The 61,070-nt window shown below is 42.2% G+C and overlaps 1 protein-coding gene across 1 annotated transcript; it reads right to left on the bottom strand.

Annotated features, from left to right (window-relative positions):
• Positions 1-3,667: 3,667 nt before the first annotated feature.
• Positions 3,668-30,005, bottom strand: PIWIL1 (piwi like RNA-mediated gene silencing 1). Its single transcript, XM_065889981.1, has 20 exons — positions 29,927-30,005; positions 29,470-29,581; positions 24,595-24,720; positions 23,887-24,101; positions 23,399-23,520; positions 22,253-22,333; positions 21,404-21,601; positions 20,855-20,966; positions 17,028-17,154; positions 16,689-16,806; positions 16,056-16,170; positions 14,746-14,933; positions 14,305-14,377; positions 12,609-12,809; positions 12,391-12,494; positions 11,154-11,224; positions 10,841-10,994; positions 6,767-6,892; positions 4,474-4,621; positions 3,668-4,317 (listed from the first exon to the last, which is right to left on the bottom strand). The coding sequence occupies exons 1-20, from the start codon at positions 30,002-30,004 to the stop codon at positions 4,201-4,203; spliced, it is 2,586 nt and encodes an 861-aa protein (XP_065746053.1). The 5' UTR covers position 30,005; the 3' UTR covers positions 3,668-4,200.
• Positions 30,006-61,070: the final 31,065 nt, after the last annotated feature.

Here is a 61,070-nt window from a genome sequence, read left to right as displayed (position 1 = left end):
CCTTCCCCCAGAAGAACAATGCAGATGCCTCCCCATCATCAGCCTCGCTCCTCCCCGCGCTGTCCTTGTTCTTTAAGATCACGTCCCTCTCGCCACATGAGCGTGAGTGAGAGGCTGACCTGTGAACTCAATTCCCACTTCTCCATTCTTTGGCCATTGAATAAAGCTTGCATTGCACCGATCTCAGGTTCAGTTTGGGTTTTGGCTGTGTGAACCCTAACGGAGAAGCACCTTCCCTGCCAAGGCAGAGGGTCTTGGCTGGGCTAGGACCAGAGTAGGGGACCACAGGACCTAATTTGTTAACACTGAGGCCATCTGCCTTTTTCATTCGTATTCTCTCACGAGTGTACAGTATTTTCTAGAGGCTTCATGACATGACGACAGCATCACCCTAACAGTTAATGGAATGTTGGTTTCCGTATCGTTTTTAAAATATAATTTCTAATATACAATTAATAAATATAACCCACATAAACAAAATCTCTCTGGGTCCTCAGCAATTTAAGAGGGTAAGGAAGTTCTTAGACCAAAGAGTTTGAGAACCACTGTATCAGACACTCGGACACATCTGACTGTAGGAGGCCAGGGCTGGAGATGTAAATTGGCAGCATTTTCACAGAAATGAGTTATGAGACTGAATGGAATTACCGAGGGAGGAAGAGTAGAAAGAAACTCTTTTCTTACTGCTTCTCAGAGATCCTGCTTCTGAGCCTGGAGGCACTCCAACATTCTCAAGTTAGGGAGATCAGGAAGAAGCAGCGAGAGACTGAGAACCCCGGGAGGCAGGAGGGGGGTCTCAGACAGAGGCTGCGGGCTGGGGCTCCCACGGGACTTGGGCCGCATGACCTGGAGCAGAGGCGCTGTGGCCCAGGGAGCCGCCACCGTGCTACAAGGCCGCAGCACGCGGCCTCTCCACTGACTTCACCACTTCTGAATTTTAACATTTCTCTCTTTTTCACCCTGGATTTTTAAACGATTTAACTGGGTTGGAATGATGAATGCAAACAGACCTAAACCAGGCCTTGAAATACTGTATCTGAATGACAATATTATGGCTACATGAAAGAATTACACCTTAAAAATCCACAAACTTCTGAAGATTCATAGCATAGCATCAGGCTGAAACTGATGTTGAAACAGACTCTATTCAACCCAGAGACAACAAAGACACTATTTCCCAACAGAAATTCCGGAATCCTAAACAAGATTTCTATGAGCTCTAAGGAACAGCATGTAGAACTAACAGAAAGCTTCAGTGAGGGGCACATTTTTGGAGTTTTGAGGGGAAAGAAACCCCGTGTACCCAGAAAAAACTAGGCAGATTACCCGTTGTAATGCACTTGAGGAACCACCCCCAACGAACTGCTTCATCACCTAAGGAACTGCCAGGTTTGATGGGTCAGACCAGGCACTGAGAAGGGAGAACCTGAAGTGTCCTTAATGCTAAGGCCTTCAGAAGTAGAACTCGGGTGTGCATATTTCTCTTTTAAGGAAGAAACCTGGATTTCAGAGTTTTGGCTTTGTTCTTTGGAAGCACTGCGATCAATTCCCTCACAGGCGCTCGGTTGTACTTGTCCCTCTAGCGACGAGGGCAACTCCTACTTCCATCACAAGCTGACTTGCTGTGAAACAAGCAGACACCCAGTAGGCATCCACTGTGTTCACTTGTCTGTTCCATCTTCTGGTTTTAGCACCTAAGTTTTCCTTTGGGGAACCATTCCTCTACCCACTCCTAGATGGGCCTCATCTGACCCAACAGCTATTATTAAGTCCCTATCAGGGCAGTGTGTCCCTCAGGTTCAAGGATGTGTAGACAGCCTGAGTTTTGCTGCAACCATTGTGGACGAGGTGTTCCTTTCATTGCAGTGAGGCTGAGACATAAACCTAGGCTTTGTGACCATCTTTGTAATCCTATCTGATTAGAACCAACCCAGAAGGAAGCAGAGCGAGAGACAGATCCCCGATAGCATTCCATCAGCTATAGGTTCTATACACCTTCTCAACCGGCATTTGCCCAAATTCCCGGACAAACCACCTGGGATGCGTTTAGTAGTACACCTGGCCTCTCCCCTACAAGTTCTGATTCCTGGATCTGGTCTGGAGCCCAGTGGTCTATGTTATTTCAAAGCAAAGAAGGTCACGTTTAACATCCCGTTTGGGAACCACTGCCTAGGATGACTTGAGAAAGCCAGTCAATAGCCCTTTTTGGCTGAAATTAATTTGAGGCTGTTTTGGTCCCTTGCAGACAAAAGTCTTTATGATATAGTGAGGGTCTTTTGAATACTGCACCTTTCCCGGAATTACCACATTTATCAATTTTTCATAGTTTTAAAGATATTAAAGCCTTTCAACTTTAACGGATAGTTTAAAACCTGCCAAGTATGAGACTTTAAAGACTTAAGTTACTGACTAGCCCTAAAAATCCATAAGTAAAAGATGCCCCAAATCAATCTTTTACAGTCGTATGATTAGACTTCCTTACGTTCCTTAATACTGTGACAACATTTGGCAACTTTCACCGATTTTATTGTCTTTATTTGGCATTCTTCTGAAACGTCACAATCTCCTGTGTTTCATTCCTTCTAACGTCTAGAAATCAAATAGGTTAAGGAACCTCGGCTAATAGCCAAAAACAATGTTAACAACAGTTATTAGCTCCAAGAACTAAGGGGAAAATAAAATGGTTTTCACTCATAATATGTTAATACGGCTAAACCCAAAAGGCGGTTATTCGATAAGAACAAGCACAATAGTGGCAGGACAAGTGACCTTACTGAGCGGCACCACTTGAGATCAGAGTCCCTGTAGCTCGTGTACGATCATCGAGGTTTACACCCATTACGCTTGCAAGCAATGTTTGAAGGTGTTCTCATGGCATACAATCACTCATTAACTTCGAGCCTGCTCTTTGCAAAATTCCCTGAAAAGTCCTACAAGTGTGTAGATGTGAATTATTACAATTATCAACTTCACAAAAACACAGACTTCTTAGTCTGCATTTTCTTACAAGTTAAGGATTTCCAGTCTTATACTGTTAATTTTGAGGTTGCAGCATTTCCTGACAGTTTTACTCTGAAGTTCATAAGTAACACAAATTTAGCTTTTATAAACGGAATTGTGTCCGTTGAGTGTACTCTCCAGCAGTTTTAAAAAATATAATAAATGGAAAGAAAATGCATATGCTTTCAGTAAAAACAAAAACTACACTGTTACATTCAAATAAGATGACAATCACTGCAATTTTATTTTATAACAAATGGAGTGATGTCCCAGTTGCAAAGAAAAAAGTAATGTTTGTATAGACTACTGGCCTCTTTTATTAAGGAGTCTTAAAATGTATCTTTGGACAGAAATTTAAAACTTTCAACTACCTTCTTTTTTTTTTTTTTTTTTTTTTTTTGCGGTATGCGGGCCTCTCACTGTTGTGGCCCCTCCCGTTGCGGAGCACAGGCTCCGGACGCGCAGGCTCAGCGGCCATGGCTCACGAGCCCAGCCGCTCCGCGGCATGTGGGATCTTCCCGGACCGGGGCACGAACCCGTGTCCCCTGCATCGGCAGGCGGACTCTCAACCACTGTGCCACCGGGGGAGCCCTCAACTATCTTCTTTCTTAACCCCCATAACACCTAACCCCAAAAATGAAATAAAAATAAGCCTATTTCTCCACAGTCTCACACTTTTCCTATACCTTGTATAGGTTATTTAATGGCAGCTTCTTCTTTAAAATGAGATCATCAGACGCTCAAATAAAACCCTCCCGTACGACTGAACTGAGCCTCCACTTTATGCCTTTTCTCTCCTTTAAATTCAAAATAAATATTTCAAAAAGAAGGTTAATATAGCCTTACAAGTAGGACTTGCTCACTCCTGAAAGCACTTTCAAGTAAATCCCAACTTTTCCAATACTTTAAGAGTCTGTTTATAATACAAAGCACCTTATCCACATTTTTTTTCAAAACAAAAAGTCCTCACAACCTATTTATGAGCATCAAACAAGATAAAATATAAAATCCTAATTTTTACCTATAAAATAAAAATAAGTCAGTTAATAGCACTGTTAGAAATAAGACTCTAGATCTCCTAATTTCCTTCCCAAGTTTCACCTGGAAAGATAACAGTTAAAAAATAAAAGCTTCAAAAAATCCCAAAGTTGTAATTTCACGAAGAAAACAAACCGCTACATCTTGTCTTCTTCCTGTAGGTTAGAGGTAGTAAAGGTGATTTGACAGTGACAGGCTGGGCTCTCTGTGAACGCTCTGGCCAACGAGGAAAGCCAGTTTGTGGGCATACTGGCAAGGGGCAGGAACACGGATGATGCCCTTCAGCGGGAAAAGAAAAGGTTCTGTTACTCTGAATCTAGCTCTCTAAACTGAAACCTCGGTCTTAAACTGTAAAAGCCTTAGACAACATAGCAATTCCATTTTGAAAAGTGAATCTCGTTGACGTGAATAAACATTGATTAAAAAAATACTTACTGGCCAGTTATAATAGATATGACATAGCTTGTAAGTTAACCTCTGTATGTGGTCTGGCTTCAGGCCACTGCTGTCATAGATGACGTTGTAATGTGTGGGAGCAACACTGCCGCTTCTCACTGCCTGGCTCACGATAAAGAAGTCATACCTGGAAATTACAAAAGAAAGAAACACATGGGTGTAAGGCGCATCTTTCTGAAAGCTAAAATTAAGATGATTCAAGTTTCTTACAGTGAAAAGATCCGGTATACTAAAATGTGACCTAATCCTCTCAAAACATAATGTGCTTCCTTGAATTCAGAACTTGTTATTCATGAACCATTCTGGAATGCTTGTGTGTGGAAGAGGTGTAAGATACTACTATTATTTATATTTTTAAGTATCTATCACTGATGCCTCGGGGCACCGACAGACATTTGACACGGCTAATTATGACGGTGCCACTGTACCGGGTCACTTTTCCACTCCACATCTGAGGGAGATGACTGCACAGCAACAGGCTCTAGAATCAAGAACCAAGTAGTGCAAACGTAAAGGAACACCAGGGTTTTTATTTTTTCATTTTTTCGGTACCAATTAAACATCAATCCAGAGATATTGTAATCTGACCTGATACAGATATTAAGAAATTAACTGTAATTTATTATGTCCATTGAAACTAGACAAATTTTAAAATCAGAATTGATCTACAACAGATTACTGTTATTTAGCAAAATGAGGGTTTCAGAAATGTTAGATGACTTGCCCAAAAGAACAGAGAAATCACAAAAGAGCTAGAATCAAAACCTCTGTTCCCAGTTTAAGCACGTTATTATCGTTCAAAGTGGGCTTCTCCAAGTATCTGAGTAGTAACGGCAGCTGTTAAGTTTTAAAGAATATCTAGGGCTTCCCTGGTGGCACAGTGGTTGAGAGTCTGCCTGCTGATGCAGGGGACACGGGTTCGTGCCCCGGTCCGGGGGAATACCACATGCCGCGGAGTGGCTGGGCCCGTGAGCCATGGCCGCTAAGCCTGCGCGTCCGGAGCCTGTGCTCCACAACGGGAGAAGCCACAACAGTGAGAGGCCCATGTATCGCAAAAAAAAAAAAAAAAAAATCTAGTAAAAAGTAATCAAATTTTTTCATACTTTATAGTTCAACTTGGATTTTACCCAAATTGTTAAAAAAAAAATTATGTCTTGAGGTCAATGTTACACCTGAGCTTTGGTTATCAGAGTAGTAGTAATGCTAGAAGTACCATGAGGTCATTCTGAATCATTAAAGAGATCCTACAGGAAATGAAATTGTAATATCTTAGTTACTATCTTAGCCATTCTGTCTTCCTCCTTCAACGATTTTCCCCAACAGGTTAGAATCCTTCTGATAACTAACACCTGCCTGAGAGAAAGACACAGTCCAAGATAATGCATCTTGAGATAGAAATTTCTACACATTGTCAGATAACAGGACTAAACAGAACTAAAATCTGTATTATCATTTGTCTACATAGATTTAGTACCGTCATGCCTCATTTACCTAAGGTTCATACAGGAGAAGCATTCCACATTTAAACTTTGCCCCTAGGCTGACACTCTACCCTGATGAAAGTTGCCCCTTTTAAAAAGAGCCCCAAAAATGTATATACGAAGACAGAAGCACCACAGCTGTTCATTCTCATGAAGAGGGCGTTCATGGGGGCTGACCAGTGACTCGCCTTCGTGAACGTGACTTGCTGCCTTGTACTCCATTCCCCACAAAGGGGTTTTCGAGGAAGCAAATTTCGTGAGTTTACAGCTGAACCCTCGTGTGCTAGTAAGATCATTACCCTGAAGGTTCTAGCTGGCTTTCTTACGGCAGAGTGCAGCTCCCGGTTACAAAAAAAGCGTTTGCTCAAAAGCCACTTTTCTACCTGCAGCTGTGTTTCAGATGACACTTTCTGACCTGTGGGTAACTAAGTGCATTACAGATCTAAAAATTTTGATTGGAAAATAACAATCTATGGATGAGGTTACATACGTAAAAAAAAAAAAAGCAAAAGCAATCTAGAGCAGCTGTTCCTCAACTCAGGATGTATAACTAATACCACAGACAATAACCCGCTTCCCCCAGAGAGGGATGGCACAGAAACCTCTGTTCACCAGTTCAGAGACTAAGTTAGTAAATCATGGGCATTATTTGATCAAACTAATGGAAGACTTTAGTATTTATAAGAAATAAAGTATAAGAACTATCAAGTAAATGTGTTAAAGGTGATAAAGTACAGAGGCTATGCTAAAAAACAAAACAGAAACCCATCTTCATCTAATACAGAACTTACCATTCTGGTCTGGTAACCTCTACATCAATAACTGTTCCAGGAAGTGGATTTTGAAGTCTTCCTCCAGACTGAGCAAAAAATCTGGCGTTCACTCGTTTCTTCACCACAATGACCGTTAGTCTTGGGCTTAAGACGGTGATGAATGTAACTGCATTTAGTCAGTCATATTTTCAGGGCACTGAAGCATTCATACATTCATACACTCCATTTAAAAGGAAACGCACATCCCTCTTGGGGCATACTAGCTATCCCAGTTGTGAAGGAAGATTCCACAACTTGTAAGGGCGTGGAGTTAGGGCCAGGAAAATACTGTGAGTAGAAAATAAAATGGCATATTTGGGCCCTGTGACTCAAGGTCATGTGGATGTTTAACCATTAAACCAAGCATATGACATACCTGTCTCACGAAAATGTTAAACCCAGCACGTTTTTAGAGTAACAGTTTGAAAGCCTTTTCAGTGGGCATTTTCTTCTATGTAGAAAGTAAGATATTAACTCTCAAATCTTTGACAGGTAAGCTAATTTGAGCAGTCTCAAAGTCTAATTTCCTGCCTTTCAAAATGACTGGCTGACAACATCTCGGGGATCTCTTGTCTCTCCCGGCTCAGCCACTCCTCAGCCCGCCACACAGCAGTACCAGAATACTGCCGTTTCCCCCCTCCCTCCCCAGCCCCATTCTGCAGGTGGTTTCCCATGTCAAGACTGAACTCCTCTGGCCTAGGGAGCTTTCAGCTCTGTGTCACGTTCGATCCACTGCCTCTACATGCCTTTTGACTCTCCTGAGGGCAGCCCTGTAACTGCCAGTATGCATTCAGCCTGAATACCCTTTCTATCCATCTCTTAAAGGTTCATTTCAAATTCACTGTCTGACACAGTCACACTGTATACACACATCCATTTGGGAATAAATGAATTAGAACACGTTAAGCACTTAGATCGGTGCTGGCATGTAATAAACCTTGATTATTATGATTTTCAATACCTCAAGCTTCCTGTGCTCTTTTTCCAGCTAGAACATTAGTTCCTTAAGAGCATAAATATACTTTACTCTAAACCCTGGGAAGCAGAGGGCTTCACATGCAGTATGGACCTTGCTGGTAATGTTTGACTTGGGTAGGTAGTTCACAACACACTGTCTAGACTGATGGTCTGAAAGATCCCCAAATGGGAACTTCTGTTCAATCATAAACTTAATGTGCTCCTTCAAGGCAGAAGTAACCAAATATACGAGGGGCAGGAAGGTGATTCTACTTAAGTAAATGGAAGAACTTTTTAGGAATATCACTGTCTACCCATGTACAATAGACCTCTCACTGCCCAGCTACAGCAGATCTGGATATAACAGAGCCACAGTCTCAGGAATCAAAAGACAAAGTGGGGCTTCCCTGGTGGCGCAGTGGTTGAGAATCCGCCTGCCAATGCAGGGGACACAGGTTCGAGCCCTGCTCTGGGAAGATCCCACATGCCGCGGAGCAACTAAGCCCATGCGCCACAACTACTGAGCCTGCGCTCTAGAGCCCGCGAGCCACAACTACTGAAGCCCGCGTGCCTGGAGCCCGTGCTCCCCAACAAGAGAAGCCACCGCAATGAGAAGCCCGCGCACCGCAGCGAAGAGTAGCCCCCGCTCACCGCAACTAGAGAAAGCCCAGGTGCAGCAACAAAGACCCAACACAGCCAAAAAAAAAAAAAAAAGACAGAGTGGATTTTAGTCCTCTGACATGACAAGAAATGATTTAGCAAATGTGGTGACATAAAGACAAGTCACAAGTATACTAAAGTGACTCTTTGATTTGTTCTTATACCAAACATTCTAAATCAACTAATCCATGACGCATCTTTATAAAAAGTTAACATCAACATTTCAATTAAAAAACAAATAGGAAAAAACAGAAAGGATTAAAAAACAAAAAGATAACTACAAACATTACAGTCCAAACTCTGCATTTCTTCAAAGTGAGGAGTAATTCCTGGGTATTGTTTTACTTTACAGACAACTCCAAACTTGTTTCTAGATGCATCACCTACTATTTACTGAGTGCTTACTGGGCACTGTGTGAAGTACATTAAACACCCTGACTTATTCCTTTCATCAACCTTGGTTAAGCTGCCGCCCCTGTTTCACAGGCGAAGGCAAAGCTGGGATTAACCCGACTCTGATTTAAGATATACGGCTCCTGACCGCTGATCCCTGCAGCCGCCAAACAACGGCACGATTCACGACGTGAAACCTACTTCGTGCAACGGTCTGTCATACACTAGTCCAAGCGATCGATTTAAACCCTCCTTCCCTGCAACGTGTGTTCCTATTCGCTAAAGGGAAGCTGAGCAGGAAATCCCACCAGCCTCCTCAGGCCCAGTTCCACCCCCTTGTAGAGGAGGACCCTGTTCACAGATACTCACTTAGAGGGCTAGAGTCTCCTCTTTGAGAATTATTGCTGCCAGTCCTTCTGGGACCCAACCCAAAGGGCTCAAAAGACTCAAAGAACCAGAGATGCAGGCCCCAGCAGGGACAACAGTGTTATGTTCCCAGTATCCCAAATATTCAGCCTAAGGAAATAAGATGAACTGGCACTATTACCTCTACTCTTCACTCCTTGAAATTTTCTTTTTCTCTAGATATGAGAGAAAAGCAGCTAAGACTAGAAAATTCTGAGTGCTAAAGTAGTAAACAACTAAAAAAGAACCTAAGAAAGCAGCGGTCCATCTGAGCCCTTCCTCCACTCCCTTCCACCACATCACCCCTCCCCAGAAGGACAGAAAATCTAAGGGAAAAAACACAAGTTAAGGCTTACAAAACTTCAAAAACCAAAATAAAATAAATACCATTATTTTAATGAGAAAATACAAGCACTAGAGATTTTAAGAGGACAGGAAAGAACATTAACCTTCATTTACAAAGTATTAAAAAATGCCCATTAGCATTTTAATCTGAAACACAATTACTTCACAAGAGATAAAAAAACGCCCCCGACATGCTCTGAGAACTTACGGGCATCGCGATCTCGCTTTAGGAGATGTGTAGAGTCAACACCTAGAAGGGGTCTTTCAGAATTTGGCTGAAGAAGGCTTGGAAGCGCTCTACGATTTAGCTAGAAATAAGCTCTCGGTGCTCATCCCGTGGCCTATAAATCACAGCGAGCCCAAGCACAGTCAAATGACCTTCAAATCCCTCATTTTCTATAATGATAACAAATACCGGCTGAAAAAGTCTGGCAGAGATCATCAGTGTTTAAATATGCACGTGCAAGCACATATAAACAGGCCTCCTGGATTTTCTAAGTATCCTTAAAAATCAAATCCACAAATCTTTAATACATTACGCGCTCAGCTCTTACTAAACAGTCCCTGGTCTGGACTTCCTTACAATCTGATAAAGAAAACAGCAAAAGTAAACAACGTAACTTGTTAAAACAGCTGTCCTGAGATGGTATGCAGTTTACTGCCAAACAGCAGGAGCAATGGCCTCTGCAGGAGAGCAGAGGAAGCGAAGCCCAGAACCGCTTTCAGAGGAGGACGCGGGCCGAGCTCAGCTGCGAGGAGCACTAGCTGCCCTGGGTTCTGCAGGCCGCCTAACAGGGTGAAGCGGAACCATCTCCCCTTGTGTCCCCTTGTGACACCGAACACACGCCCAGCATCTTACCCACCAAGCGCCAGTCCAGCTGAGTTCACACAGAAATCAAACGAGTATTCACGGTACAATGAGGCAGAAACAGAAGTTCAGACTATCTGGAATACATATTCCAACAACCAGTTCTGTGGATGCCTACGGCTGTACTGGGATAGTCAGACCCTCGTACTTCAAGGCTCTAGCAGAGAAAAGGCGGCAGCAGACGATCGGTAAAGGCATCTCCATGCGTCATTCCGTGAAGGAGCTCCCGCTCTACATTTCCAGCCTGCCCCTCCTCCACGAAAAATTCTCCACAAGACACCCCCCCAACCCAAACCTCTTCCATTACCTCAGGCCTGACCGCACCTGCAAGGTTAGATTCTCACCGGTTCACCCTGTGACATTATTTTCAAAGATACAAAAGTGTAATTTTATAAAGAGAAAATGATTACATTTCGCATGCTTACTTGTAACCTCTACCAACAGATCTTAGGCAATCCAGAAACTGTGGTACTTCATAGTTCACCAATGTTTTAAGCTGACCGTCTCCTACGCCATCCCGATACACGATAATTCGACTAGGCATGTATTCATTGCAGCTATTCCAAGCCCTCAGAGCAGCTGAAAGAAAGCCAGACAAGTGTTAACTACATTAACACAGAACAAAAATGTGCTTCTACCAAATTCTGGGCACAGGATTTTATCAGAAACATAGCTTTAAGACAATCTCTTGAAGACTCTAAGTCACAGGGCAGACGGAAACCACAACAGGAGACTCACCTTGCAAGCAGACTTTGAGCCCATCTACTAGCTCTTGCCCTCTATCTTGAAATACACAGCGAGAGAACCAGCTATTCAGAGAAAAAACATGGCCGTGGTGAGAATGCAACTGTCTAGAAGTTCTTCACTTTTGAATCATGCTATATCTATGTTACCCTTAGCCATTCATGTTCTTTAACTTCCTTTTTGAAATCTTAAGCAGAAGGGTTACAAGATACAGGAAATCTTCATAAAGCTTTCTTTCATTATAAATCAGTCCCATAATTCCATCACTGAGAAGAAAATAAAATTTAAGCCAGAGATGCCTCCTAGGTTTACACCTCAAAACACACAGAACAGGCTTCCCTGGTGGCGCAGTGGTTGAGAGTCTGCCTGCTCCTGCAGGGGACACGGGTTCGAGCCCTGGTCTGGGAAGATCCCACATGCCGCGGAGCAACTGGGCCCGTGCGCCACAACTACTGAGCCTGCGCGTCTGGAGCCTGTGCCCCGCAGCAAGAGAGGCCGCTATAGTGAGAGGCCCGCGTGCCGCGATGAAGAGTGGCCCCCGCTTGCCACAACTAGAGAGAGTCCTCGCACAGAAACGAAGACCCAACACAGCCAAAAATAAATAAATAAACAAATGTGGAGTATAAAAAAAAAAGATTATTAAAAAAAACACACACAGAAGCACACTCTTACTACCATACTCTTGATAAAAGATACTTTTCTAAAAGATAAAACACCTTGAAATATGCCCATTAGTAACGCTAACACATCAATGCTTCAATTTTCATTCTTCCTATTCTTGGCAATTCTATTAGTTCTAAGAAAAGCACTGAAAAATAATTTCACTATGTTGAAATACAGGTGACTGGGTAAACTCAAGTGGGTTTTCCAAAATAAAGTTAACATGACAACTTGAAATTACATTCAGTGGTCAATAAAATTATTAAAGAAGTTTTTAGAGACAGTCACATTTAAAGAGATGCATCCTCCCCGCAAATGCAAATAATAAAATAACCTGAAACGCAATCTGACCGCTACATCAGGTTAAGGGCCAGTGAAGGACATTAAAAATGGTAGGGTAACTAATAACTGGTTTCCTTTTCTAACTTTTCTCTTTTACTGGATCTAACGTAGGAGAAATCAAGGTGAAGAATTAACACGACCCCTGTCCTCCCCAGACACTGGCCCCTGGACTCGTGGGCTGTGTTGCGTATGTCTAGCAGTTAATCTGCGGCTACCAAAGCCCACTCACCGGGTCATCCCTTCATTGATGCTTGCTACAAAGCCTGCAATTGACCTCCGTCCAGCTGTGGTGTCATGGTAACAATCAATGCCAACTATCATGGCTAGCTTTAGCTTCAACAAAAACATCGTAATGTTAGATACAACAGAATACCAGCGGTATTTTAAAAATCCATTTTTTCTTAAATAACAATGAAAACTTTTATCCACCAATTAAATCAAACTTACAGGCATATCGACGCTCCAAAGCTCTCCTCCCATCTTGCAGTTCATCTGCAGGGCGATCTTCGTAGCGATGGCCATGACAGTCTGTTGCCTGCCTAAGGTCCGGGCCACCACGCACTGACTTGGAGTAGGGCAATCTGTACATAAGTATTTTTTAATAGCATCGTATTTGTCCTTCCGACTGCTTGACAGCAGACAAACAACCTAAAAATGAACAAAACGCCCTCATCACAGAGAATTAGGAAACTGATAATTAAGTTCAAGGAAGAAGACAGGAAACCAAACCCACAAAATCACTGACTTTACTATTCATCTCTGCCATGTAGCTAGCAAGTATGACATTAACTTTTAGCTAATGCCCATGACATTCAACTAGGTAATAGATACTAATAAAGAAAGCACGTTAAGCAAATAATTCAAAACTTGAGAACTTAGTTAAAAATGCTCTATTGCCAGCTTGGAATACTTCAGAGGTAGGGAATAGGGCAAAACAAGTTAGTGATAGCCTATAGGTGGACAAATAGAAGATTTTCTAAAATGCTCACAATTTTCTTACTCGTGACCCACCTAGAATCACGGCTTTTAAACTTCTAAAGCTCTGGCTTGAGAATATGACCAAACTATGAAATTTCCTAGGAAGTCCATGGGCGCTGCTGGGGAAGCTGAAGCACCTGATCTAAGCAGACCCCTGCCCCAAATGGGAAGATGTTAGTCAAAGGGCACAAACTTCCAGCGAAAAGCTAAGTTCTGAGGATCTACTGTACAGCATGGTGATCACAGTTAACAGTACCGTATTATATACTTGAAGGCTGCTAAGAAAGTGGGTCTTGACTGTTATCACCACATACACAAAAAGAACTGTAATTATGTGAGGTGATGGAGGTGTTAACTAACCCTGTGTGGTCGTCATTTCACAATACGTACACGTATCAGGTCATCACACTGTACACTTAAAACTCACACGATGTTACACGTCAAGTACATCGCAAAACAGCTGGAAAACCAACCGACCGACCAACCAAGCCACCCACACCTGCCCAGATTCTGAGGATTCAAGTTTAAGTTTTGGAGCTGAATCCAGCTCTTTTTAACTCATGGCCGTCTTCTCCAATTTATATTCTCAGATTCTTATCTTTCTTTCCATGGCCCCCAATAAAATCATTTTCCTACCCTCGGTGTCTCTATTATTCCAGACAACCTGATAGTAATTTGCCTGTGGCGTTTAAGTATGAGATAAAGGACTAAGAGGAATCCATTAGAAGAAGCCAATTCATTTCTTGGGTTTAAAGCAACACAGATATGCTGTTTATCATTAAATTCGTCTTTGCCACCTCATTCATGACACGTAAGTGTAACCACAGACACCCTAACTATACTGTGTGTGCGGAACAGCTAGGTACTGTTTTTCACTCTTGTGCCTTTTCTCCCCCCAGATTTTCTAGAATAACTGAAGCGTCTGAGTCCCGGTAAATTCAAGATGGCTTTGCTGTTCTCCACCCCCGCTCACTGTTCCCAGTGCACAACAACAAGCTCCTAGGTGCACAAGTAGAGCCGCATTAACTCAGCTATCTTAGGTCAAGCACGTGTTTCGTGACCGGTTTGGGAACCTAATTATCACATTTACAACAATGGACTCAAGTTCTAAGATTTACGACGACTGATTCCAGGTCAACTGCCTCCACATCAAGTAGCTACTTACTATCTGGGTATCTGATGTGACCTTCTGCTGTAAGACTCTTAAATAGGCTTCAGTTCTATCATCCACTTCAATCCTAGAATGGAAATACGTGATCCAACGTTCAGAGAAAGGAACAAAAACTGTACTGTGTGGTAAAAGGTTCCTACAGATTATAACACACAAAACACTTCTGTATAAAACGTGAAATAAGACACCAGGCGCAGCCATGCAGTCGAAAGGCTGCTTCCAGCCCGCAGCAGCACGCGTCTGAGCGGCAGTCCGGCCCACCCTCCCTCCGCCCTTAGTGACTCAGATACATTTCTGCATCCACCTTACAGGGAACTGTATCAGACCTTTAAGGTCATCTCACGTTTTTGACAGCTTTATTAACAGTTTGAGTTCCCACACCCTCCAAATGACTGCTAATCAATTTTCAGAGTAGAAATGACTTGATAGACTTACATTACTGCTTTTTTCATTTGTATGCCCATGGCTGGTGTAACTTTAAATAGATTTTGTATCAACGCATTGGCTGCTTCATAATTTCTTCGAGTATAGATCAATAGCCAGTTATCTAGTGGCTTAACACTAATTAATGGTGCACCTCTTGTTTCCTTTGACCAATCTGCAAACTGTGGACTGTAATCAAACTAGAAGAAAGTTCAGAGACACTGTAAATTCCACTGTGAGTTCTCGGTGATAAAGCCAGAAAGTCTTCAATAATTCTACCGTGGCATATTCTAAACCTCAGAGCACTACTCTTAAATTTGAACTGCAGTGACAGACGAAATGCCCTTAGTGAGGGGAAAAAAGATACAAAAATGTATCCAAAGGGTTATGTCAATTCTATTTAAAATACATTCAGATTAACAGCTGCCACTGAAGTGCCCACCTGCCTGCACCAACTACTCTACGTGTCTCAGGCTGCGGTCTTCTTAACCTTTCTAAACTCTTACAGGGATAAGTGTTATTTCCCTCATGACAAAGATATTAAAAAATGAGGCCTTATAAGTTAAGCAACTTTATGACTGAGGTGTCAGATACCAAAAGCAAGCTGTGAAAACACCTGACGGCAAGGCAGAAAGCGAACAGACTCAAAGCACAGTGACCCTAGAAATATTTACCATAGAGGAAAAAACCCAGTGCTTTTTACATGTCCTACTCACCTCCGCAACACCCCTTATACAGGAATGTATATTAACTACAAAGGGTAATAAGAACAATTGCAATTGAAGTATTAAGCTACATGATTAGGCTGTGATCCATAGAACACTTAGAAGACAGAAGAGCACAGCTGTTCACAACCTGGGCACTCGTAGTGCTTCAGTTACACCAAAACATACTTTTGAATACTTGCTTTCCTTTTCTGAAGACAGAATATAAAAGACATCACAATATTTAATACAGATCCCTAACGAACAAGCGGTCCACGCAAAAATGAAGCCAAATAAATTGGGAGCTTTCCCTGTAAAAAGATCACTTTAGTGGCAGACGAAATACCAACCCATTCAGATACTTAGACTTCTACTGTCCCTTAATTTAAGTAACTTAGCTCATTTTAAAAAATGAAGCCACCTTTCAGCTAAGTCTCACGGACGGCCTGAGGACCAAGCTGCAGGCTTCGCCCCCTCTGTGCTCACATCAGTGGACAGTGGAGGTGCTCGGGGAGGAGAGGGCTGGCCTGGCATGGAACTAGGGTATGCACCCCTGCTCGCTCTACTGGGAGTCTAACTCAAATCTGATTGGACGGACAACTTTAAGAACTGCCTTACTGTTCTTCCACCTTGATGGATCTTTTCTGCTTGCAGAATTCTTCCTGAGAAGGTCAGTAAGTTGGAGTCGAAGCTCAGACCCCAGTCTCGAAGCTCCCTCTGCACGTTATCATCTCTGTGAATTTAACATGTTTACATATGCCACTAAGTGTAAAGAGACAGAACGAAAACTAGCGCACACATGCAAATAGAGACCCGCTGCAACCTACAACAGATTGCTCTCAGGACTAAAACCCCGCCGAGAATGCTAGGAAACCCAGACGTACAATCTATTTTTCTCTCCTCCCAGCTATGTTTCCCTTCATGATATCCTTTCATTTAAAAGTCCCGATGCCCAAACTATCTCCTCCTCAAAGTAAACAAAATGTTATAACAAAGAGAAAAACATAGACTTGTCCCAAACAATTTTGCTTTCTAGTCTATTCTTTTTCTAACAGAAGAATTAGAAATACCACAGGCTACAAGGTTTAATTATTCCCTGACAAACAGCAGCCCCACTTAGAAACATGAAGAACCCACCCTGAATACTGCAAATACAAAGCGAAACAAAGTTACCTTCTGTCACTCCTCCAAACCCACGTAAAATAAAGAACGGAACTGAAGCCGTACCCCAGTGGAGCAGAGCGGACTTACTTATGAATGTAATCAATCAGTCTTCCCACTTCACGCTGCCTTTGTTCTGGAGTTAGTCTCGTGTGAACAGCCAAGTCTTTCATCACATTAAAATCATTGCGCATTTTATCAGTTAGACCTTTAAACGAAATGTTTAAAGGGATACGGTTAAAGAAACAAGAATCGTGTCTAAGTATCTGGAGTGTCAGGTGGTGGTGAGTGAAAGAATTCTGAGGAGACAAAGCAGCTTTAAGGGCTTTTGAGGGGACGGAGGGTGTGAAGGAATGTTTAGTGACTTCTAGAACAGACGGGGAAAATAAGCTTTGTGGTTTCATTCCAGTAAAGAAAAGTCAGCAGTACCTGTGAGGTAGCAGAGCTCAGGGATAAGCATCGCGGGGCCTGGTGACGTGCCTCCGGGGCCTCTCCTTCTCTTCGGCTGACTGACCAAAACTGGTTGCTTCAAGTCGGTGATTTCTTGGTTATATTGCTGTTCAAGGGAAGAAAGTATCACTGTTCACAGTAAATGCCTTTAGTCACATGTCATTTTGTAATGGACGATAAAAGTTCTTTTTTTTTAATTAAGAACTCATGCCAACAGCAAGGCTAGTATCAGTTTCCAAGTATAAAAATTGTCTTTTTAATCCTACTAAACCCAGCTGTGATTTATATGCTCTGCTGAGTACCTCATCTTTTCTCCTAAAAACTTAGATGGTCAAGGACAGCAAGGCTCTAAGTTTTGACTTTCAGTCACAGTTCTATTTACTTCATGTTTGACCTCTTGGTTTAGAAACAGCAGTCTGTGTAACTCCGAGTCTTCACCACAGCGTAATTCCTCTAAAACTCCTCTTATTATAGTGAGGACTAGCTTGTGAAAGTCACCTCACTATAAGAATAAATAGTGGAAGGAGGGGCTTTGCACACGACGGGACATTTTTAATTAGGGAAAGTTTCTCCTTTGAAGCTGAACTTCCATTTAGTGGTATTAAGATTCCCCACATGTAATCACTATCTAGGGTAAGTTTTTACAACCCGTAAAGAGACCAAAAATGTTGACGCTTAGTATCTAACAAACGTGCGAGACCGGCTCTCCGGCCTCCAGTTCAGCTCTGCAATTCGAGACCGCGCAGACTTCTCACAAGTTATTTTCCCTAGAGCTCCTGGCCCTGTGTCTTAAAGACCCTGTTTCCATCATCTCTTGTATCCTCCCCTACCATCTTTTACTAACCTGGTTAATTTAGTTCTAACTTTTTATCTTTAAAACAACCACATCTCCACTAAGCATACAGGATAGTAATACCATCATGGCCGTTTCATGAGTCCCGGTCTCTCAAGAGACTACGGTACCTGACCGTTCCTTATTCCTATCGTACAGTCAAGGTCCTGGCCATCTGTCATCATGAATTAAGAGACCATGAATTCTAGCTTGTCACTGACTTTGTCCTACATTCAACTCTTTACCAACCACCCACAGAAATGCTTTCATTTCAGACAAGAAAATTGCAAGTAGAACATGCATATCTGACCTCTGCTCCACTTATCTATACTACTTATTTATCACACTACTTTATTACGGGTCTAGTAACAGTCACCCTGCTTACACGTCATTCACTCGGGTACAGACACAGGTAGAAACGTGGTAGTAACTTCAGGAGTGTTCCTATTCTCTGCTTCACCAAAGGGCTTTCAATGCAGGTCTTAATTACAGAGCTGTGGGATTTCCCGCCAGTTCTTTTTAACATTTTCCCCTACATATGAAAAACTAGCACTTTCATTTGTTCAATACTACTGTTAAACCTTTTCTTTTTAAAAGGGATGGACCATGGTCTTCCCTTCCAAAGCCCCTTCTCTCCCACTGAGTGCTTCCTAGACATTATCTTCAATATACAAGAACTAAGCCATCACTTATTACTCAAACTCCATTTCTGCTAGGAAGTTCTAAGAATACCTTGATTCTTTCAAATATTTCAAGCCCACCCCTTTGGATTAATTAGATCTACTAGACACCTTTACCCCTGGTTGTGACAGACATCTTCCCTGAGGAAGTTAACCTCAGCTGAGATGTCAGCCTAAGAGTCAAGCGTGCAGAGCCAGCGCTGGCCGGCAGAGGGAGCCCCGTGCCTGGGGAAGGCGGCTGGGCAGGTGACGAGACGAGGACACATAGCGGCTACATCATCAGGGTTTCACCGGATAAGGAAAATGTGCTTCATAACAAGACATAGGAGCAACAGGAAGCCACTTAATTACTTTGGGTAGAAAGTGTAACATCAGATTTGTATGAGTTTTGAAATGGATCAGAAGTATAAGAAATGAAAACTACAAGGCCAGTTGAGTGAGAGAGAGAAATGGGGCCTAGACAGGAGGTGGCAGTCACTTAGAAAAGGAGGAAAATGAAGGTACTTCAGATAAGCAAGGTAGGGTGATACGATCTGACAATTAGTTATACAAGGTAAGTTACACAAAGCACGGTGATCTGAGGTTTGAATTATCCATCATTCACCTGTTCATGCAAATACCTGAGTGCCTACTTAGGCGCTGGGGCGTATATAAACTATAAAGTCCCTGACTTGGCGGAAGTGGTGTTCCCTGCTCTGATGAAGAGCGCCACACAGGGCCAGGTTAGGGGGATATCACATGTTCAGTGTTGGTCACAGGTAAGGCATCTCTGAGACATCCAAATATTCAGAACCAGTAGGTTTAGGCACGCCTAGGGCTAGAGATAGAAACCTGAGAATTGTTAACACATCATATGTGAAGTCTTCGCATAGACTGGAGATCACCTGGAGAGTATAAGTATACAGTAACTGGGGACCTGACACAGAACCTTTAAGTATGCCAGCATTCAGAAGGTTCCTTAAGGGAGAATACGCAGGCATGTAAGAGTCAATACTGGTCAGAGGAGGGGAGAATCTTCCCTGACCTCGCTTCAGGTTTAAATCAAACTTTCGACTGTGCCCTCTTTATATCTGCTGCTGGTATATACCAATTATTCCCATCTCTGATCATGATTATTAAAATGAACTACAGAAAAATGCCAAAACTCATTTCTCATAGAAACCTCTGACACCCAGAAGAATCTAGGTTAAACACGGTTGGATTCCTCAAGGAGTTTTCAGAGGCTGAAAACAGCAGTAGGGAAATCAAGCTGAAATGACCCTTGGCCTGTTTTCATTTTGCCCAGAATAAGACCAGTTCTTAATGGGACTTCTCAGAGAATCCTTTTCCTCCAGAGTGGTATCTGATCTTCTCACTCACAGGAGAGCAGCTGAAGATCAGGCAACAGTAGATATTCAGGAAAAAGACATTTCAAAGGTCACTAGTCGGATGTGTACTTTTGACACAAAATATAAACACATAATAGTTCATTTACTCCACTTTTTAGAAAAAGGAAATAATCTAGAGAAAGTAGGAAAAAATGAAATAAATTTTAGCCCTTCAAAGACAGGTTTTAAGATTTTAATTAATGTGTTTTCTTTAAATACTTTTTCTGCACTTTTAACAGAGCACATCAAATGGAACGAGACCTTCTAAGGATATAGGGGCAGATCTGCTTCTCTCTGAACACCACAGCAATGTTCTGATGCCTTCCTGGAGGAACATTTTATTCTCTTCTAGTCAGTGGCTGCTCTTTCTTGCTATTTGTCTCTCGTGTCTTTGTCAGTTTAGTGATCACTGTGCCAACAGCTAGAATCATCTTTATAAAACTGGGGCTGGGGGCCACCCAATAACCTGATCTAGCCCACATGAGACAAGTCTGTCTCACTCTGTCAGCATGTAAAACAAAAGTAAGAGTTAACCCATCTGCAGATTTATCACAACGGACGCTAAGGGTTCAAAGATCTCTAGCCCACGCCGCCAGATGAAGTTTAAAAAAAGTGCTGGCTACAGAGTAAGAGACAGTATATGCTAAACTGTTAACTTGCACTGTTTTCCTACTGGTCCTCCACGTGCTGAAGTTCAAATGTAACCTTGTATTCTACTGCAGAAAAGGAACCAGGACTGGGCACAGCTCATTTGCTAATGAGCTAATTATGCCGTGACCGCCTTAACAAACACATTTATAGACAGCTTCAAAAGCAACGTGTTCCACATGCACACCTGTCAGAAAATTCTACTGAAGACGCTTCAGATTTCCCCTAAGGTCTCAGCCCTTCCCAGTACGAAGATAAGAGTCCACAGTAGCACCTTACCTTCCTGTAGTACTCTAAGAAGCTGACTTCAGAGCCGTCGGCTTTCCTGAAGGTGCTCTTTGGATTCTGGTCCCAGTCAATATCGTCTATTCTGTATGTTTTATTGTTATACCTATGGAGTTGAGATTTTATTGGTATTTGATTAAAATATGTAGAAATGTTATTAAAAAGAGGGGCTAGACACTATGTACTCTCTAAAAAATAAAATTTCAACTCATTTGGTAATATACAATATTATGGAAAGATAAAGGGAAAATAATTTCTTAAAGACCATGCTATACACTAGATGGGGAAGTTAACTAAACTATTAGAAAATAAAGTTAAAACTAAAAAGAATAGAAATCATTGGCTATTTCTCCTTTTAAGATGAGTATATTCCCCCAAAACTTTTGCTCTTGAGAAAAAGGTTATAAATATCCCTCCCCTGTTTTTGTGCTATTCCCACCTCTCAACTTTAAACCCTACTTTCTCTCCATCTAACATTATAGGACTAGAAAGCCTCAATATCTTCAGACTTGTAAAATTATTTTGCATTATTAGAAGCCTTACTTGGTGAGAACAATTAAACCTATCAGCTCTTTAGAAACTTGTTCTTGAAATTTATGTTCTTCAGTTTGATGAAACAAGTTGAACATGAAATCTAAAACAGTTTCACTTCGAAGGACTTTATGACTGACATCAGTGCAAAGCATGATGTTATTTTCATACTGAAGAATAGAAGTAGTGAAGCCAGGCCAGACCACCAACCTGCCAAAGACAGTGAATGCCATGAAGTAACCTCTATGAATATCCAAACATGTTTTGTATATATCAAGTTATGGTTTTTACATTTATTAACTGGGTCAATAGTACAAGTCTTTGAGTACATTTACTTAGCTTCAGGTTTTACAGGGTTCCAGATAAAGACTGATCTTTTTAAGATCTTCAACAATGAACGTTTATAATAATATAATAACTTTATAAGTTCCATTTTAAATTTAATATACTAACTTTATTAAATTTTATTACTTATATTGATCTAAGACTTGAAAAATCTAATTGAAAGCATCTACATTTATTATAATAAACCTAAACCACTTGAGCTGCAATCCTGATACACTGCGGTAACTTTTGAAGCAATCGTCACCAGCTGATGAATTTTGTTACCTAAGAGCAAATACAAACTTTGTGTTGGATAAGTCTTTATGCTTTTCCCCCATGACAAATAAATATCACATGATTTTTTTAAATCCAAAAATTCTGGGATGTCTCCTTTATTATTTAAGCCAGGTTAAATGTTCACTTAATGTGATGGGTACCACTAGCGGCCAGAGTAAATCTGATCATTTCAAAACAGAGCATCACTATCAAAGTCTGTGATTAAACCTAAGGAACAGAAACTTTCCACTTCATACAAACCTATGATTTGGAATATCAATCGGGTCACTTGGGTTATAATAATTCCGTCCAATCTGCTGCAAATTCATCATCTTTAAAAGCCTAGAATTTGAAAGGTCAGAATAGAGAAATGAATATTGATAAGTATCTCTAATACTACAATCACAAGGGCATGTTGTTTAGAGCAGGAGTTGGCAAACTATGGCTCATAGCGGGGCCACATCCAGCCTACCTGCTGTATGGCCTAGGAACTATTTTTTCTTTGTACATTTTTTTAAACGTCTGGAAAAAAATCAAAAGATTAACGATGCATGAATTATGTGAAATTCAAATTTCAGTGTCCATCAGTAAAGCTTTATTGGAACACAGCCATGATCATATATGTCCAATGACTGTTTCTGTGATTCAACAGCAGAGTTGAACAGTTGAGACACAGACCACATGGCCTGCAAAACCTAACATGTTTACTATCTGGTCCTTTGCAAAAAAAAAAGTTTGCCAACCCATCATCTACAGAAAAATAAATCTTCCATTACATTTATTCAAACAAGTATCCACCAAAATGAGTCAGTGACAAGTTATCTCATGACCAACTTGGGTAAATTACAAATCCAAGAATTATGCCTCACTATGCTCACGCCAAGCTCAGGCTCTTCCAGATTGCTTCCCACTCAGCAGGGGGACGGCAGGGGCGGGGACCTTCACAGAACTTGTGTCCAACAGCTTTGGGCTTGGAAAACACAGCACCCACACTGAAAGCCAATCATGGAGCACGCACTATACGTGTCCTACGATGGAAGAAGTAAATCGGAACGGACCTAAACCCTGTCCTGCTTTCTGAACTGGCGCCCCCTGTGGGACAGAAGGAATATAAAGTTAAAGTGCTGAGAGAACGTGTGCTCTTAACATAAGCTCAAATGGGATCGGAAAGATCTAATCTCAACACAAATAGGGAAGTGAAAGACATGACGCTCGCTTAAAGCAAATAAATGAGACTCATACCAGTACACCGCACCTAAAAACGATTAAAACTCAGGGTAACCCAATGATCCTAGCCAACCATTGTAAAATCTAGGTACTAAGTATACAGGTACTTATTGTACATGTCTTTCAACTTCTGATTATGTTTAAGATTTCTTAATACAATGTTAAAAAATGCCAACATACCTCCTGAAAATAATATTATAGAACTGCAAACAAGTTGGTGATGTGGGCGGGAGCTCATTTGTCAAGGTGACAGTTATCCTCACATGCTCTCCATTTCGGGTCTGACTAAAAACTTCGGTAACCTGAAGCCAGAGTGGTGGAAAACCAAACTTTTAATTTTGTTAAAATAGGGCCAATCACATAAGCCTATTGAATAAGGCAACAGTGAAAAGTATGGAAAAGTTTTAGATTAAAAAAAAAAAAAGAATGACTATGAGAAAAGAGTAACAGAATGGGCATGAGAAAAGAGTGATTAAGTGCCTTCTTATTAAGTCATGCAGGTGGATCTGAGAATGGTATAATAATGCCAAATACACCCATGGGTGTATTACAAGTCCTAAGAGACAGGAGACCACTGGGGTTTCTCTAAAGCTACCCCAGACTGTGGCAGTTTAGCTTTGAGGTAGAACTCCCCATCTCCCTCTCCCCAACCCGACAACTGAAATAACCTTGTGCTGTAGTCTTTTAGGTAAAAATAATATCGTTCCATCAAAAGCATGACACCTTCCAATTAAATCTTCATGTTGAAAAAGGAGAGCTGAGCGGAGTCTTCTGGCTTCCATCAACGGGTTATAGTCAACGTGATACTGATATAAGGCCCATTGGGGACGGGATGTCAATCGAAAATGGTTAGTGCTCAGCCTTACTATAGTACCTGAAGAACCTGTAAAAGTAAGTCACATTCAATTAATGAAATATCAAGTTTATTCCTCCTTGAAATCTTCACTGCCGGGACAAGGCAGACACAGTTCTGTAAGCAAGGGGTTAAAAGCAGCAGACAACACAAAAGTCCTCAGACATCTGACGCTGGAGACTATTCCACTTAGGTAAATTACTAAAAGCATCCATTTAGAAATAAATCCTCCCTAGACTGAGTAATTTACAACCGAACCAATGAAATCTCTGTACAGCAAAAAGCTTTAAAAGAAAAAAGTGATCTATGTAGTAAAACAACATTTCAGTGCAGCTAATGACATCTATAACCTATTTCAAAACCAAAAGGGAGAGAGGAAAATGGAAAAGCCATCCATGCAAAATCCTTGACCAAATGTGCTCCTTCACCCTAGGAATGCATAGTACAGATAAATACCGAAATTAAAGTGCTTCAATTCACCGTCCTCTGTACTTGAAAACTGTACTCTTAATAATTAACCTACCTGTTTTTGATTCTTTAACATGATCTAGGTTCTGTCTTGTATTCACACCAAGATCATGAAAGTCTCTACGACGACCTCCTCTGTCTGCTAATGATAACTCGTGAAATCCAGCAGATATCTGGAGCTCTTAAAAGAAAAAATAAAAAAGGAAAAAAAGAAGAAAATTATACATCTAAGTAACATGCAGCATGAAATAAAGAATGACGATTCCCAAAGTACTCTACTACCTGAAACCCAAAGGCTCCTGAGGTGCTAAAGATAGAGTATAACAATCCCATCAGAATGCTTCAGGTAGCTGCCAGCCAAAGGAGAGAACAACTTCTCAGCCATAACCTCTTCTGTGAAGCCCTTCTTGTCACTGCCCTAGGCAAACTCAGCTCCTTCACAAGACATGTATACCTTTACAAGATCAAGACAACTGGAGTGATTCAAGAACTTAGGAGCACATGTGTATTGACTGGGTAATTATTTTTCTGTCTCTAGGTCTGATAACCACCCGTGGGCCTTAATGTCAGTATTTTTCACAATTTTTATGATGTAATTATAGCTGTAGGAATTGGTAGTTCATATGATTTAAATGTGCAACCTGAATTAGAAAACGTTAAGTCTAAAATGTAATTTCCTCACTAATTTCCCTTACGGACCAGCAGAGCAGATGGGATGGGCCTGTGTATATCCTGTGGCCATGATACACATCTACTGGGATAGGTTAACCATCAATTCATGCTTACTTGTAAAAGCTGTGGCTAAAATATCCTAAATTATTAAGTCCTTTAATATGCATGAAATATATTATGAAGTATCTCATATCAATAGTATGATGTGGGCCAAAGAATGAACATGGGCTTTGTAGTCAAGTGTTAAGTTCTAGCTTTTAGTTAATAGGCATGTTATCTTGTGTAGCAGAGACTACTGACTACCCAATAACCAATCTTTCATTCTTATTTTAAAAGTTTATGTGGGGAGTAATACAGCTAAAAGACTAGAATTTCCACCTTCCTTGCAGGTAAGGAGGGCCTAAGAAACTTATGCAGAAATTACTGGATGAAATGTCTGGGAAAGCGCCATAGGGGTGTCAACAGCTGGCTTTTCTGTTGTCCAGGCCCCTAGCTGCCAATCTTGCCTGGAATCTGGATGTGATGGCAGGAGGGAGCTCAAGCAGACATTCTGAACAAAACATAAGTCTTAATGACGGAGGTCATGGACTTGGGTGGAGAGAACGAAGAGATGAGAGCCCAGTTCTCTTCTGACCACAAATGCCAGAACTAGCCCAGAACTGCCAGCTTCTGGAGGAGAAGTAACACAGCTTCAACAAAACATATGTTATTTTAACGTGAGCTTCAATTTCTTCACCTGAAAAATTGATTATAATAAATTTTACAGGATATAGTAAGTTTTAAATGAGAACTTCGTTTATAAGGCGCTTTAAAGGTCCTGCTAAATATGTTGGTTCTTGTGCCTCATGACTTTCAGGGGCTCTATTTTAAAAGTCTTTTAATATGCAACTGTTTATATTTGTCTCCCTTAGTGAACTTTTTATCCCAAAGTCTTTCAGCTTAAGGTATCCATGGATTAATTACATTAACAAAGGTCAGGTATTGAGTTTCTCTTAAAAAAGTATCAGTCCTGGATGTGAAAACCTGATTGCAAGTTTCTGAATATAAACAATGATGAAGTTTGCTCCCCTCTCTACATATAGCACCGCTATTATTAACATTTTAGCCAAAACTTGATTAACTGTCAATCTAGAAAGATGGCACATTTCAAAATGGATACAACTGGAAACCTTGCTAATTCCCCTTCCAGGCAGCTGCCAGAGCGCTTTATTAAAAACACGAATCCCATCGATCATGCTGCTGTTCCATTTAAGAGTCCTGCAATGGAACCCTATCCCCCTTCACACAGTGAAAAATCGAGGTCTTAAACAAGGGCTCATTAACGATAAATCTGTTAAGGTCGGCATTTTAATTTCTAAAACATAGTAGATATTAAACATTTACTGTGAGAAGCACTTCTCAGATATGATACTTACAAGACCAGTGAAGGCGGTAAAGTCAGGCCTTGTATTTGTGACCCTGAGTATCTCTTGATCTTCACAGTGGCCCTCATCTATAAAGATGCAATATATACCTTTTCATAGGTAGGGAACTAAGTTTCACAGAATTAAATTTAAATTCATGAGAACTGTTAAAAAAGTATTAGTGAAGATCAATACAAAGAATGTTTAGATTTAAGTGTTTCCAGAAATTTTATTTGCATTTTAATGCTACAATAATAAGGATATGTTTTTTAAAAAACAGCTTCAGCGCATCTTTTTGCCCAGAGTTTTAATTCAATGAAATTTTGCTCTGTTGAACACAGCTGAACATGTCAAATATTCTAAGTTTCAAAAGAACTGTGAAGAACAAAGCAAGAGGCATCACATTTCCTGATTTCAAGCTATACTATAAAGGTACAGTAATCAAAACAGTATGATACTGGCACAAAAGCAGACACATAGACCAATGGAACAGAATCAAGAGCCCAGGAATACGTGGTCAACTCATATCTGACAAAGGAACCAATAATATTCAATGGAAAAAAAGACAGTCTCTTTGAATTATGGTTTTCTCGGGGTATGTGCCCAGGAGTGGGATTGCTGGGTCATATGGTAGTTCTATTTTTAGTTTTTTAAGGAACCTCCATACTGTTCTCCATAGTGTCTATATCAATTTACATTCCCATCAACAGTGCAAGAGGGTTCCCTTTTCTCCACACCTCTCCAGCATTTACTGTTTGTAGATTTTTTGATGATGACCATTCTGACTGGTGTGAGGGAGGGAGACGCAAGGGGAAGGGGATATGGGGATATGGGGATATATGTATACGTATAGCTGATTCACTTTGTTGCAGAGCAGAAACTAACACAACACTGTAAAGCAATTATACTCCAATAAAGATGTTAAAAAAAAAAGACAGCCTCTTCAATAAAGGGTGCTGGGATAATTGGATATTCACATGTAAAAGAATGAAACTGGACCCCTATCTTACACCACTTACAAAAATTAACTTGAAATACATTAAAGACTTAAATGTAAGACCTGAAACCATTAAACTCCTGGAACAAAACAAACAAAACGAAAAGCTCCTTGACACGGGATCTTGGTAATGATTTTTTTTTTTTTTTTAAGACATGACACCTAAAGCACAAACAACAGAATAGTTGATAAACAGGTGGGACTATAAAAAACTTCTGGACGGCAAAAGAAATCGTCAACAAGTGAAAATACAACCTGCAGAATGGGAAAAATATTTGCAAACTTTACATATGATAAGGGGTTAATATCCAAAATATATGAAGAACTCATACAACTCAATAGCAAAAAACCAAATAAGCCAATTTAAAAAACAGGCAAAAGACCTGAACAGACATTTCTCCAAAGACGACACGTGAAAGACTAACAGGCACAGGAAAAGATGCTCAACAGCACTAGTCATTAGGGAAATGCAAATTAAACCCACAATGAGCTGTCACCTCACGCCTGTCGGAATGGCCACCATCAAAAGGACAACATAACAAAGGCTGGCGTGGATGAGGAGAAAAGAGAATCCCTGTGCACTGCTGGTGGCATTTTAAATTGGTGCAGCCACTATGGAAAACAGTATGGAGGCTCCTTAAAAAATTAAAAATAGGACCACCATATGATCCAGCAATCCCACTTCTGGAAATATATCCAAAGGAAATGAAAATACTCACTCAAAAAGATATCTGCACCCCCATGTTGGTAGCAGCATTACTGACAATAGCCAGGACATGGAAACAACTTCAGTTGTCCATTGATGGATGAATGGATAAAAGAGTTTGTGGTGCATATATATAATGGATTATTATTCAGGAAATAATAAAAACAGGAAACCCGACCACTTGTGACAACATGGATGGGCCCTGAGGGCATTATCCTAAGTGAAATCAGTCAGACAGAGAAAGACAAATACTGTATGATCTTGCTTACATGTGGAACCTAAAAACAAACAAACCAAAAACAACCCCAAACCAAACTCACAGAAACAGAGATCAGACTTGTTACCAGAGGCAGAGGGTAGGGAAGGGAGAATTGGAGGAAAGTGTCTGAAAGTACAAACCTGCAGTCATAAGATAAATAAGTACTAGAGATAAAATACACAACATGACGACTATAGCTAACACTGCTGTAACGATATACAGGAAACTTAATATGGGAGTGAATCCAGGGTTTAAAAGCCAATGTGACGATATTAATTCTCCCTATGTATACATGGGTCTGCTTTTCCTATACCAAAAGCAAACTTAATAACTGTAGAAGAATCTTACACCAAGCATCCAATTAATTAGTTTCCGCAGCAGTGCAGTGAACGAGCACACGCTCTGGAACCAGAACGGGCGTCTGACTCTACTGGCTGCCACAACTCTGACCTCAGCTTTTGCAACTGAGAAACAGGATGAACCAAAACAACACATGTGAAAATACGTTTTCTAAGTCAAAGTTACAAATGTAAAAGTTGGTACAGCTTTGAAGTCACTAAAGATGCCAAGAGAATGTTCTAAAATGATTAATGCATAATGAGCCAATTATAATCAGTTTAGAATTTGCTTTGGAACAGCAAGTGTGGCGCTCTGGTAGGCTGGAGTTCATTTCCAGGGAGGAAAGCAATCCTGTGGTCCTGCACTCAAGGGCAGGCTGCACGGTTTGCGGGAGATGCGGCTACACTTTCAAGGACTGCTGGGGGTCCTTTCTCCTTGTACAGAGCTTTGGTCGCCATGCACATCTAACGCTGCCAGTGCGCGCGCGCGCACACACACACGCACGCACGCACACACACACACGCACGCACGCAGCCCCTTCACTCTCCCTTCACCTTGTGGCTTGGCTGTCGCTCCTACTGTTCCTCTCTGTCGTCCGCGGGCACCTAACTCCCCCTCGTCTGGTGGCGGCTGCAGTCTAGGCTGAATGTAACCAGGCTGCTGACTCTGCGGTTATATGCAAACGAAGAAGAGCATTCTTTTCACGTCAAAAGGTCACAGGTATCAGAGGCAATAACGACTCAAACAAGTCCGGGCATTTAACCAAAACCGATCTAAATCAGTAATCAAATATTTTATCCTCAGAAAGAAATTTCTTCAAGAAGGGCCGCCAACTGAAGGCAAGCACCAGCTTCCAATATCCACAGGACACAGAACGTCAGCTTCCTGGTTCAGCCCTTATCCCTTCACAGGACACGGTTCTTAACCTCCTTTTTGCCAGTGCAAGCTGAGGAAGGATCAAGAACACTGTGTTCTAAGACGCCTCGGCAGTGGACAGGGGAAAGCACTCACGGCAGCGGCGCCCACGCACTGCACCGCCTCCTGACCGCGAGCCCTTCCTCTTGCTCTCGCTCTGGCTCTCCCAGTCATTCTTCTTTTTCTTGAGAGGAAATAATCATGAAGACAATACTCAATGTTCACTGTTATATTTGAGTGTTTCTACGTTACCTTTAAACGGATTTGGTTGAGATTCTAAACTAAGCTCCTGGGTAATCCCATACTTTTCTAACCTCTTAACATACAGTCAGGCAATATCCCCACCTTCGATGAACTCAAGTGCTCCCGTGCTGGGTGGTGGCACTGAAGTGGAAGACCTATTTCATTTTTCAATTGGATTATTTATTACAAAGAGATTTAGGAGGATAAAACCGTTAAGAGGCAGAAGGTGCTGGTGACTAGTTCTTTCTTTCACATCTGGATGTGTAACCTACCATGAAAGAGGGCACCAATGGCAAGTTTTATGCCAGGCTCTTTACATAATCCTTATACATACGTTACTGTATCTTCCAGGATCTTCCCACAATTCCATGTGTAGCTTAATCTTTTCTACCACATCATTTATGTCCCATAATTTCATTCTTGGTGAGGGGCATCCACTTCGTCTCTAAAGAAAATCGACTGAGTCATTCGTCTCTAGACTACTCCTTTACTACGCCTACCACATCTGATCAGCAATTCTCTCCATTTCTTCAACACCCAACACCACCATGTGTAATGAGTGAGTACCTAATGTGAGCCAGGATCTGTGTCAGGCATCAAATGTGTTGTTAGTACTATGTATAGAGGTTCCCCACCCAGTCACCCCCAACCACAGGGTAGAAAGCAGTATCATCAGGTCATCACCGGGAGAGACCTCACAGCTAGACTGTCTGAACGCCACTCCTTCATGTAAGTGACCTTGAGCAAATCCCATAACCCCAAACTCACGTCTTTATTTGTAAAACAGTTATAATAACCTACACCACACAGGTCAATTGTGCGGCTCGATGAGAACACACATAAAGGCTCACAAAATACCTGGCACACCATGAGAATTCCACCCATGTGAGCCCCGGTGGAAAAGGCAGATAAACTACAAATTCTCAAGTCTAACAAAGGAACTAAGGAGCATGTTCTTACAAAGAGGAAAGCAGAAGCTAAGTTACACACTGAAGAGGTCTGTCTGCGATGAAGCTAACACTGGAGGACTAGGAACTGGAAGGTAGGTGGTGCCACTCTTCGGACAAGAGGGAACAACCCGTGACTAAGGGCTGACAGCTCGGCTTGTCTGCAGAAAGGAAAGACGCCTAGTGTGACTCAAGTGTAATGAGCTTGGATTTGACGTTCAATTCCAGGTGAGACGACTGCAGCTTCCAAAGAGGGGCGCGGTATGACGTTATTTACAGTTGAGATCACTCTGCTTTAAGTCAGGATATCTTTTTTGTCTGTTTTCTCAGCTTCTGAAAGTTTTTGTTCCACGGCAAGCTTCCTAGAAAGACAAATCTAACGACACTCTCCACTTTGTCTCTTCAAAGACCTCTCTGACTTCCTAGCATGTTCTAAAGGACGAAAAATACATTAGCTCACCGTACTGTAAAAACCAACCCAAGTCGAGCAACTCCCCAAGAAGGTTCCACGATATGACCTGCGGAGGCGCCAGCGTATCCGATTTTTTCATACCATTAGAAAGTATTCTGTATTTGTACTATGCAGACCATGACCACGGCTATACACACATAACTCACACGCTGAGCACACTGGCATACATGCTGCTCTCTTACTGGGGGACAGAATCAAAGTCGGAGGCCTCTGCCTTAGACTCTAGCAAACGTGCCTTTCCTCCACTCAGCCTCTCTAAAACGGAAGAATCCAGCTTATCCTTTAAGGACCAAGCTGTGCGCACGCGGATTACACCAACCGCACGGCACGGGTGATCAGCCTCCCCCTCCCTCCCTCCCTCCCACACACTTCAAGAGCTCCTCCACACCTGGCGGCTCATCAGGGTAGTCCCGCGCACCTAAGCCCAGAGCTGGCAACCCAGCAGTGACTGAGTGTGTGTGAAAAACCGAGTAACGAGCTCCACTGCCGCCCCAAGAGCGAGTTCCTTTTAACCAGCGCAGCAGTGTTCTCAAAGCGTGATCCCTGACGGGCAACACCCGCAACGTGATGCCAACGCGAACGGGACGGGGGTCCCACGCCCCGCCCTGAGCCAGAAGCTCGCGCTCAGCTGGCTGCAGGGGCTTCTGCTGATCGCTGAGCCCGAGGACCCCGGAGGACGCTACCCACGGCATCAAAGCCGGGACGGGCAGGACCACCCCATGCCACCCGCTGCACAGGTGCGGGGCTCAGCTGCGTCCTCCCCACCTCAGCATCCCCCAGGCTGGACCACAAGCTACCCCACCACCCGGAAGTGAGAAACCCAGCTGGTGCTCAAAGGTACCGCACCAGCTACAAAGGACGTCCGGGTCAAGCCGACGTCCACCCCGGGGGCAAGGACACTAGCGTCCACCCCAAAAGCGCAGCCGCTCGCCGCTGCCCCCCAGCCCGCCCGGCCAGCCCGCCCCCACCCACGCCCAAGGAGGGCAGAGGCCACCGCAGTCCGGGCCGCCGATGGGCTGAGCGACCGCACGGTGGAGGCCACCCCTCCGCAGGGCCGCGGCCTCACCAGGCCCACAGGCTGGAGCGGGAGAGGAACCGCCGTGCCAGTCCGCAGCAAGGCCCTCACAGGACGCGCCGCCTCGCCAACGCCCCAGCCGCACTAACAGTTGCCGCCGCGCTGCCAACGGTTATCTCACGCCGGATCCCTCCGCGCCGGGACTTGAGACTTGGCGCCCCGACGCGGGACCAAACGGACCCCGGCGCCTCTCGGCACCACGGAGCCGCGCCGCCCGCTCTCACCTCGCCGTCCGCTGTGGGCGATTGCGTGGCGCGGGAGCCGACGGAAGTGGGCGGGGTCCTCTTTTTCTGGGCGGATGGACACTGACTTCAAGGGGTAAACTGCCCTGCACGTGACACCCAGCTAACGGCGAGGCGGGTGGCGGCCCGCGCTGCGCGCTGATTGGCTGCTGCGCGAATGGCGGTTTCAGTGGGGCACAGGCAGAGGCAGGGCCAGATGAGCCCCGCCCAGGCTCCGCCCCTGCCTCGCCAGGCCCCGCCCACTCCTTCCCGAGCCTCCCGCTGTACCTGGAGCATCTATGACAAGGTGTGGACGAGGATTGAGGCGTGCTTGGCTCGTTCCTGCTCGTGGAGCAGGTCTGTGCACTCAGCATGCCCTCGGTAAACCGTGAAATTGTGACCAAGTGTGTGTTTTGAGGCCTACTGTTTAAAAAAAAAAAAAAAAAGGACTCAATTTTGGGCTGACCCCTTAAAAGATAAGGTACCTCATTTACCAAATAAGAAAATGAGATTTGAATTTTGCCCCCAAAGAAGTAAAACTGCATTCTAGAGCCAGAATGCCAGTGGGTGTGTACCTACGCATTTAACTTTCCACATCAACAAATCTGGGTGCTGAGGACGTGCGTGTTCCTGTGGATGACAGTGGTTCTCAAACTTGCCCTGCATCAGGGTCACCTGGAGGGCTGGTTAAACCACAGATCGCGCCGCTGCCTCCGCTAGAGACTCTGAGTCAGCAGGTTCCATAGGTGGGACCCACTAATTTGCATCCCTGACAAACTGCAGAAGGCGCTGATGCAGGTGGTCCAGCGTCTGCGCTGATAGCAGAGGCACTGAGCTAGCTAGATGCCCTTAACAGGAGTTCATTTCCTCACTGGGCAAAAATCAACACAGTTAAAGCTACTGTAAATATTGTAAAATAGAACGGAATTATTTGTCAGGCTGGGAAGTGGGACGGTTGGTGACCAGGTGACTAGTGAAGTCCAGTAATAATTCAATAACTTCTTTATAATGGGGGGTAGGGGTAGTGCGTCTAGGGACTGGCTTTAATGGGGCGTTTATACAGCAAAAATATTGTTTCTTATTCATTAAGAGGGTATACTTCGGTGGAGGCGGGGGTTGGAGAGGGCTGCAGTCTCATCCGTGAGCTGAAAGGAACAGGCTAGATTTCAGTGTTTCCCACAGTAGCTTGATTATTAAAAAATCCACTGGGGGAACTTCTGAAAACACACACATTCCCAGGTAACCCTGATTCTGTAGGTTTGGGCTGGCAGCAAGGAATTTTCTTTCAACAAGTAACACCAAGTGATTCTTATCCTCAGAGAAGTTTGAGAAATGTGGGGCAAGCTCTGTGATCCTGACACCTCCGATGCTTAAAGAATGGGGAGGGGGAAGGGTAGGCTGTGACAAAGTGAGAGAGTGGCATGGACATATATACACTACCAAACGTAAAATAGATAGCTAGTGGGAAGTAGCTGCATAGCACAGCAAGATCAGCTCGGTGCTTTATGACCACCTAGAGGGGTGGGATAGGGAGGGTGGGAGGGAGACGCAAGAGGGAGGTGATATGGGGATATATGTATATGTATAACTGATTCACTTTGTTATAAAGCAGAAACGAACACACCATTGTAAAGCAATTATACTCCAATAAAGATGTAAAAAAAAAAAGAATTCATGAGAAAAGGTAAGACACTTGAAGCGAGGAGTAGTTTGGAGGGAGAAATGGCCTCACAAAGGTTTTCACCTTTTTTTTGTTTTTTAAGGGCTCAATTTGGAATACAATATGAACTTTAACTTTCCCAGGGAGGACGTAAAATCTTAGTAGAAAGATGTTCTGTGAAGTTTTGCCAGCAGATGGCGCAGTAGAACAAGAAATATATCTTTACAGCCTCAACTCAAAGTAAGGGAGAAAAATATCGCAAATGGACGTTAGAGGGCAGAATTGACACTTTTCCCTCTGTTTATTTTCTCTATATACCTAATACTTCTTGGAACTGCTGAAGATACAGTGCTTGTCTGAAATACCACTGAGCATCTTGGTGTGTGCAATGTATGAAACTGTTTTCTAAAGAAGTGAGACAGCAGATGGAGGCAAAGCCCATCATTCTTCTGATGCTGCAAACATCACATCTCACAAAGCTCACCTAAAACTTAAAAAGAAAAGCTCAGAGAGAGAAGAGTTGGGAAATTTTGTTTCTTTTAAGTTTCTATGTTGACAGCACGACCAGGACCCCAGTGGCATCCGTTTGGGGAACAGCGATGTATGTGTCTGCTTCTGGAAACTGGAAACGGAACGGATGTAGGTTCTCCTCCCAGGAGCTGGGTCAAGGGGGCGAATCAACACTGAAAGTGAGCAGAGTACAAAAAATGTTCTGAGTGCTTGGAGGGAGGGTGGGTTGGAAGATTCTTCGTGGAAACGACGCTGTTAAAGTCTTGAATGGGGTTTGCAGGGAGCCATGGGGAAAGTACGGACAGAGTGTGGTTAGGGAATTGCAGTTGGTCCAGCAGGAGTGATGGGACATGTAGGGGAGTGACAGGTGATGCCGCTGAAGGGACAGACCAGGTTCTAGAAGTTGAGTAACAAAAACTGAACATCCTGACTGCTGGATGCACCCTGCTAGCTGCTGTGAATAAAATACACTCTGTCTTCTTGTTGATGATGCTAAGGCCAGACCACCTGGAATACACATCAGAGGTGGGCCGGTCACCGAGCAGAAGCAGCAGCTGTAGCAAATGAGAGCCTAAACAACAGTACCTGAAAAGGTCGGTGACTTCTGGGCCCCAGGCCTTCCTTACCAAGAGGAATGAGGTGCCAGATTTGCTGGGTCTAATGAGATTTCATTGTGGTTGTTTGTTTTGTTTCGTTGAGGGGAAATTAACATAACATTAACCATTTCACAGTGAAGAATTCATTGGCATTTAGTACATTTGTTTCACTCAGCAGCATGTTTGCAAGGTTCATCCGTGTAGTAGAACGTGTCAGCGCTTCATTCCTTTTTATGGCTGAATAATATTACATGGTATAGATAGACCACCTTTTGTTTATCCATTCATCCACCAAAGGATGGGTCTAATGTTTTTACGGAGAAGCAGAAACCTTTGTGGATTCCTATTCAGCCCACGGCCATTAAGTTTATGACAGCTGCTCTGAAGAGCTTTCCAGTAGAAGGAAACACAATGAGAGAAACAGACAGAAAAGTCCCAAGTTAGTTTAGGTACAGATTGGTAAATATGGTCTTGGTTGATGGTGGCAGGTATGTCAGAAACTGCTGGGTCAAAAGAAAGCTGGTCAATCATTGTGAGTCCTGAGTGCCACATGCAGGAGTTTTGTCGACCGTATTCTGTAACCCATCAGCTTCTGAAATTTTTAAAGCCGAAAACCACATAATCAGAGCACTTTTTGACCTAGTTCCTTTCATTCCAAGATGGCAAAACCTCTTTAAAATCATAATCCAGATTTTGTAGGTAAAGTGATAGATGAAGCCTTTGAAAAAGAAAAAAAACTCAGAGCAAGTTACCGTGAATTCTTCAACTGTAATTTTCTAAAGCAATTGCCCCCTCCCTTCATATTTATCTTGGTTCTGATCTGGTTCTGTTGAATTACAGAACTGTCCAGCTTCTCACCTCCTTAGGTACCTGACCTACCCAGAGGAGCAGAATGGAAAGGTGGGTGTGTGCCCCAAGGTACACACACACACGTGCGCACACACACATGTACACACAACGAGCACATACGCACACACACAAGCACACGCAGGCACACGCATGCACACATGCGTGCGCACACACACACACACACACACACACACACTGAATACCTGGGGATATTTACTGTAAGGGAGGGCGATGGGTGAGGCCAGAGTTTATCTGTTTTCTACATTCAAATTATTAATGAAACTCTGAATATCACAGTCTGGCCACAGGTGGGATGTTTTGGGGTCGGGAAAAGAGAGCACTGACCTGGGTCTACAAAACTGGCCCGATTCTGTTGTAAGGAGTGGCCCTGGGCACCACTTAAGCTCTCTGAGTTTCCTCCACTCTAGAAAAGGGGGCGTTGGCCTGGACCAGCACTTCTCACAGTGCCGTCTGTGGACTAGCAGCTCCACCTGTGAGTTTGTACAAAATGCAGATTTTCAGGCATGCCCTGCACAGACCTGCTGAACCGGGATCTCTTGGGACGGTGCCCGGGGCTCTGCATTAACAAGCCTTCCTCGTGATTCTGTTGCCACTTACGGCTGAGAGGTGCTGGCGTGGGAACAGTGCCCTCGGTGGTCTCATCTTTGCTTCCAGGCTCCCCCAAATGGTTAAAAAATTTTCTAACTGCCCAGCTTTAAACCCCAGCAAGTTTCTCGGTCAGAGTCAGTACCAGTAGCCCCCAGCCCGCAAGACGTCCCCCACTTACCTCTGCAAACAACCTCACCCAGCCACACTGGCCTTTGGGGCCAGACATGCCGAGCTCAGTCTTGCTTGGGGCTCTAACCTGGTTCTTCCTTCTGTTAGGGGCACCTGCCTCCAGGAGGGACTGGCTTCCTCTCCCATCCAGGTCTTTGTTCACATGCCCCATCCTCAGAGGGCCCTTCCCTGAATACCCATCCACAGGGCCCCCCTCCCCACATGGACACTCTCCAGTCCATTCCTTCATCTGCTACCACAGGGCCTTTGCACTTCCTATTTCTCTGTTTGGAAGCTCTCTCCCCTAGATTGTCACTGCTTTCCATACAAATGTCCCCTACTCCCAGGGCCCTTCCCTGAGTGTCCCTCTACCCACCTCCCATCACTCTAACCCTCACGCTGCATATCAGGTCCTAGGACTCTGTAACAAATTACCACGGACTTGGTGGCTTACAAACAGAGAAATTTATTGTCTCCCAGTTCTGGAGGCCATAAGTCTGAAATCAAGGTGTCGGTTGTCAGGGCCATGCTCTCTGAAGGCTCTAGGGAGGAATCCGTCTTTGCCTCTTCCAGCATCTGGTGGCCCCACATGCTCCCTGGCTTCTGGCTACCTTGCTCCAGTCTCTGCTCTCTGTCTGCATTTGACTTCCTTGATTGTGTCCCTGTGCCCTCTCCTCCTGTTACAAGGATACCAGTCACTGGATTTAGAGCTCACCCTAAATCCAGGATGATTTCATCTCGAGATGGTTAACAAAGTAATTAAAGATCCTATTTCCAAATAAGGTCACATTCTGAGGTTCCTGATGGCCACGGATTTTTAGGGCACATTATCCTACCCACTACACCCTGCTCTATTGGTTGTCAAGGTCATTTGTTTCCTGACATTACCAGCTTATTTATTATTGTCTAGCCTGATAGAATAAAATCTCCATGAGCTCAGGGAATGTGCTGCATCCACATGGATATTCCCAATCTCCACAGCAGTGCTTAGCACCCAACAAGCTTTGTAAGGATCTCCGTTAACTAAATAATGAATGAATGAATAAATGAATGAATGAGTTCAATCCACAGCCCCGCCCTTTACTCCAACATTAGCCAGACCCTGGTGCAATCACTCCTCCCACTGTTGCCGCCATGCCCTCAGCATCTCTGCTCTGCGGTCCTTCTTCCAACAGTAGGGATTTCAGCTCGGCATCGTCACTGACCATCGTGTTCCCCTTCCTCCTGGTTAATTCCACCTGCCTCTCCCCACTCTGGGCTGTCACGAACCTTCACAGTCTCCACAAGCCCCCCACACAGTCCTTACCCCACCGGCCTTTCTACTGCTCCAAGGAAGGTGAGGTCATTGCCATGAGCGCTGAGTGTCAGACTTCCATCAGCCTCATCCAGCTGAACCCTTTCGTCTGTGCTCTGGATCCCCCTTCCTGCTGTCTCCAAGATTTCTCTCTATCACAAGTCCTCACTTTTATCCTCAGCTCTCCTCTCTGCTGGGGCTTTCTCCTTGGCGTGAGTCTTCCTCATCTTAAGAGCCAAGCAAAACAGAGCTTCCATGGTGGTGCAGTGGTTGAGAGTCTGCCTGCCGAGGCAGGGGACAGGGGTTCGTGCCCCGGTCAGGGAAGATCCCACATGCCGCGGAGCGGCTGGGCCCGTGAGGCATGGCCGCTGAGCCTGCGCGTCCGGAGGCTGTGCTCTGCAATGGGAGAGACCACAACAGTGAGAGGGCCGCGTACAGCAAAAAAAAAAAAAAAAGCAAAAGAAAAGAAACCCCTATCGCTACTCCTTTCTCTTTCCCCTTTTCCTAGTCCGACTCCTTGAAAGAACTGTTCTTTCTGGCCCATCGCCTCCCGTCCACTTCTTACCCTCCCACAGTATGATTTAGATTCTCTAAGAGACCTTGTTTCCGAATCCAGTGGACACCTGTCAGACCAACCTGTCTTCTCGGTACCTTTTGAGAGGGATGCTGGCTCCATCTATCCTGACAACATCCCACCTCTGATCTGGGTTCTCTTCCTCCACTCTGGCTGGTCTTTCTTTCTTTCTTTTTTTTTTTTTTTATAAATTTATTTATTTTTTATTTTATTTTTGGCTACGTTGGGTCTTCGTGGCTGCGCGCGGGCTTTCTCTAGTTATGGCGAGCGAGGGCTACTCTTCGTTGTGGTGTGCGGGCTTCTCATTGCGGTGGCTTCTCTTGTTGCGGAGCACGGGCTTTAGGCACGCGAGCTTCAGTAGTTGTGGCACACGGGCTTGGTAGTTGTGGCTCACATTCTCTAGAGCACAGGCTCAGTACTTGCGGCGCACGGGCTTAGTTGTTCCACGGCTTGTGCGATCTTCCCGGACCAGGGTTCGAACCTGTGTCTCCTGTGTTGGCAGGCGGATTCTTAAGCACTACGCCACCAGGGAAGCGCTGGCTGGTCTTTCTTTGTATGATTCATGCGAGTTTCTTCTTCTGCCCGTCTCCTAAATATCAATGAGGACCAAGATTCTCAACATATGGCCCCCAGGTCAGCAGTATCAGCCTCACCTGGAACCTGTTAGGAACGCAAGTTCTTGGATCTCACCCTACATCTGTTGAATCAGGAACGCTGGGTGGAGGGCCAGAAATTTATGTTTAACCAGGCTGCCAGTTGATTCCGATTCACCACATAGTTTGAGAACCATGGACTAACCAGTGGTCTAAGGGGTTAAACTTACCACCTTCCTCAGTGTTTTGGGGTGTCTCACTCTTTTGGGGTACCATGACATCAAATGATCTCTTCAGCGTCATGAAGTCTGTGTCAAGCCTGTTCAGCTCCTGAGCTTTGTATTAGTACATTCTAGTAGCAGTCACTCTATCTGAACTAATCCTGTCTTCAGTGGCTTTGGCAGTGGTCTTGTAAGCAGGATGTGCAGAACAGCTGTAGGAGGTAAGGAAAGAGCTTCTACTTAAGATTTTCTTTAATAAAAAGAGAAATTAAACTTTAATAATGTTTAAGATGTAGATGGTGCCCTCTGGGGTGTTTAAGATGTTTAAGATGTAGGACACTGGTGCCCTCTGGGGTGCTGTATCGCTACGTGAGGCACCATATGCAGGGGGTGACAGATATCCCATCTCCCGCCTGTTGTCAGACTATTTTGATGGGCTGCAGCTTGTGTGTGGCCTGGCGGGCAGCGGCTCGGGTTACATTTTCCAACTCTCTCTGAACCAACCCTCACGAATTGCAAAAGCAGCTTGAAAAGATTACTGCAAAGAAACCATGGGTGGTAAAAAAAAAAACCCAATGAAAAATGCAAACATGAAGGATCATGAGAGATTACTATAAGCAACTATATGCCAATAAAATGGACAACCTGGAAGAAATGGACAAATTCTTAGAGAAGCTCAACCTTCCGAGACTGAACCAGCAAGAAATAGAAAATATAAAGAGACCAATCACAAGCACTGAAATTGAGACTGTGATTTAAAATCTTCCAAAAAACAAAAGCTCAGCACCAGATGGCTTCACGGGCGAATTCTATCAAACATTTAGAGAAGAGCTAACACCTACCCTTCTCAAACTCTTCCAAAAAATAGCAGAGGGAGGAACACTCCCAAACTCATTCTACGAGGCCACCACCACCCTGATACCAAAACCAGACAAGGATGTCACAAAGAAAGAAAACTATAGGCCAATATCACTGATGAACATAGATGCAAAAATCCTCAACATAATACTAGCAAACAGAATCCAACAGCACATTAAAAGGATCATACACCATGATCAAGTGGGGTTTATCCCAGGAATGCAAGAATTCTTCAATATACGCAAATCGATCAACGTGATACACCATATTAACAAATTGAAGGAGAAAAACCATATGATCATCTCAGTAGATGCAGAAAAATCTTTCTACAAAATTCAACACCCATTTATTATAAAATCCTCCGGAAAGTAGGCATAGAGGGAACTTATCTCAACATAATAAAGGCCATATATGACAAACCCACAGCCAACATTGTCCTCAATGGTGAAAAACGGAAAGCATTTCCACTAAGATCAGGAACAAGACAAGGTTGCCCACTCTCACCACTCTTATTCAACAGAGTTTTGGAAGTTTTAGCCACAGCAATCAGAGAAGAAAAGGAGATAAAAGCAATCCAAATCGGAAAAGAAGAAGTAAAGCTGTCACTGTTTGCAGATGACATGATACTATACATAGAGAATCCTAAAGAGGCTACCAGAAAACTACTAGAGCTAATCAAAGAATTTGGGAAAGTATCAGGATGCAAAATTAATGCACAGAAATCTCTTACATTCCTATAGACTACTGATGAAAAACCTGAAAGAGAAATTAAAGAAACACTTCCATTTACCACTGCAACAAAAAGAATAAAATACCTAGGAATAAACCTATGTAAGGAGACAAAAGACCTGTATGCAGAAAACTGTAAGACGCTGATGAAAGAAATTAAAGATGATGCAAACAGATGGAGAGATATACCATGTTCTTGGATTGGAAGAATCAACATTGTGAAAATGACTCTACTACCAAAAGCAATCTACAGATTCAATGCAATCCCTATCAAACTACCAATGGCATTTTTCACAGAACTAGAACAAAAAATTTCACAATTTGTATGGAAACACAAAAGACCCTGAATAGCCAAAGCAATCTTGAGAACAAAAAATGGAGCTGGAGGAATCAGGCTCCCTGACTTCAGACTATACTACAAAGCTACAGTAATCAAGACAGTATGGTACTGGCACAAAAACAGAAATATAGATCAATGGAACAGGATAGAAAGCCCAGAGATAAACCCATGCACATATGGTCACCTTATCTTTAATAAAGGAGTCAAGAATATACAGTGGAGTAAGGACAGCCTCTTCAATAAGTGGTGCTGGGAAAACTGGACAGCTACATGTAAAAGAATGAAATTAGAACACTCCCTAACACCATACACAAAAATAACCTCAAAATGGATTAAAGACCTAAGTGTAAGGCCAGACACTATCAAACTCTTAGAGGAAAACTATATGCCAATAAAATGGAAATCTGGAAGAAACGGAAAAATTCTTAGAAAAGCACAACCTTCTGAGACTGAACCAGGAAAAAATAGAAAATATAAACAGACCAATTACAAGCACTGAAATTGAGACTGTGATTTAAAATCTTCCAACAAACAAAAGCCCAGGACCAGATGGCTTCACAGGCAAATTCTATCAAACATTTAGAGAAGAGCTAACACCTATCCTTCTCAAACTCTTCCAAAATATAGCAGAGGGGGGAACACTCCCAAACTCATTCTACGAGGCCACCATCACCCTGATACCAAAACCAAAGATATCACAAAGAAAGAAAACAGGCAGAACACTCCATGACATAAATCACAGCAAGATCCTTTTTGACCCACCTCCTAGAGAAATGGAAATAAAAACAAAAATAAACAAGTGGGACCTAATGACACTTAAAAGCTTTTGCACAGCAAAGGAAACCATAAAAAAGATGAAAAGACAGCCCTCAGAATGGGAGAAGATATTTGAAAATGAAGCAGCTGACAAAGGATTAATTTCCAAAATATACAAGCAGCTCATGAAGCTCAATATCAAAGAAACATACAACCCAATCCAAAAATGGGCAGAAGACCTAAGTAGACATTTCTCCAAAGAAGATATACAGATTGCCAACACACCCATGAAAGGATGCTCAACATTACTAATCATTAGAGAAATGCAAATCAAAACTACAATGAGGTATCACCTCACACCGGTCACAATGGCCATCATCAAAAAATCTACAAACAATAAATGCTGGAGAGGGTGTGGAGAAAAGGGAACCCTCCTGCACTGTTGGTGGGAATGTAAATTGATACAGCCACTATGGAGAACAGTATGGAGGTTCCTTAAAAAACTAAAACTAGAACTACCATATGACCCAGCAATCCCACTACTGGGCATATACCCTGAGAAAACCATCATTCAAAAAGAGTCATGTACCAAAATGTTCATTGCAGCTCTGTTTACAATAGCCAGGACATGGGAACATCCTAAGTGTCCATTGACAGATGAATGGATAAAGAAGATGTGGCACGTATATACAATGGAATATTACTCAGCCATAAAAAGAAATTGAGTTATTTGTAGTGAGGTGGGTGGACCTAGAGTCTGTCATACAGAGTGAAGTAAGTCAGAAAGAGAAAAACAAATACCGTATGCTAACACATATATATGGAATCTAAAAAAAAAAAAAAAGGTTCTGACAGGAATAAAGATGCAGATGTAGAGAATGGACTTGAGGACACAGGGAGGGGGATGGGTAAGCTGGGACAAAGTGAGAGAGTGGCATTGACATATATACACTACCAAATGTAAAACAGATAGCTAGTGGGAAGCAGCCGCATAGCACAGGAAGATCAGCTGGGTGCTTTGTGACCATCTAGAGGGGTGGGATAGCGAGGGTGGGAGGGAGAAGCAAGAGGGAGGAGATATGGGGACATATGTATATGTATAGCTGATTCACTTTGTTATAAAGCAGAAACTAACACACCATTGTAAAGCAATTGTACTCCAATAAAGTTGTTTTAAAAAATGATGTTGAATAAAAGAAGCCAAAAACAATAGAAAAAACATGCAAACATAAGGAAACAACAAGAGCGTCGTAGAGCTAATACTTCTATTCATGGTGCAAGCTCTTGGCAGTCCTAAATGCTGAAATATTCAGATGTGACAATCACATTGCTCTCCTGAAAAGTATTATTATTAATAATAATTATTTCAGTGATAAAAAGCTTTTATTAAATAAAAATTTCATCTTTAAGATGAAAGGCGATCTTTATTTTGGAGTATATTTTATCCAGATTTTAATTTTTGATCTTTATTTTGGAGTGTATTTTATCATGTGCCTAATATAGTGCTATATTGTAAACATGTGTAATGGTATATTATAAATAAACACATGCTCCAAGTTTTGCTGTTATGGCTGCGTGTTTGGAGGCCACTGAGCTGCAAGCTGAGGTCCACATCTGCAGCCTGGTGTACCTGCCCTCTGGCTGCTTGTCCAGCTCTGTCCCTTCCCACTGCTCTCCCACGACCCAACTCTGACTTCCTGTGGCAATGAACTTCAAAACGGCTCCGAGGCGCGCCTCCCAGGTGTCTTTTCCTAATTTTTCTCCGCTGTGGATTAGCATCTTCCTATCCGGAGCCCTTCGTCTCTGTGATGTATCCAGGATCACGCTCACCACTCTGTACTGTCAATGAAGTGCATGGATGTTAGTTTCCTTCATTATTTTGAACGCTCACTGATGACAGAATCCCCGAGTCACTCAACTTCACGTCGCCCAGTTCCCGCAAGCGTAGGAACTCAGGAAATGTTTCTTGAATAAATGAGCCCAGCTGACAATGTTTGGCTTTACTGAAAGCCTTTAGACACCATACTCATTTCCATTGTCATGTGCCTTTCAGAAGTCAGCCGGAGGGTGTAAGTCACTTGCTGTTGGCTTCTAAGTTCTCTAACACGTGTGTTTATTTCTCCTTCAAATAACGTGTCCTTCTCTCTGAACTTTTTTTTTTTTCCTTTTGCTAATAGCTGTGGGATTTTTGTTTTGGGCTGTGCTGTTTTGTTTGGAAGTGGCAGTAACAACTGGCTGTGTTACTCTCAAACTAGATTCAGTGCAATTTCCTCATACCTGGGACTCCCAAGGGCCATTTCCCACCTCCTTGCTCTCATAACCCCTCCCCCAGCAACTTGGGTTTCGTTTTATATTAGTCTCAGCTACTTATGATGGCTCCCAAACCTTTGCCAGTGAATGCTTTTGGACGTTGGCATGTGGAACAATTCTGGCCAAAGACCCATGAGAGGCTGTCAGCTGGGGTCACTAAAAAAAAAAAAGAAGGCATAACAAAGAGATGATCCATCCTGGCTCCAGACTTTGAAGTAGATGATGTCCAGAGCTGCCGTGACTCCAAGCAACACAACGCGAGAGAGCTCTTCTTCAGGGCTGAAGCCAGTTGAATCAGGGATTCCAAGCTGATCTTGCCGCCCAAGACACCCTAAGTCAAGATGCTCCCACCCCAAGACGTGGGTCATTGCTCCCAAGGGACTTACATGTGAGCAGTCCCAGCTCCAAGCCTGAACAATGAACCTATAGAATTGAACTGCGCCTGTCGATTGCAGGGATTTCAACCTTCAGAAGGCTTTCTAATTGATTCTCATGTCAGTAGATAAGATCAGATTTGGGGATCCAAGTTACGTTTTTGAGTAAATTTTGAAGCAGAAATGAAATTTAGAATTTAGTTGGGAAAACATCCCATTTTGACAAACACGTTGCCTATCTTGGTAAACCTCAAGGGTGACTATTTTGAAGTAAACAACTACCCTAAAATATATGCTCTTGTTATATTCATCCACTGCTCATTAATCTCTATTCCGAATAAAACTGAACGTCCACCTCCACTGATATCCAGGTTACTTTGTATGTTAGGAAAAATTGTCACGTTTCAGCATCTGTGGTATGTGGAGCCCCCGCGTGAGAGAATACTTTGAAAAACATCATGCAGAAAAAGCTTCAGATTGTCTCGAATAACAATAATAAAATTACATACACACAATTAAATTTGTTGGTAGAAATTTCAGGTTCTCCCTATGTTTCTCCCTGCGTTTCTAACGAGTATAACTACGTCTCTCTTGGAAATGGTCCAGCATATGAACTGACCAGTAGCAGAGGCAGAAATGATTCAGGTCATGATGGGCCAACCCAATCTATACTATTAATTATTTACATATTGGTGCCTTTGAAATTGCATCCATCTTCTCTTCATTTCATCCATCTTCTCTTCAATTCAAAGAGCAAAAACCAAACACTTACAGTTTTGCTTGCTACACAATCATGATCAGTTAGCTGGAGCTCTGTGACCTGAGGCGTCACTGATCTATTGTGAAGAAATGTACGTGGTGAGGATTTCTTCTTACATTGGTCAGAAGGGTCATAGAGAATTACACTGAAAGTGTAAGTTAGGGGCGATTTGTACCATACGTTGAGCAGAGCTTGGACTTTAGCAGTAGACAGACCTTGCATAGAGTATATGAGATCAGTGGTTGTAAACCTTTGGAAATCCGGAAGTTGTGGACCTGGTTTTAGAAACACACATGTATATACGTGAATGTGCATGCAATTTCCCACACATTTTCAGGATGTTTTGGACCCTAATGAATCCCTAGCTCTACTCTGGCTGTGGGCTAGGCTGACCACACTGGGTTTTTTGTTGTTGTTGTTGTTGTTTTTGCGGTACGTGGGGCTCTCACTGTTGTGGCCACTCCCATTGCGGAGCACAGGCTCCGGATGCACAGGCTCAGCGGCCATGGCTCACGGGCCCAGCCGCTCCGCGGCATGTGGGATCTTCCCGGACCGGGGCACGAACCCGTGTCCCCTGCATCGGCAGGTGGACTCCCAACCACTGCACCACCAGGGAAGCCCAAATACACTGGGTATTTTTGCATCCTAAGTGCCCAGCCTATACTAGTGACACCAATAGCATTTCTATTTAGGAGGGGCAATGGGACACACGGAGGCGAAGGGGACTGGGGCCCTTGTCTGGAAGCTCGTCTGCATGGCAAGCACACTGCTGCGATTAAGTTTTAGATGTACACGAGCTGGCTTGGGTCATGCTTGATAGATTATGGGGGTAGCTAAGCCCTCCCTTACCGCCACCATTTGCTGCCACCGTTAGAAGCTCACAAAACTAGTGGTTCAATACAAAAGAGTGAAATCATGCCATTTGCAGTAACATGGATGGACATAGAGATTAACATACTAAGTGAAGTAAGTCAGACAGAGAAATGCAAATATCATATGATTTCACTGATATGTGGGATCTAAAAAAAATGACGCAAATGAGCTTATTTACAAAACGGAAATAGACTCACAGAAGTAGAAAACAAACTTATGGTTACCAAAGGGGATTAAATGAGATAATATACTTAAAACGCCTAAAACCATTCCTCGTATAGTGCTGGGCTGAGAATGGGGACCTATAAATCAGAGTTACAGGTAGACAAAGTTACAGTACTTTGGTTTTGCTTTAATGAACACAAAACCTTATTCATGTGGTAAGTGATGATGCGTGAGAAATCTTTGCTATGTTAAGTTTTGTTAATAAGAACCAGAGATAAGGTAGTCTTAATTGGGTTGAAGTTTATCTTTGAACTTCAAGGAGGGTGTCAGATGCAAAGCAATGGTGTGAGCAAGGTTACAGAGGCAGATTTAACCTGCTTAAGAGCGAAAACCGTTCTCAAACTGCATCATGTATCGCATATAAACTGCTTCTAGTACATTATTTTTATCTGTTTAAGGTGAACCTTTATTTGTAAACTCATCGTTAGCAGTTTATCCTTGTTGCTATGTATGTTTAAAATTAGTCAAATTGCCTTTTAAAGAAAACATTCCAAAATTCCTTCCCTCCTCCAATCAAACCTGTTACTCTTCCATTACAATCTTGATTTGTAACACCTAATGATTTTAAAAATAAAATGTTTTGAAAGTTTGGAAAATAGTAGGAAAAGCTCATCTATCATCTCAAGAAACCAATAATGCGTTTAACATTTTGGTGTATTCTAATCTGTGCTTTCCCCTATGATTATATGTATGTTTCTTTCAGTTGTAGCTATGCATTGAATTTTATATCCCATTTCCCTCTTATCATATAACGATCCTGTTATGTAAATTTCACATGCCATTTTAATGACATGCTATTAAGTGGGCTTGTCATAAGTTGAAAAACTCTATTAAGTGGGCTTGTCATAAGTTGAAAAACTATCTCCTTTTGACTTAATCTTTATATTGATTCTAAATTTTCAACATTGTAAACAATGTCTCACCCCACATGTAGTTTTTTCTTTCTTTTAGAAATACCTTTAGGATAAATTCTCTAATCCATGTATTCTCTCCCAATCAAATGTTCATTTTTTTTAGGGCCCTTTGTATATTGTAAAATTGCTTTTCAAAAAGAGTTGATTGGGCTACTTTTCATTGCCACTAGCCAAGTAGATGTAAGTTTCACTGCATCCTCTCCAGTGCTGGGTTTTATCATTCAGCAAAAAATGTAGGATCCACATGCAGAAACTATAAAGTCACATTGAAGGGCATAAAAAAAAAAAGATCTGAATAAATAGAAGACCATATCACGTTCTAGGATGGGAAGAAAATTTTAAATGTCATTTCCTCTAAATTAATTTATAAATTGAAAGTTTTCAAATTAAATCTTGTATTGGGGAGATTTTTTTAATGGTCTTATTATTTGTATGGGAGGATAAATTAGAATAGCTCTCATTAAAAAAAGGCAGTAGCTTTTCTTACCAAGTATGAAGACCTGATTCCAAACAATATGGTATTGACATTGGAATTGACAAATAGACCCGTGAGAATAATGGATGATAAGAAATAGATCCCAGTATAAATGGAATTTGATAGAGCAAAGGTGATTCTTTAATTTGGTAAGAGAAAGGTTTTTAAATAAATGGTTGACACAACCAACACAGATTCCAGAGGAAACCCCATTGCCTTTCTAGCTTACAGTGTATACAAAACCAAATTACTGATGGACTAAAGATTTACACGCAAAAAATAAACAATACAAATATTTGAAGAAAACTTGCGAAACTGCGAGTTACAGCCTATGGGTTAAGGAGGTCTTTATAACTTAGAAAACCCAGAGACTATGTATGTATAAGTATGCGTGTGTGTGTGTGTGTGTGTGTGTGTGTGTATATATATATATATTTAAGAATGTAAGATTTTGTACAGCAAAGGGTACCATGAATAAAGCACATGGACAAATGACATTTCGGGACAACAATCTGGAACACAGATGACAGATAAAGTGTTCACAGCTATAACATATGAAGAACTCTTCAATCCATTAGAACAGCAAGAAAAGGATATGAATAGATATTTCAGAAAGGAGCATTAAAATGGCCAATAAGATGTTAAATCTCTCAAGTAGTAAGATGCAGAAGACAGTAGCATCAGGGATGAAAAGAAAGTATCTATAGGGAAGAAAAAGAGATCACAAATCAAGGACTGCTTTTATCAAAATAACATCAGACTATTTAATAGCAATGCTGAAAGCTAGAAGTCAGGGAAGAATGTCTTCCACATCCCAAGGGAGAGTGATTTCCAACCTAGAATGTTCTACTAACTCTCTCCATGGATCAAGTTTAAGGATAAAATGAAGACATTTGAGAAATGCAGGGAATTAATAATTTACTTCCCTTTCTCAAGAAGCCACTGCAGAATGTGTTTCACCAAAACAATAAAGGGATGAACCAAGAAAGAGAAAGTTCCAGATAGGATAATAGTTAAGGGAAATCCCAGGATGATAATTCAAGGAGGTCTTGGGACACAGTGGTTGTGTAATCTTGAAGACCCATCGCTTCAGAGGTAGTGGCAACCTTCCTTCATGTCTCATTGGCCAGAAATGTGTGACACATGTTTTTATGAACAAATTGTTAGCAAGGATGTGACATTTCCCTAAGATCAGGCCAGTCTGAGGTCCATAGCCCAATGGGGGTGGGGTGGAGGTGGGTACAGTCTTGAACAAATTCAGGTTCTGTTAGGCAGGGAGAAAAGGGTATTGGGGATGCTGGTTAGGCCAGGGACAATATCTGCTCCAACCACTACAATCATATATTAATAAATATATGTCAGTGTGTATTCCAGGTTATTGAATCTCTTCCAATAAACTGTATATAAAGCTGTGTCAGTTCTAAACTGTTTTAATTACTATTGTTTTCTAATGTATTTTAATATCTGATGAAACATTTTACCCACTTGCTTTATTTTCCTTACTGGTTAATTTAACCACACACCTAAAGAAGAATTAATATAAATTCTTCACAAACTTGAAACAAAATAGGAAGGAACATTTGCCGAGGTTTTTTTGTGTGTGTGTGTTTTTAATGAAGCCAGCACTACCTTGATAGCAAAATCAATCAGAGCTATCACAAGAAAAATATAGACCAATATTCTTTATGAAATAGGTATAAAAATCCTCAGTACTAGCAAGCTGAATCCAGGGCACATAAGAAAGATTATATGCCACGACCAAGTGGGATTTATTCCAGGGTTGCAAGGCAGATTTAACGTCCACAGATCAATGAATGTCATATACCACATCCATAGATTAAAGAACCAAAAACACAGGGTCATCTTAATATATGGAGAAAAAGCACTTGACAGAATTCAATATTCTTTCATGATAGAACACTCAACAAACTAGCAATGGAAAGGAACTTCTTTAATCTGATAAAGGGAATTTAATATGAGATTTAATGGTGAAAGACTGCTTTCCTTCTAGGATCAGGAACAAGATAGGGATTCTGCTCTCACGATTTCTGTTCAGCAACGTGGTAGAAGTTCTAGTCAGGGTAATGAGGCAATAAAAGGAAACAAAAAGCTCCAGATTGGAAAGAAAGTAGTAAGACTATCTCTATTTGCAAATGACATGATCTTGTATATAGAAAATCCAGCAAAAACTATTAGAACTAGTAAACAAGTTCAGCACAGTGATGGGATACAATATCGATACACAAAAAAACAGTTGTATTTCTATATACCAGCAATGAACAAACCAAAAATGAAATTTAAAAAACAATTCTGTTTACACCAGCATCAAAAAGGGTAAAATAATTAGGAATAACTTAACAAAAGAAGTACAAAATACATACTCTGAAAACTAAAAAGTATTATAGTTTTTGAAAGAAGATCTAAAGAAAAATGGAAGGGCGTGCAATGTTCATGGATCAGAAGACTTATATTGTTAAGATGAAAATACCCCCCGATGGATCTACAGAGTCAACACCATCCCCATTAAGATCCCAACTGTCTTCTTTGCACAAATTGACAAGCCAACCCTAAAACTTACGTGAAAATGCAAGAGACCCCAAGTAGGCAAAACAGTCTTGAGAATGTAGAACAAAGTTGGTGCACTTATAATTCCTGATTTCGAATTTTACAACAAAGCTGCGATAATCGAGACATTGTTTTACTGATGCTAGGATAGACATTGACCAATGAAATAGAATTGAGAATTCAGCAATAAACGCTTACATATATAGTCAACTGATTTTTGAGAAGGTTAACAAGACAATACAATGAGGAAAGCATAGTTTTTTCAACAAATGATGCTAGGATAATTGGATAGCCACATGCAAAAGAATGAAATTAGACCCCTATCTCACACAGCTTACAAAAGTTAACTCAAATTGGATTAAAGACCTAAATGTAAGAGCTAAAACTATAAAATCTAAGAAAAAACATAGGAGTAAATCTTCCTGACTTTGGAGTAAGCCATGGTTTCTTAGCTATGACACCAAAAACACAAACACAATTAAAAATAGACAAATTGAATTTCATCAAAATTTAAAAAAAAAAATTCGCTTCAGAGGACACCATCAAGGGCTTCCCTGGTGGCGCAGTGGTTAAGAATCCGCCTGCCAATGCAGGGGACACGGGTTCGAGCCCTGGTCCAGGAAGATCCCACGTGCCGCAGAGCTACTGAGCCCGCGAGCCACAACTACTGAGGCCTGCGCTCTAGAGCCCATGAGCCACAGCTACTGAGCCCACGTGCTACAACTACTGAAGCCCAGGTACCTAGATCCCATGCTCCACAACAAGAGAAGCCACCGCAATGAGAAGCCCGTGTACTGCAACAAAGAGTAGCCCTCGCTTGCCACAACTAGAGAAAGCCCACGTGCAGCAACGAAGACCTAATGCAGCCAAAAATAAATAAATAAAATTAATTTATGTAAAAAAGGACACCATCAAGAAAGTTAAAAAAAACAGCTCACGGAATGAAAGAAAATATTTATAAATTGTATTTTTGATAAAGGAGTGGTATCTAGAATATATAAAGAACTCCTACAACTCAGTAATAAAAAGACAAATAATCTAATTTAAAATGGACAAAGAAGATACAGAGAAAACACTTAGAAATGGCCAATAAGCCTATGAAAGATACTCAGTATTACTAGTCATCAAGAAAATTCAAATCAAATTCACAATGAGATGTAGATACCACTTCACAGTCGCTGGGATGATTTTAATAGACAAGACAAGTGTTCCTGAGGATGTGAAGAGATAGGTCCCCTCATACACTGCTGACAGGAACGTAAATTGTGCAGCTGTGTTGGAAGAGTCTGAAATTCCCTCAATAGGCCAAACATGGAGGGATCCATGGCCCAGCAATCCTACTCTTAGATTTAAACCTAGGAGAAATAAAAAAATGTCCACACAAAAACATGTATGGGAATACTCATAACAGCATTATTTACAAAACTCAAAAAGTGGAAACAACCTAACTGTCCATCAATAGATGCATGGATAAACAAAATGTGGTCTATCCAGACAATGTACTATTATCTGGGAATATGAAGAATGAAGCGTAGACACAGGTTACTTTGTGGATGTACCTTGAAAACGTGATGCTAAATGAAGGAAGCCAATCACAAAGGACAACAAATCGTAGCATTCTATTTATATTAATGTCCAGAATATGCAAATCTATAGAGACAGAAATGAGATTATCTATTAGGGCTCAATAGGTCGAGGTAAAATTGGGAGCGACCATTAATGTATGCAAGGTTCGTTTGGGGGATAATGAAAATGTTCTAAACTTGTGGGGATCTCGCAACTCTGAATACACTAAAAACCATTGAATTTTACACTTTAAATGGGCAAATGGTATGGTACCCCAACAAAGCTGTGGTGGAGATTAAATGAGATAATGTAGAGAAATGTACAGTATCTGGTATATCCTGAGCTCTCATTAAAGGACAGCCATGACTAGTAAAGATGCTACTACCACCATCAAGCTCCTGGAAAAGTCCTACTGTGATTGGTGATGGAAGAAACCTACATGTTCATTTGGGGGAAACTGACATCTTTATAAGGTTTAATTTTTCCATCTGAAAGAAGGACGTGTCACTCCAATACATGTTTTACTTTAGTTCATTTAGATCATACATGATGGACCATGGCACTGCTCACCTGAAAATCTTTCAGCGTGTCCAGAATTTATGATCATTGGCTTCCACTTAAAATATGCTTTCATCATGGGGCTCCCCTGGTGGCGCAGTGGTTGAGAGTCCGCCTGCCGATGCAGGGGACACGGGTTCGTGCCCCGGTCCGGGAGGATCCCACATGCCGCGGAGCGGCTGGACCCGTGAGCCATGGCCGCTGAGCCTGTGCTCCGCAGCGGGAGAGGCCACAGCAGTGAGAGGCCCGCATACTGAAAAAAAAAAAAAAAAAATATGCTTTCATCGTCACCATCATATCATATGGTATTTTTCTGGTTTTGTTTTGTTTTTTTTTGCGGTACGCGGGCCTCTCACTTGTTGTGGCCTCTCCCGTTGCGGAGCACAGCCTCCGGACGCGCAGGCTCAGCGGCCATGGCTCACGGGCCCAGCCGCTCCGCGGCACTTGGGATCTTCCCGGACCGGGGCACGAACCCGCGTCCCCTGCATCGGCAGGTGGACTCTCAACCACTGCGCCACCGGGGAAGCCCTACCTATGGCATTTTTTATTGGATGTTTGCTTTGCATCAGGCACTATGCTCAGTGGTTTAAGAACATTATTCATTTACTTCTCAGCAGTCCTCTGCCAGGTAAGCAGTGTTACTATCTCTGCTTTACAGACCAAGAAATAAGGTGTCCAAAGACATATATTTAGCAGCTGGAGATGTTTGAGTCTGTGTCTCTTTGAGCCTAAAGCGCATGCTCTCATTTGCTAAGCGATACATCCTTTTGAGCACAAAGAGCTCGAACATGTGTTTGTATTTATCTGCTTAAATAAATACACGCATATTTCAGTGCCCAGCACATCCAGACATTACAACCATGTTGACACAATTCTCAGTGTAATAGATGATGGGCATTAAGTTCTGCGTGATTCTATTAATACAAAGAAAAGATATTTGTAGATTCACATAAAGTAATTAATGTTGCTTGTGTGTTCCTTGCTTCCCAAGACAAATGGCTGGATTTGGGGTTTGGCACAGTTTTAAAAAATGAAACACTTTAGAGGTATATGAGACCGTAATGAAGAAGATGGTTGACAATGTTATTAACATATACAAAATACACCAATTTTATAGACGTACATTCTATCGATATACTTACAGTACTTATATATACAACTCCTGCTAGGCTCTGAGAGTGGTTCCCAAATCCGGCCTCATTCATTCTTGTCATTATTCTTCTCTTTTAGATCAGGCTCATTTCTTCTCTATGCCAATCCTTTTGGTTCCTTGAGGAGATCTGACCTAAAAAACTAAGGGAACGATTCCTACACACTAAGCTGGTAACAGCTGAGAATGAGATAACTGATCGTTCTGTTCAAACATGACTTTTCCTCATGTGCTCCGACAAGAGTTTGGTGTGAACCACCTCTACCTAAAAACCATAAAGAACAAACGTCCTTGAAATGCAGGCTCCATGAAGAGAACAAGCGACAGCTAACAGAAATGGCCTTTAGTGGAGGATGCTTGAATAAGTTACGGCATGGAGGGTAGTAACCTACGGAGTTGTTACATGCAAAAAACGTACACAATTCATCGTTACTGGTAAAAGCTAGTTCCGTGTAAGATAACCTCTCTTTAGTATATCTCCCTTCTGCTCTTTACTCTCCTTTATCTCTTTCCCTTTCTCTCCATACGTTTAGAACTATATCCTGTGAGTGTGTGTGTGTGTGTGTGTGTGTGTGTGTGTGTGTGTGTGTTGCATGTGAGTCTCTAAGCCTGGAAGGTTAGATCCTCTGGGTGCTGGCAGCATGCACCATTTTTATTTTCTACCATGCACATTTTGTTGCATCATTTGAGTTTTTGTGGACATACATTCCTTTGAAAATGATAAAAACAGCAGCTTCTTTCCATTAAAAAGAAAATCAGACTGTATATGCAACTGACGTTACCCTAGTGGATCAAAAGGTTTCAATTGTGGGTTAGTTTTCATTGTCAAGGTCAGGAACCGATCCCACCAAATCACGATCTCGGTGACCCTTGGAAAGGATGACATTTAACGTGTCGGGACTGAGCTCACAAAGAGGTTATGGAACTTTTCAACCCTAATTTTTATTGCTTCAATATCAATATAGATGAATATTTCATCAAAACAGAGCACAGTTATGCAAGGCATGCCCTCTCCTGATTAGCACTGAACTTGCACTGGGTTCCTCTCCTCACAGTGGGGAATTTTATTATATACTAGCCTGCCGAGCTCTCGCGGGGGTCAGGGGGGCTAAAGCCGCAGAAATATGATTTGTGAATCATCTGAGCTCAGCTTTGTCGCAAAGATAAACAGAAAGATTATCAAAGCCTTCTTTACAATAGTCTTTAAGTGCCCTGCCACGGGAGAGGGAAGAGAGGTGCAGGGCTGGGAAGTTTAATCAAAACCAAACCTGTTAGCACCAGTATCACTTTCATGAAATATTAAGGATTTTAAACGCCACTCCCCAAAGTTACATTTACAATATGGATTATCTTTAGTTTGGAAGTGTTCCAGGTTGTCTTCTCCTGGCCTCTCCCTAATCTGTTAAACTCTACCAATTAAAATAAATGTCTGCGAATGTTCTTAGGGATTTCAACTGTCACAGCGCTGGAGCAAAAGGTGACAGCTCCCCGTTTTCCTTGGGATCAGGGATGGCCACGTGTTTGGGGGCAGTGGGGCTGTCCCCGTGCATAGGAAGCAAAAGCCCTAAAAAGTAAAAGCTTCAGTGTTAGTGCTCATTTGGGGTGACTTTTTCTTTAAAAATATTTGTTTATTTGTTTGTTTATTTGGTTGCGCCCTGTCTTAGCTGCAGCAGACGGGCTCCTTAGTTGCCACATGCGGGCTCCTTAGTTGTGGCATGTGAACTCTTGGTTGTGGAATGCATGCAGGATCGAATTCCCTGACCAGGGATCGAACCCAGCCAGGCCCCCTGCTTTGGGAGCACGGAGTCTTAATCACTGCGCCACCAGGGAAGTCCCTGGGGTGACTTTGATGAGGATGAACCCCTCCCTCCACTGCCAAGTCGTTCATCTTTTAGCATCACTACTGTCTGCATGCTGTGAACCCAGGTCTTCTTGTGGGACAAAGAGACCGGAAGTCAAGGGGTATTTGGAAGCATCCAACAGCCTGGTATTTAGGTTCGCCTGGTGATAATCAGAAACAAACTAGGTTTTTTTTACGAAACAAAAGGGTATATTTTTATAAGGATAAAACATTGTTAAAATATTAAGGTCTTAAAGGTTAAATGCTAAATAATTAACTGCGGTTATTTTTATTGATTGATTGTTTGAAGTATTGTTGATTTACAGGGTTGTGTTAGTTTCTGGTATACAACAAAGTGCTTTAGTTATATATACATATACATTCGTCTTCATATTCTTTTCCATTACAGGATTTTTTAAATGTTTCTTTCACCTTTTATTTTTTTAATTTATGTTTTATATTGGAGTATAGTTGATTAACAAAGTTGTGTCCGTTTCAGGTGTACAACAAAGTGATTCAGTTATACATACACATGTATCTATTCTTTTTCAAGTTCTTTTCCCATTTAGGCTCAATATTCTGTAATCACATCACAATCCCTGTAATCACAGGGAATGTAGTTCCCTGTGCTATAAAGTAGGACCTTGTTTATCTGCAGAAACAAAGTAGTTTTGAAGCTGAAAGTTCCAGGGAAGCTTATGCTCTTATGTCATTTTGTACAAACTTCCTCTGAAAGGAGTCCACACCTTATCATACCTGATCCTATATAAGGAGAAGCAGACAGTACTTACTTAGGAAGCCTTGAACTGGAGATTTGCTTTCTCATAGCCTCCGTGTGCGTGCATGTATGTGTGTGTATGTGTTTGTATGTCTGTATGTGTGTATGTATGTATGTATGTGTGTGTGTGTGTGTCTGTATGTGTATGTGTGTGTGTTTTCTTTTGCCTACTCTTATGGCTTTTTCCATCATCCCCAGTTGTTGAAATAACCATTTCCCTTACATGTCATTTCCAAATGGAAACAGAACAAAGAAAACAGGACAAAAGAAATCAGGGAATTTTCCAAAGGCACATTTGATGTACAAGTATAAACAGGAAAAGAGATGCCTGGGGAGACCGGAATAGCTTGGGTAGACAGCTGTTAACGCGTGTAGTCGGGAGCTCTGGGGAGATGGGGCCGTCAGTGGATTTGTACAGGAAGGACTTACAGGGCAGGAGAGGGTGAGAGGAAAAGTCTGCCTTTTCTTTTTTCTATTTTAAGTTACATCTATATTAGCAGAATCCAGCGAGCATCTGGTTTATTCAGCTTTACCAGGAGGCGTTAGCTCAGGTAAATAGAAATGGACTTTTGAAGGGGTCTGAACACCACCTCTTTGTGTGATTTGTAAGATATGATGACTTGAGCTGAAGGCGCAGGAATGGAAGACCTTCCCAAGCCGCTAAGGGTCGGGTTGACCTTCATTTGAGAATCTTTACATGCTGCCGTGTTTTGACACGGCCTGGACCTATTTAAGAAAATCTGGAACATATAACAGGACCAGGCTGGCATTAGGATGTCAGGAGTTGTTTCAGAACCGTAATCCTGTTACTCACTTGATTTTTATTGGGAGACAGCAGGGTCTCAGATTTTGTGTTAAATCCATTCTCGAAGATCCTGAGCAGGAAATCGACATTTCTGATGAATATGCAAATGATGTGAAAGTGGGAGGGGAATAAGGGAAAGGAAAGGGAGAGACTTCTCAGGACACCCTTGAACCTGAACTTCCTCTTTCAGCTGGTACAATTGACACTAAAGTCTCCTGGCTCCCTAAGGTAGATTTTGAGGGACAGATGTAGAATCAGGGCATTTTCTTTTTTTCTAAGAGGGTCTGGCTCTGTAAGTCTCCTTCTCTATGGAACTTCTAAGGCAACTTTTTGCCTGAGTGACAATGAACTTGGCAGCTGCACTTTGAAGCATGGAGCCCTGGTCTATACAACACGTGTCATGAGCAAAACCTGAGTGCTAGGTGGTGGTGTAGGCACTGGACCTTTCTCATCTCACTTCGTTTTCCTAGTCATCCTGCAAGGTAGATATTCCTGGGACCAGTTTACTGATGGTGGCGTGGAGAGCCCAGAGAGATAAATCAACTTGCTCGAGGTCACGTAGCAGTAAGTTATGAGTCATAATTCAAATGCCTGTGCACGAATCCGTGTTTCATGTAGCATCTGCATTGAATCATGAGCTACGATTTCAGCAATCTTGTTGGGTTCCATCCCCCGCCCCGCCCCCCATGATGGCATCGTCTTAATATACAGGAGTGAAACTAAGCTGACCTAGAGGAAGAGCAGTGAATGAAGAAAAAAAAGAAAAGTTGGGTAAATCTGGAACGTGGCATACCAAATAAAGACAAAAGCAGATTCAATTTCTGAAAACGATGTTAGGTGGTCCTGGTACGGAAAATGTTTTCAACTTACTGGACAAGAAGGAGATTCAATGCCACTTCTCTCTTTCGTGATTTCATTTGACCTAAAGCCCTCTGAAGAGCACAGAGGTGGAGTCATGTCATTAAGTTACGTCTTCTTCAAGTGTCAGACTTTTAAATGCCGTGGCTTAACCTTTTTTAATGCCTTAGAACTTTGTTCCCAGTCAGCTAAGTTCTTCCTCTTCTTTTCCCCTCTTTTTCTCCTTTTTTTTTTTTTTTTTTTTTTTTTTTAGTTCACAGACAGCTGCTGGCCTGGAGCCCTTCTCATAAAGAGCAGGAAGGACTCGAAGCCACAGGCAGGATTAAAGGGCTGATCAAAACCTTAGATCTCAGCTTTAAAGTTGTAATGTACAGTGAATTTGGTTACATGGAAAAGGAAACAGTAATTGTTGAAGTATGTTTTCTTAAGCTACAGAATAATTTTTGAAATGTTTGCCTTTAATCCGCAGACAGGCTTATGCTGGAGAAAATATTGTCTTGCAGCCAGGATGAATCGGAGCATCTGAAATATTGGATCTTGGAGCTACATTTTGTCATTTTTAAAAATATATATATAAAAAGATGACTGGCACCCTGGATAAGGTTTGAAAGGTTGCTTTTTCTAACTACCATCATTCTGGTGCTTTTACGGGCTGACGGAATGGCTCAACACCTCTTGATTCTTACTTAATATTTGAGATAGTGCCCTGGTTTTGTAAAAAAGGGCACTTGTGGGTTCACTGTGCCTAGATTAGGAATCTATCTAATTGTGCCTGGAGAAGAAGGCTGGCGATGGAGAGAGCGGCATCTGCTCATCCATCATCAAGACAGATCATCTCCCATCTCCACCCTGTTTCCTGTCCATCCTCCACGCCCCTCCCGCCAAGTTCACCAGTCACATGGCAAGAGTGTGTGTTTCAGCACTTGAGAGCTCCACATTTGAATTGTCTTTGCTGTTTCACAGATCTGAGCCCTCATGTGGTTTATGCAAATAAATTTCTAAGCCTCAGTTTGGCGTTGAGGATGTTAGATACCTAAAAAGATCCTTTAAATGTGACGTATTTCACATACGATGGGCAAGCAGTGTGAGCACAGCCCTGCTGGTCTTGACTTTGTCTCAAGCGTGATCCACAGGACTCTGGAGTTTCCGGAGAGGTGAAGTGCCCAGGCTCTTTAAAGTAGTCTTCCCACACTATCAGTAGTGGGGGAACATTGTGTAAGTGTTTACTGCCAGTGTGCAACAGACTACCACTTTTGTAAAACAGGATAAAAATAAATTCCCAGAAAAGTGAAATGGGAAAAACAAAAATATACAAAATACAAGCTCAATTTAAAAAATTCGAGTCATCAAGCAACACTGTCCAACAGCAGTGATGCTCACTTGTAATTTCTGTGTTCATCTCTCCGCAATAAACCCACAGGAAATGAACGCAAAGGGGTTACTATCATTCTCTTTTACAAATCGGGAAAGAGGCACAGAGAGGTTATATAACTTGCTTTTGGTCACACAGCAAGTGGTAGGGCCAAGGTTTGTGGTCAGGCAGTTGAAACTCACTGCTGGACACAGGATCCTCGTGCAGGTTGGTGACTGAAGGCATGGGGCCTGGGGCCGGGTTTTGAAGCGGGTTTTGAAGCGTAACACCAGTGAGTTTTGCAGGGGCAGAGACTGGAGGCTGAGAGACACTGCTTAGGAATCTGAGGTGACATGGATCAGAAGCACAAGGGTGCACAGGGATTGGGAAGAGGGAATGATAGGAAAGACTGTGGAGTTCAGATCCCAAAACTTGAAAACTCACTCGTCTACACACGTAGAAAAAGATGGACTCCTTCCCAGATTGCTTCACAAACCAGCCTAATCCCAATTCCCAAACCTAACAGTTCAAGAAAGAAAATAGAGATTATTCCCCTTTACAGGGAAAGATCTCTAAATCCCAAACAAAATATTAGAAAATCAAAATCAGTACTAAGCTGAAAGATAATGCCCCATGGCCGATTAAGTCTGAATTGGATGAAACAAGGACAGCTCATTATTTAGAAACTTATTAATGTAATTCATCACATGAAATGGGTAAAAGAAGGAAAACCACTTGATCAGCTCGATAAATGTTAGAGAGGCATTTGATAGAACACAGAGGAAGCTATAGGGACAGCGAGATACGTCCTTGACATGATAATGAATATTAACCTTAAACTAAGGTGAAGACATTCCCATAGGATCAGAATCAAAGATTTTAAATATCACTATTCATATTTGATCATGCTTTAGCTAATGCAAGAAGACAAGAAATAGAAATGAGATATAAGTAGCAAAATGGAAGAGACTGAAAGGAATAAACAATATACAAGAAGAAACCCTGAATTTTTGCTGATGGCTATAAAAATAATGGACAGAAATATGTATTCCGGGACAAGAATACTGAGAATTACAAGGACATCAATTTCTCTAAAATAATGAAAATATTTAATTCAATTCCA

Source organism: Phocoena phocoena, chromosome 13 (assembly GCF_963924675.1).
Source record: "Phocoena phocoena chromosome 13, mPhoPho1.1, whole genome shotgun sequence".
NCBI lineage: Eukaryota > Metazoa > Chordata > Mammalia > Artiodactyla > Phocoenidae > Phocoena > Phocoena phocoena.
Note: the sequence above shows the minus strand (reverse complement) of the source record. Positions and strands in the feature narration are given on the sequence as shown.

Coding starts and splice junctions, on each gene's coding strand:
- PIWIL1 (XM_065889981.1), bottom strand. CDS start 30,004: ATGACTGGGAGAGCCAGAGCGAGAGCAAGAGGAAGGGCTCGCGGTCAG. Junction 12,495..12,608: donor TTTGGAGCGTCGATATGCCT/GTAAGTTTGATT, acceptor TTTTTGTTGAAG/CTAAAGCTAGCCATGATAGT. Junction 11,225..12,390: donor ATCAATGAAGGGATGACCCG/GTGAGTGGGCTT, acceptor TTCTCTGAATAG/CTGGTTCTCTCGCTGTGTAT.